Source organism: Delphinus delphis, chromosome 8 (genome assembly GCF_949987515.2).
Source record: "Delphinus delphis chromosome 8, mDelDel1.2, whole genome shotgun sequence".
NCBI classification, from domain to species: Eukaryota; Metazoa; Chordata; class Mammalia; order Artiodactyla; family Delphinidae; genus Delphinus; species Delphinus delphis.
In genome coordinates this window covers 100,193,640-100,264,558 of record NC_082690.1, presented here as the reverse complement: position 1 = coordinate 100,264,558, position 70,919 = coordinate 100,193,640, and the positions used below count along the sequence as shown (strand labels likewise).

General features: G+C 50.6%; 1 protein-coding gene across 6 annotated transcripts; it reads right to left on the bottom strand.

The window, feature by feature from the left end:
- Positions 1–28,054: 28,054 nt before the first annotated feature.
- On the bottom strand, positions 28,055–69,195 carry CD6 (CD6 molecule). 6 transcript variants are annotated; one of them, XM_060017441.1, is made up of 13 exons: positions 69,040–69,195; positions 40,956–41,024; positions 39,663–40,013; positions 38,706–39,017; positions 37,668–37,970; positions 36,465–36,530; positions 33,893–34,033; positions 33,422–33,520; positions 32,216–32,338; positions 30,466–30,537; positions 29,987–30,247; positions 29,591–29,695; positions 28,055–29,086 (listed from the first exon to the last, which is right to left on the bottom strand). In XM_060017441.1, the coding sequence occupies exons 1-13, from the start codon at positions 69,098–69,100 to the stop codon at positions 29,022–29,024; spliced, it is 2,028 nt and encodes a 675-aa protein (XP_059873424.1). In that variant the 5' UTR covers positions 69,101–69,195; the 3' UTR covers positions 28,055–29,021. The 6 variants fall into 6 exon arrangements, with proteins under 6 accessions (XP_059873424.1, XP_059873425.1, XP_059873429.1 ...); XM_060017442.1 differs by lacking the exon at positions 33,422–33,520; XM_060017446.1 differs by lacking the exon at positions 33,422–33,520 and having other exon boundaries at positions 29,591–29,692.
- Between the last annotated feature and the right edge of the window lie 1,724 nt (positions 69,196–70,919).

The following is a 70,919-nucleotide window of genomic DNA, read 5'->3' as shown; positions in this document are numbered from 1 at the left end:
AGTGGTTGAGAGTCTGCCTGCCGATGCAGGGGACACGGGTTCGTGCCCCCGTCCGGGAAGATCCCACATGCCGTGGAGCAGCTGGGCCCGTGAGCCATGGCCGCTGAGCCTGCGCGTCCAGAGACTGTGCTCCGCAACGGGAGAGGCCGCAATAGTGAGAGACCCGCGTACCGTAAAACAAACAAAAAAAAGAATCCACCTGCCAGTGCAGGGGACACGGGTTCAAGCCCTGGTCTGGGAAGATCCCACATACCGTGGAGCAACTAAGGCCTTGCACCACAACTACTGAGCCTGCGAGCCACAACTACTGAAGCCCACGCGCCTAGAGCCCGTGCTCCGCAACAAGAGAAGCCACCACAGTGAGAAGCCTGCGCACCGCAACGAAGAGTAGCCCCCGCTCACCGCAACTAGAGAAAGCCTGCGCTTCAGCAACGAAGACCCAACGCAGCCAAAAACACAAACAAACAAACAAAAATGTCGATAGGCCGGAAGGTGGGAGAGCAGCTCAGGAAAGTCCTGGGATGTGACACGAGGGTGACAGAAACCAGTGAGGCCACACGGAGCAGGACCAGAGCGGGCCAGGCTCAGGGCACAGCAGTCTGTGGGTGACACAGACTGGGGCAGCGGGCTGCTTCTCTCTGCCTAGGACCCCTGCACTGGCTGTTTCATTTGTGCTGTTTTAAAACTTGGAGGAACCCAGGGAAAAAAAAAAAAAGTCAGTCAAGTCATTTAAGAAAGGACAACACAGAAAATCAAACTAAACGAATGATTTTTCCATCACAAAGCATTGTGTCATTACAAAATAAAAAAGACTAGAAAAGGTCTTCTTCCCACAGTGATGAAACTGCGGTGGTTGGTTGTACGAAGAAAACAGAATTCAGCTGAATGTGCTGTGAGAGTGTGTGAAAAATAGATGTCAAAGCCTTTGAAAAGTTTGAAGCAGTAATAACCACAGAGCATCAACAGCTAGGATTTATTGACACTTACTATATGCTGGGCACTAAGCCGGGAGTGACCAGAGAGATCACCCTGTGGTCACAATAACTTGTTGGAGACGATGCTGATAACGGGATCATTATCGGTGGCGGGCATTTGTAGTGCGCAAGCACTGTTCTAAGCACCTTTCATGCCTTTGCTTTGAATCACAACAGCCCCGGAAGATGAGGAAACAGACGCAGAGAAGGGAAATAAACAGCTACTCCGTTGTGTGGGGAGGGTACCAGGGTTATCTCCAGTCCACCAGGTAAGAAGTGAGCCGCTGAGGCAGGTGAAGTAACTAACTCAAGGTCAGAGGTACATGGTCAGTACACGTCAGTGGAATGAGAAAATAAACATGTTGCTGGTACACGCGGTATTTAGGAGCGTAAAATAGACACGTTGCTGGTACACGCGGTATTTAGGAGCGTAAAATAGACACGTTGCTGGTACACGCGGTATTCAGGAGCGTAAAATAGACACGTTGCTGGTACACGCGGTATTTAGGAGCGTAAAATAGACACGTTGCTGGTACACGCGGTATTCAGGAGCGTAAAATAGACACGTTGCTGGTACGCGCGGTATTCAGGAGCGTAAAATAGACACGTTGCTGGTACACGCGGTATTCAGGAGCGTTCCTCTAGAAGCCTCAGTTTGTGCTGCTTGGCTGGGCACTGGGGTTCATCTTAATTCGAACCACATGGACACTCAGTGTGGAGAATTTACCATCACACACCTTGCCAAGGCCGGGTCTAATGACAGCTTTGGCTGAAACTTAAAGAGGAAAGGGTGCGTGCAGACAAGCAGGTAGTTTTCCGTGAAGTCAGTTGAAACCAGGCAGCTCGCTCAGCTCCTACTGAGGCCGGGCCTGCAGCGGGGATGGGGGTGGGGTGGGGGGGGTGGGGACTGGAAGCACCTACCCGCCCAGCTGAGCTGAGCTTGCCAGAGAGTGGTCCCCAGGGCCTAGCTAGGTCGCGAAGGTGTCCCTGGGGGACGAGGGGCTCCCTGGAGCCTCACCTGGGGGTAGGACCCGGGGGAGGGGGTGCCAGGTGGAGAGGCAGCAAGCACAGAAGCTCGATGACCAGAAGGAAAGTGATGTTTCATACAATCTGGTGCACATGTGCACCTGGGGTGAATGTCTGGCTCGTGCCTGGGCAGGAGCGTGGGAACTGTAGGTGGGGGAGGGTTTTTGTTTCTTTTGTTTTGCTTTTTAACTCAGACTTTCTCTCCATCACCTTGGGGCCTGGTAGGCTGCTCATTTAAGAGGTCTCATCCTAGGAGACGGCCCTTCAAGGGCAATTTTATTTTATTTTATTTATTTCAGGTTCTTAACATTTTTATTGAAGTATAGTTGATTTACAGTGTTGTGTTAGTTTCAGGTGTACAGCAAAGTGATTCAGATATATATATATATATATATATATATATATATTTCAGATTATTTTCCATTATAGGTTATTACAAGATACTGAATATAGTTCCCTGTGCTATACAGTAGGTCTTTGTTGTTTAACTATTTTATATATAGTAGTGTGTATCTGTTAATCCCATACTCCTAATTTATCCCTCCTCCCCTTCCCCCCTTGGTAACCATAAATTTGTTTTCTACATCTGTGAGTCTGCTTCTGTTTTGTAAATAAGTTGATTTGTATCATTTTTTTAGTTTCCACGTATAAGTGAGATCATATGGTATTTGGCTTTCTCTGTCTGAATTACTTCACTTAGTATGATAATCTCTAAGTCCATCCATGTTGCTACAAATGGCATTATTTCATTATTTTTATGACTGAGTGGTACTCCAGTGTGTGTGTGTGTGTGTGTGTGTGTGTGTGTGTGTGCCACATCTTCTTTATCCATCCGTCTGTTGATGGACATTTAGGTTGCTTCCACGTCTTGGCTATTGTAAATAGAGCCACTATGAACGTTGGGGTGCAGGTATCTTTACGAATTAGAGTTTTTGTTCGAGGGCAATTTTAATTTACTGACGTTGTCACCTTTACCAGGTGGGGAGGGAGAATAGGTCTGCTTTGATGGTTAAGAACACAGTGTGGAGCAGTTGAAGACAGCTTGGAAAGGGCCAATGATGCACTTTGTTCTGAAGTTGCAGGGATGGGATGACTCAGATCAGCTCATCAAGGTGGCCCCCTCCTCAGGTGACCTTAAGCCTCAAATGTGGGGAAGGGGCTGGGAAGCAGGGAGCCAGTCCTTTGTCCTGTCTCTGACTTCCACCATTTATTTATTCCCCTTCTCATTCCACCAAGGATATGAGACAGCAGTGCCTAAAAGGAAACAGGATAAAAAAAATAATAACAAAAGTCTGGATGATAGGAAAATAAGGATAGAAAATAAGGTGAATTTGGTGGGAAAGTCATCCACATCATATCGTACCAAAAGTTCTGTCCATTTGGTAGCTGGTGGGGCACTGGTTTGCTTCTGAGCTTCCTGGTGGCCAAAGCAAAGAGGTAAACCAGCACCCTGAGGACCCTCTCTACTGTCTTGAAGGACACTCTCATCATCAAGATGAGCAATCAGCAGCAAGTTTCATGGGGCTTTTTCTTACGAAATCCCTCAAGGCCTGAAAGTCCGCCCCAAAGCACAGTTCAGTGAAAGCAATTCTTCAGGGGCCAAAGCAAATTAATGCCTGTGAAAGATATTTATAAATGGCTAGATGTAATTATTGTCTCAGCAGGGATTTATGTATCAGACAGAGAATTGGGTCTTGCTAAGCCTGGTTTCTAGAGTCAGAGATACTGTTAAAAGCTGGGTTTCTTGATGAGGGATTCCCCTAACTGTCTTCAGGAACTGCCCCGTCCTCCAAAATGACTGATGCATGAAATGTGCTTAGAAAAATGTCTGGCACATGGTAGGTGCTCAGTTAAGTTTCCTTTTTTTAAAAAAAATTGAAGTATAGTTGACTTACAATGTTGTGTTAATTTCTGCTCTATAGCAAAGTGATTCAGATATATATATTCTTTTCCATTAGGTTTATCACAGGATATTGAATATAGTTCCCTGTGCTATACAGTAGGACCTTGTTGTTTATCTATTCTATATATAATAGTTTGCACCTGCTAATCCCAGACCTCCAATCCATCCCTCCCCCACCCCCCTCCCCTTGGCGACCACAAGTCTGTTCTCTGTTTCTGTTTCATATATATGTTCATTTGTGTCATATTTTAGATTCCACTTGTAAGTGATATCATATGGTATTTGTCTTTCTCTGACTTACTTCACTTAGTATGATAATCTCTAAATCCATCCATGTTGCTACAAATAGCATTGTTTCATTCTTTTTTATGGCTGAGTAGTATTTCATTGTGTGTATGTACCACATCTTCTTCATCCATTCATCTGTCGATGGACATTTAGGTTGTTTCCATGTCTTGGCTGTTGTGAATAGTGCTGCTATGAACATAGGGGTGCATGTATCTTTTTGGATTATACTTTTGTTCAGCTAAGTTTGTTTTTGATGCTCTTGGGTGAGAGCTAGTGTGCTCAGTTGAAGCCCACTTGCTACACAACATCAAAAGCTCTTTGCTAAGAAGAGGTCCATTTTAGGAGCGTTTGTGGGGTTGGGGGATGGTGCCGCTGGCAGGTGGATTATTGAGAGATTTGCTGCAGAGCAAACGTGGAACCCAAGACTTCCTAACATGTTTGAGCTCCAAGAAAAGACAGAGTAAAGGGCAGGACTCTGAGAGTCGTGTGTAGAGAAAGAGAACTAGATGACTGGGTGAAAGGCAGGTGCCTGCTGTGCCTCTCCCAGTGATGCTGGCCTGGCTGAAGACAGAGCTGCATTCCTATGTGTGTACAGCCCAAGGTGGAGCTGGAAGTCACCTTCTAGTCACTGTGCAGATCAGGATATAGGTACCATTTAAGCCTATACTTGGGTATTTGAGGGCTTTCACTATATCTTTTGAGAGAGGAACAATATTCTTAGCTGTGCCATTTATTCTAAATTACACCAGACGCTTCCTATTCTTGAAAAATCGACTGCCACCTCAAGAAATCAGGGAATGCTGCAGCTGGAGGCATCCCAGGATTCACCTGACATGCCCCATGTCCTCATCTTACAAAGGGGCAAGCTGAGGCCCTGATGGACATAGTGGATCGACCATAGATATGATTACTAGCCTGGAGGCTGACTCCCAGTCCAGCCCACTCATGGATATGTGAATTTCCTAGTGAGATACTGCAAACCACTTCAATACGCATCAGTAGGGGATGGGTTAAATAAATAATGGTGCATCCTTATAGCCAGATGTATGGGTGGAAATATTTTAATGCAGACCATTAAAAAAGAATGAGGTAGATGGATTTTTATTGATGTGTAAGGATGTCTATGGCATATTATTGAGTGAAAGAAGCAGTTTGCAAGACAGCATTCTGTGTGTGTGTGTGTGTGTGTGTGTGTGTGTGTGTGTGTGTGTTATTGTACAACAAAATATAAGAGGTGATTATCTCCAGGTGGTAGGATCTTAGATTATTTTTACTTTCTTTTGTAAGTTTTGTGCAGCATTTAGATTTTTCTTGCAATGAGTGTGACTTTGCTATAATAAGAAAAGATATGCTAATTTTGAAAACTGCTCCAATTGCTCACTTAAAATAGGTTTTAGGGAATTCCCTGGTGGTCTAGTGGTTAGGACTTGGTGCTTTCACTGCCGTGGCCCAGGTTCAATCCATGGTCGGGGAACTGAGATCCCTCAAGCTGCACGAGGCTGCCAAAAATAAAATAGGTTTTAAAAGTTATCAAAGAAATACATGCTCATAGTAGAAAACTTGGAAAACTGTTTTTTAAAACTGGTTGGAAAAAAGAAAATCCCATCCACTCCTACCGTCCAGAGTATCACGGGCAGTTGTTTGCTTGCTGTGTATCTTGTGGGGATTTATAAAAAGAATCTCTTCTGAAAGCTGCATAAAGTTCGATCTGATCTACCTACCAGAATTTACTCACTGGTTTTCCCAGATGTTGGACATCTAGTTCTGGTTTTTCTTCATAACACATATGGTAAAGGACAACCCCGCGCATATATGCTCCGTCCACACTGTATTCTTAGCAGTTCCTAAATGTGGGTCTTCTGATCAAAAAAGTACAGGCATTGGTGCAGCCTCGGTACTTATTTCTCAATTGCTTTAAAAACAATTTATCCATTTACATTTCAATTCAAATATGGGAGAGTGCCTATTTGATCCCAATCTCATCTATGTGGCGACTGTCTTTTAAAAATATTTACTAAACTAATTAATCATCTTTGAGCTATTAGAGGTCTGTCAGGCTAAATCAGGAGGCCATTGCAAAGCTCTGGGATGCTGTGGGCATCATCTAAAATTGGCTTCACGATCTCTTGCACCCCTTCCTTTACAAAGGCATCCCAGTACTTCCAGATGTCTTTTCATCCCCGTGCAAAGGCATCCCGAAGTACTTGAGGGAAAGACCAAGTATTGTAACTTAGCGATTAAAGGCAATTCTCCCTAAACCCATATGGTATTGGTGTATGTGGTGAAAGGGAGGGCGGAATTAAGTAGTTTTAAAGTTCACCTAGGCTTCCCTGGTGGCACAGAGGTTGAGAGTCCGCCTGCCGATCCAGGGGACACAGGTTCGTGCCCCGGTCCGGGAAGATCCCACATGCCACGGAGCGGCTGGGCCCGTGAGCCATGGCCGCTGAGCCTGCGCGTCCGAAGCCTGTGCTCCGCAACGGGAGGGGCCACAACAGTGAGAGGCCCACGTACCGCAAAAATAAATAAATAAATAAAGTTCACCTAAAGGATAAGCTGGTGAGAATTACCAAGAAATTTTTGAAAAATAAGAGCGGTGAAAGAAAGCTTGTCCTTCCAGATATTAAGCTCTCAGTGTTCCATAAAAATAGACCTAGAAGATAATATAGGCCAATGTTTACCTGATTTAAGGATGAAGGAAAGACTTACTAAACACGAAATAGTGAAGGGAAGCTACAAAAGGAAAGTAGAAGTAGATTTTAAAATTCTGTAAATCAAAAAGCATCATGAACAAAAATTTAAGCTCTTTGATAACTAAGAGCACATATTGGCTACATATAGGAAAAAGGGTTAATATCCTTATTTATCCATGCATTTCACATTTATTGAGTGCTTACACTGGTTGGGGCACTGTTGTAAATGCTGGGGATTCAGTAAAGTATTAAGTACTTTGATATTTCCATAAAAAAAGATAAGACCCTAGCGGAAAAATAAGCACATGTAAGCAACTTACAAAAGAAAAGATAGAAATAAGCAAGAAGCATATAAAAAACCTCACCTCCCTCATAATCATGAACAGGTAGATTAATTCAACAATGAGAGATAATTTTTCACTCTAAAATAACTTAAACATTTTAGAGCAGTTCAGCTGAGTTTTGACCCATTGAAGGGTAAATTGGTTAAAATATTTTGGAGGTCATTTGATAGTAGTTTTTTATGATTAAAAAATAATGTAAGGACTTCCCTGGTGGTGCAGTGGTTAAGAATCCGCCTGCCGATGCAGGGGACACGGGTTCGAGCCCTGATCTGGGAAGATCCCACATGCTGTAGAGCAACTAAGCCCGTGCGTCACAACTACTGAGCCTGCGCTCTAGAGCCCGCGAGCCACAATGACTGAAGCCCGCGCGCCTAGAGCCCGTGCTCCGCAACAAGAGAAGCCACCGCGATGAGAAGCCCATGCACCGCAACAAAGAGTAGCCCCCGCTCGCCGCAACTAGGGAAAACCGTCGCGCAGCAATGAAGACTCAATACAGCCAAAAGTAAATAAATAAATAAAGTATAAAAAAATTTTTTTAATGTAATTTGATCTAGAAATTCTAGGACTTTATCCTAAGCAATGAATCAGAGGTGCAGGCAAGGTTAAACTGACAAGGACGTTTATCACAGCTTCATCATCTCACACACACACACACACACACACACACACACACACACACACACACGTATATAAATGGACTCAAAATGTTCAATATTGGAGTAATATTTTAATAAATTAAGATGCATTTATACATGGAATATTACATAGACATCAGAAAACTTTGTTTTCTAAGAATAATGACATAGTACTAGGTTTAAAAACTAGCTTATAAAACCCTGTGAGTATTTAAATTCTATGCGTTTAAAAGCCCACAATGTTCCTATATGTGTATATATTTAGAGGACTGAACAGATGTCAAAAAAGTTTGGAAAGATGCACAGCAGGTTGTTGACTGTGGGGAGGAGCCTCTTATTTCTGTTTTACAACCAGTACTTTATTTTGAAAATTTTGCTATGAGGAAGTAATGCTTTTGTAAACAGGAGATATTTTAGGAAGATAGCATAAGATAAAAAGTGCAATTAACAAAACACACAGGAAGGAATACTTACTAGCATCAGGATGATTCAAATTTTGAACGGTACTTTTATTCTTGTCCATATTTTCTAAATTTTCGACAACAAATAACTGTAGCTTTTTTAGCCAGGAAGTAAACCACATCCATTACCATAAAATGCCTGAAATGTTTAGGTGACCCTTCCAGTCATTTTTGCATTTCAGTGTCTCAAAACTCAGGAAACAGGATAAATTTATTTTAAACCATTGTTAGTTTCATTTCCAATCTGTTCTCTTCAATCTCTAGACACTTTTTCTCATGAAATACCTCTAAATTTGAAGCAATGGGTCCAATTGTTAATCTGAAAAAGTTCAATAAATAATCACTATTTCATGCATGTTTCCAGACTTTCTGGACACTCTGTAATGTATTTGTTGCACTGGAGGATGAAGGAAAACATATTGAACATAGTATTTGAAATTTTAGCATGTTTAAAAATAAGTTTAGACTTCCCTGGAGGTCCCGTGGTTGGGACTCCACGCTTCCAATTCAGGGGGGCGGGTTCGATCCCTGGTCGTGGAACTGGCATCCCATATGCCGCGTGGCACGGCCAAAAAAAAAATAGTTTAACTGATGGGGATATAAACACATTACAACCACATTGGAAAACTGCTTGACAATTTCTTACCATACAACAGGAGAATTCCACTTCCAGGTATTTACCCAAGAGAAATGAAAGCATATGTCCAGACACGCTTGCACACAACTCTTCACGGCAGCGCAGTTCAGAAAAGCCCCAAACTGTAAATGACCCAAATATTCATCAATAGGTAAAGAGGCAAACTGGGGTCTGTCCATATTTCACAACAATAAAAAAGGACAACCAACCAGTAGTACAGCAACACGATGAATCTCCCAATATGGCACTGAGGGGAGAGGGCAGAAACACAAAGGTATGCTGTACAGTTTCATTTTTGTAGAATTCTGGAAATGACAAAGTAAGGTGTTGCAACAGAGAGCCGATCAGAGGTTGCCTGGGGCTGGGGGGAGGGGTGTGACTGCATGGGACAGGAGGGAACTTTCTGGGATGGTGGAGATGTTCTGTATCTTTTTTTTTTTTTTTGAGACATTCTGTGTCACGATTGTGGTGCTGGTTACATGGTTACATGACAAAGGGTGGTTACGCTTATCAAAACTCAATTGTCCACTTAAAATGGGTACATTTTATCGTATGTAAAAGTGAGTTTATTCTGTGCACAGGGCCCTTCTGCGTGTGCGGTCCTGCATGGGTCCCACACCCATGAAGCTGGCCCTGATTCTGCTTCCTGACTTTTCAGATACTTTCACATACTCTGTGTGTGTGTGTGTGTGTGTTATGCTACATAAATGGGATCTCCCTACAAACACTTTTTAAAATTCATTTTCTAACTCAATAATGTGCTGAGGTCACCTCTCCCAGCCAATAAATCTAGCTGCACCTCGTTCTCCTGAGAGTACTGCCCTGTGGTGTGTCCCAGAAGGAACCATCTCCTTTTGAAAGCATTTTAGGATCTTTTCCACTTTTCAGAGTATCATCACCCAGCCACCACACAGTATGGGCCTCTGCACACAAACATTTCTAGGCCTTTTCCCAGCAGCCCGGGCCCCTCCCCACATAGGACACCATCTCTGACGTGCCTAAAGATTGCCTTTTGCATTTCCCTTCCTGCTTTCTTTTTCTTGAACTTTAAATAGAGTGGGTAGGTCTCTCTAATCAGCGTTCTTCAGCTCAGAGACTTCTGCTACCCCTCCCCCTCCAGGGGCCCCTGGGACCTGATCCCTGAACCATGAACCATGCCTGTACCTGAACCATGCCTTGTCACTCCGGGGACCTTGAAGGAAGTCCCCAGGCTAGAAATCAAGGCTGCCATGGGGCTCTGGGGGTCAAGCAGTCCATGCCTCTGCCCTGGTAGGATTGTCACTGAACATTCGCTGCATTTCCCGCAGCCCTGCCACACTTGGGAAGGGTTCCCAGACTCAGGATTTCCAGAATCTACCACAAGGCTGCCTTAGATCTTCACTGGGGAGGGATACGGCCACATTCAAAGTCTCAACCTATGTTTTTACCATATACAGCTTGATGCTGGTTCCCACACCTGCTGGCAACAGCCTCTCCGGCCTCCTGCCACTGGCTTTGAGGGTCTGCCGAACCCTCAGGGTCAGAGGAACTGATGGGCGCAGCGACATCGGCCAACGTTTGTTTACAACCATCAGGGCCGTTTGAAATGGAGGTGGGTGATGGCCTCTGATCAGCTTCATGGCCCCAGGAAAGTCACCTGATCCTTGGCGTCCACCTTTGTTGAACAATGACATCCCTGCACTAGGTGATCTTTAAGGGTCCCTGAGGTTTGGTCCAGGTCCTAAAATGTCAGGGTCCTGGCTCTCCACATCCAGAATGGGAGGCACTTTCCATAGCGTAGGACTTCAGTCTGTCCTGCTGGGAGGAGGAGGGCGCTCCGGTGGGCAGGGTAGGCTCTCATGGGAGCAGCTGACCAGTGAAACCCGCTGTCTGATCTGGGCTGGATGGGTAGGTCAGTGTCTACCCGCCCAGAGCATTCCGGAGAAGGGATCTCAGGCCCCATCTGGACTCAGGTCCCTCAACACTGATCACTGGTCTCTTTGTATCTTTTGGGTCCAGAACTTGCCCCACAGTGGTGATCACTGCAGTTGATCAGTGGTTCTTTGGGGGAAGGGACACGTACATTGTCAGCCGTAAGCAAAGCCGGACACTGATGGTGGTAAAGATTTTATTTGGTGATAACTCCTGCCTTGGGGAGGGAGTCCAGCGTTGATTAGGCTCCATGTGGATTCGCACAGTGGTGACTGGGCGATTCAAAGGGAGAATGAGGTGGAGCTTGGGGGGACTCTGGGGGCTATAGCAGGGTCTGGGAAGTGAAAATATGCCCGCAGCAGGTAAGAGGGTGGGGCAGCGTCTGCGTGATTAGGCCAGCTGTGTCTGCTGGCTGGCGGTTATGGAGTTAGGTTTCTGCCCCCCCAGAGACAGGGAGACAGAGGCCCCATCCTTCCTGATGATAACATTTGTAGGAATGGCTCTTGGTCCTTGAGAGAGACACTGTAAGGTGGCGGGAGATACGTGCACATCTCAAAGGGACAGAGAAAGGATTTACGGTTGTAGGTTTTTAAAATAAATGCTCTATGGAAAGGGAGGTTAGGGGTCCATCCTCAGGTGTTGGCTGGAACTGAGACAGGCTGGGACCTGGGACCCTTTGCTGCAGGGCTGCAACACTTGCACCTGGATACACCTCTCCTCGGGCAACAAAATACAAAGAAACTGTATGAGACTAAAAATAACTGCATGCATGCTCGGTTATTTGTGGCAAATTCTGGACCCCAAAGATACAAAGAGACCAAAAAACCCAACTGTCACTTTTGAAGAGCCTGGAGAAAAAACAGGGTGTCGAGAGCAAAAGCTGGGTACTGCGCATGTCCCCTTGCACACAATACCACCAGAGGGGTGGGCAAAACACCTAAGCCACCCCTCCGGCCCGACCCCTGGACACACCCCTACCCTCACCCCATATGAAAAGCAAGCTTGCCCCCCTTGGGGAGCAGGCAAGCAAGGGAACCTGTGGTTTGTTCTCTCTCCCCGCTGCTGCAGCGGGGGCCCCAGTAAAGCCTTGCCTGAAATTCTTGTCTGGCCTCTAGTCAATTTCTATTCATGGGGGAAGGCCAAGAACCCTGGTCGGTAACAACCAACAGTAAATTCTTTTGGCGCCTTGAGCTTTCCCAGACAGGAACTCAGAGTGGGGCTGGGTCATCCCAGGGATGTGGTGCTAGGCTTCTAGAAGCCATGCTAGAGCCTGGTCTAGTCTCCTAGGGCAGGGCTTTGGACCGAGTAGTTCATGCCGTGAGTTTCTGAAGTTCTCAACACAGAGGATTTTCCTTCCTTCACCTTTGTGCTAGGCTGGTGGCCTTTAGATGGGAAGGGGCCCAGGTGGTTGTAGGGGAATCGATTTCCGGGTCCCTGATGTCCTGTACCCCTCCCAGGCCGAGTCCTTCCCATCCCCTTGCATAATTGTTTTTCTTCCACTTTACTAAAACCATGCAGATCCCACCTTTCCAGATCCTCCGGTGGGGAAAAACCACTGAGGCACCGACAAAGGGACAATCTGGTGACAAGGAAGTAAATGACTCTTAGATAACACATCATCTTACAAGTCGCATGGTTTCTAGCTTTTATTTTCAACAGCATCTTAACAATTAAGAAGTAACTTGATGCTAGATTGCTTTGTGATGTTTGGCATCTAACTTGGACACAGTTGAAAAACTTGAGTGGCATCACTAAAAAATGTCCTTTTAGTTCCATCCAGTCGGCACTCACATCTATAAAAATGGAAAACAACGTGCTGATGCCTGTCTTGTTTGAGCAATAAATAATACCCACCCATGGATACTTCGGCTCAATGAGAGGGAAGAAATTTACACACCCCACTAAGAGAGAGAGACATTTACTTATTTATTTATATTCATTTATTTATGCCTGTTTTGGGTCTTTGGTGCTGTGCGCGGGCTTTCTCTAGTTGTGGCGAGCAGGGGCTACCCTTTGTTGTGGTGCACGGGCTTCTCATTACTGTGGCTTCTCTTGCTGCGGAGCACGGGCTCTAGGCACTCGGGCTTCAGTAGTTGTGGCACACGGGCTCAGTGGTGGTGGTTCGTGGGCTCTAGAGCACAGGCTCAGTAGCTGTGGCACATGGGCTTAGCTGCTCCGCGGCATGTGGGATCTTCCCGGATCAGGGCTCGAACCCGTGTCCCCTGCACTGGCAGGTGGATTCTTAACCACTGTGCCACCAGGGAAGCCCCTACCTACATGCTTTTATAGTAGCTTGAACAAAGGGAGGTAACTGTGGAAAAGGAAGCTATATGGGAGAGGAAGGAAGGTAAGAATTACAGTATTTTAACAAGATCTGTTTGTATAGAATTCTCTCCATCTCATCTTCTTGTCCTTGACGTGATAAGAACGTTACTTTCCTTCTGGAGTAGGAGGACATCTTTCATATGGGAGTTTCATCTTCTGATTTTCTGAAAAAGAAGGAAGGTCAGAGTGTTTTTCTTGTATTTGTTGTTTTTCAAGTGCCTTTAACTCAAAATAATACTTACGCCAAAGTGGCAGATATGGGGGCGGCATATTCTGCCACCCTTCACCCCCCATGTTCACAGCAACATTATCACAATACCTATAATGGAGAAGCAGTCCGTTGATGGGTGTGAACTGATAAGCAAAGTATGGTCCATCCGCGTGATGGAATACTCTGCAGCCTTAAAAACGAAGGCGGTTCTGTCTCATGCTACAGCACAGATGAACCTTGAGGCATTACGCTAAGTGAAACCAGCCAGTCACAAAAAGATGAATGCTGTATGATGCCCTTGATATGAGATACTTAGAGTAGTTAAAATCATAGAGACAGAAAGTAGAATGGTGGTTTCCAGGGGCTGGAGGGAGAGGGGCTGGAGAGTTATCGTTTAATGGGTTCAGAGTTTCAATTTTACAAGATGAAAAGAACTAAGGAGATGGATGGTGGTGGTGGCTGCACAACGTTATGAATGTGTTTCATGCTACTGAACTGTACGCTTAAAAATGGTTAAGATGGTAAATTTTGTGTTGAGTGTCTTTTACCACCGTTAAAAATTTGAAAAAAAAAAAAGAAAGGATGATGGTGGATATCAACACTAGGTTGATTTAAAAGGACGATGTAACCGTTTTCTTTTAAAATGTCAGTATTTAAAATGTGACATTGAATATGAAATGTGAGTCACATCCTGCTTCATCGGACTTTGGGTGAAACATTTTAGAAAATGACTTAAGAATGTGTGCGGGCCTGGGATGCAGCCTTCTTAAAAGCATTTCACAGCGAGCAAACTCCCACCCTTGGGCTACATCCGACCCGGTGCTTGTTTCTGTATGGCCTGAATGCTAAGAATGGTTTTTACATTTTTAAGTGGGTGAACAAAACTACAAAGAAGAATATTTTGTGATACATAAAAATGCTATGAAATTCACATTTTAGCTCATTCATGCTAATTCATGCTCATTCATCTATGTCTTGTCTGTGGCCGCTTTCCCATCCCTCGGCAGAGTGGAGCAGTTGCGACAGAGACCATGTGGCCAGCGAATCCTCAAATATTTACTATCTGACCATTTACAGGAAAAGTTTGCCAACTGCTGCCCTAGACCGTGGATTCAGGAAAGCCTCATTGTAACTCCAGCTCTGCTCCTAACCATGGATAAATCATTTCACCCCTTCCAGCCTCAGGCTTCTCATCTGAAAAAAAAAATGTGCTGCTTGGACAATGGTCTCTGAGTTCTCTTCCAGCTCTAAAAATTCAAGAGAGTCTGGGAGAGCAATTCATACTCAAGTGTTAATGACTGATACTTCCCAGGAGGACTTGCCTTTACACGACACCTGAAGAGACCTTTACCCAAAGGGATAAAGCGTTAATGTCAGGATTTCAGGCACCATGGGTTGGTGGTGGTGATGTTGGTAAAGGAGCTCCTTTCAGCATCACTGGATTTCAGTGCTTTCTGTGAACAAAACAAATCAATCTGCCCAGTTACAAACACTCGCCACCTTCCCCAGAGACCAATCCTGGTCCAGCCTGTAGATTTCCCGGGCCCTGTAGATGCCTCAGGGAAGGCCAGGCACAGAATAGACCAGAAACAGCACTGAGCTCTAGCTGGTCCCTGCTCTGTGCCAGGCTAGGTGGCAGGATGGGCTCTGTCTCTGTCTATGGGAAGCTCCCCTCCTGAGCAGGCTTGCAAGGAGCAGTGGGAGGTGCCTCGTGAGTTACAGGCAGACCAGGGACGGACCACACCTGGCAGGGGAGCTGCTCCAGGTCCCCAGGAAGCATACTGTGCAACACCCCACCCACTCCAGTGAGCTGTGCACTGGGGTCTTGGCCAGAGGGAGGTGCAATAAACAGAAAGGGGCGATGGCTGGGTGTTCAGGGTCTCCCTCTGCCTCCCCCCGACTTCCTCTGGCCAGGGCACCAGCCATGCTCTGCTTGCCCACGTATCAAATGTGGCCACGCCGGCTTTTGTGGAGGGAGAAGCCCTGAGGAATTGGGGTGGGGGGGAGAGGGGTGCACCTAGTGCCAAGAGGGTGACAAGTTGGGCGACAAGTGGCCCTACCTCATCACAGAGGGCCACGTCTCCTTGCTGCAGCCCCAGCCGATCGTAGCTGGCTGTTGAGGTTCCAGGCCTGGCATGGCAAAAGTTTCTGATTTTTCAAAAGAAATCAGAAATCTAGAATCCTATGTGAAATCTCCCGATTTTCAAATGTTGGCGGTTCGTTTCCAAAAATTTAAAAACACCAAGCTGGCCTCCAAAAGCACATCTGTAGGTCGAATTTGGGTTCCAGGCTGCTGGTTTGAGAATCTAAGAAGGAAAATCTGAAGTCTTGGACTCAGGAGCTGGGACTCCTGTCTCAGCCTGGCACTGACCGTGCGGCCCATGGGCCTGTCACCAAAGCACCTTCTTTCTCATCTCCAAAGTGGGATCATGGTCCCGGACTTTGCAGGCATTTCCTGGGGTAGCACCACCTCCAGTGGTCGGGTCACACGTGTGTGTGGAAGGCCTCATGACGGTCCTTCCTTTCCTGAGTGGGAAACTTGCCAGTGTTTCCTGATGACAAGAGAAGTGAAGCTGGGGCCGGTGATCTGGTGGGTTTGAGGCTCTGCCCACCTCTCTGTTACTCGTGGTTTCTGGAAGGAAGGGCTAGACTTACCAGGGCAAGGTGCCAGCTGGCCATCTCATTTTGCCCTTGCAGGTGCTGCAAAGGCCTGTCTGGCAGCCCTCCCCCACCCAAGGAAGGCTCTCAGACCAGAGATGATCTAAATCTCCCTGATCGAGACCCTGGGGAGGGGTTGGCTGCTGAGACAGCACTGATAACCTCGTCGCTCCGGCACACAGACTGTTTTCCGGTTTCCATGTGGGCGTTTTCCCCTCAGAGGAAAATTCAGTGTCCTTGAGTCGTCTCTTCCCTGCTGAGGGTGCCCTAACCAGTGTGAGGCCGTCCGGAGGAAAGGCCTGCAGCCCCTGGCTCGGGGCCCCATCACGAGAACCTAGCGGGTGTGGGTGTAGAGCAAGGCCTTGGACCCCACGATTGGATTTTTGGATTCATTCTGCTAGTCATCGGTTGGTCCCCAAGCTTCTAAATATTTTCCATCCGTAGAAACGAGATCATAACAGTAGCTGTCACGCGGGGCTATTAGGATTAAATGCCATCATGTAGGTAAAGTGCTTGCATGGAGCCGGCACGTGGAAGGGCAGCCTTTGGAACAGGAACAGAATAAAGATTTGCCAATGGAATGAAAGCAAAAACAAATGAATGAGGAGGAACATTTGTTCTAAACCATGGGTTGTACAAGAATGATTTATCTCTGCTCTCGGTGTATGTTGAGTCCCAATGCCACGCCCCACAGACTTGCTTTCTAATTGTGTTTCATCTTCTCATCTTGCTTCATTGAGAAGTAATATGCTGAGGGACTTGGCGTTCAGGAGTGTCACTCACATCCCACCCAGGACTCTGTGCCGGAGTGGGTGGTCTCCTCGCCCCATGGGCAGGGCCTGGGCTCACCGACAAGCCAAAACAACCCGGGGCTGGGCTGGGACCCTCAGGAGCGCTAGCAGGTCTGATGGGGGTGTGACGGGGTGTGCTGGAGTGGGTGGGGCAGGAGTCTTCTCATTGCTTTAAATTGGGGCAGAAAGGAAGGGTGATGGTGACAACTTTTTACAACTTAATACAAAACCTTTTGGGGACACAGATGTTCGGCTCGCTGCATAAGCTATTTATAGAAACGCATGTCAAAGGAATGAGCACGACATCTTCTCAGACAGGTGATGAACCAAAGACCTTCTGATGCCGTGTAAAGGCTGCCAGTTCGATTTCTCCAAGGGCCAAAAGCTGGGCGGGGCCTCTTCATTCCATCCCCTCCCCAGGACAGGGAGAAACCACGCCATGGGAACAGGGGGGCTCAGGACCCATTTCAAGGATCTTCCCAGAGCAAGGGGCCCAGAGGGTTTCCACTTTGCCTTAAATGTATTAGTGAGACCTACTCTTTTCGCTACAGCTGGCCCTTTTGTGTTTCCATTTTCCATTCATCTTGACAGAGTAATGCTCTATAAAGTATCAAAGAATGGCACAAGCCCACCACGCTAGGAAGGTGGGTGGCAGGCAGTGGTAGCTCCCATGCTTATTCATCCACTGATGTGGGTGATTCAGATTCAGCACCAGAGGGGATGTCTAGAGGTGTCTGTGGACAAGGAATGCAAGTGCAGAGGGCCTGAAAGGCACTCGGACAAAAGTTGAAGTGACCCCTCTGTCCCTCCCTCCTTCCCTCCCTCCCTCCCTTCCTCAAACATTTATTGAGCAGCTACTACCTGCCAGACTCTGTTCTGGGTACTGAGGATACAACAGTGAACAAAGTAGGCAAAAAAATCCCTGCCCGTGTGGGGCTGCCATTCCAGCCTGCCTCTCCTCTCTATATGGTCCTCTGCTTGTGATGTGTAAGTCTCGTCATTCCAGGCAGGTGCCAAGATCTTTCACTGAATGTTTAACAAGTATTTATTAGCACCAGGAGCAACTGGAGCGTCAGCACAATGTCCTACCCATCCTTGCATCCCTAGAGACGGGCAGAGAAGATGACCCAGAGTGGACACTCATAAAATATTAATTTTTTATATATGTATATACACATATATATATAAAGACATTGGTCGGGGTGGGGCAGTGAGGACAGAAGAAAAAAACAGCTTGAGGAACTTATAATCTTTAAAAGAAGTTTTTTACTGAAGTGTAGTTGATTTACAATATTGTGTAAGTTTCAGGTATAGAGCATGAACTTATCATCTTGATGGAGAAAATATGAAAAAATAAGAAAGTAAAATAATATAGAGAATCGAACAATAAAGTAAATGGATAGTGGGTGGTGGGGCCTGGTTTCTTCCTGCTGGAGAGGCAGGTTATGGGTGAACAGGAGGAGGCTGGAGTATCCACGTGGTACTGGATTAGAGGTGGAGGCATTAGTGTGAGCTCATGCTTACCTTAATATGCACACAGGTGGCTGCAGGTGGATGGGTTTAGGGACTTGTATATGCACACAGGTTAGTGCACACACATACAATTTCCTTGCTCTGTCAGCTACGTGAGCCTAGAGACATCTATGCTCCGGGGGCAACGAGTACACCTAGTACCCAGTGCATAGCTTGGTTTCTAAGATTCTTCTACAACAAGAGGAACCAGGGCTCCTTAGTGAAATGGCTGATTCTAGGACTGGTGCAGGGATTATACCAGATGAGCCTGGAGCATCTTATAGCCGAAAAGTGAGGAAGTGTTCCACAGGCAAAGAAACATACCATGATGGGGTCAGTGAAGCGGTCCTGGAGCCAGTGGAAAGAGGCCCCCAGCGGCCAAAGCTGGCAGCTTTGACCAACAAAATAAAGCAGTGTTGGATTAGAGTCCAAAGTAAAAGCCCATGAACCCACACTGACAGAAGTAAATGATCGAGTAAATAAATAGAGGAAAACAGACAAATCTCCCATGCAGAAAACTTCCACATAATTTATGAAGCTACTTCATCCCCAAGGGGGTGAATCCTTCCTCCCCATTCCTTAAATGTGGGCTGTGCATAGAAGCTTCCTTCCAAAGAGGATGGTATGGAAAGGGGAGGAAAGAAGAACTTTACATGGAGAAACCTGACAAATACTGCTGCAGCTGGGTGATCAAGGTCAACGTCAGCAGTGATAACAGTCGTGATGATAGATGGACCGTTGATGGAGTGGGGCGCACACGGCCCTTTACCTCTGTGGTCTTCTTCTCCCAAACCCATAACCCCACTCTAAGCATGAGAAAAACGAAACACCACAATTGAGGGTCATTTTACAAAGTACCTGACCAGTATTCAAAACTGTCATTGTTATCAAAAACAAAGTCTGAGAAACTGTGAGAGTCGAGAGGAGTCTGAGGAGACATGTTGGTTCCATGTCATTTGGTATCTTGGATGGGGTCCTGATAAAAAGGGCATTAGGTAAAAATTAAAGAGATCTGGGCCTCCCTGGTGGGGCAGTGGTTGAGAGTCTGCCTGCTGATGCAGGGGACACGGGTTCGTGCCCCGGTCCGGGAAGATCCCACATGCCACGGAGCGGCTGGGCCCATGAGCCATGGCCGCTGAGCCTGCGCGTCCGGAGCCTGTGCTCCGCAACGGGAGAGGCCACAACAGTGAGAGGTCCGTGTACCGCAAATAAATAAATAAAGAGGTCTGAATAGCATGCAGACTTTAGTTAATAATAATGTATCAATATCAGCTCATTAATTGTGATACATTTGGCATGCTAATGTAAGGGGTTAATAAGAGGGAAAGCTGAGTGTGGGGTGTAGAACTCTGTACTATCGATGCAATTTTTCTGTAAATTGAAACTATTCTAAAATAAAAAGTTAATTTTTAAAAATGAAATATGCCATAAGAAAAATGGGAAGAAGCCTTGCTTGTGATCTGAGCAGAGAGCAGGCCAGACCTAAGGAACTGGAGGAGCCATCAGCACAGACGCTAGAGGCTGAGCTGGCTCCGTCTTCCTGGGTGTGACAGACTGGCGGCTGGGTCCTGCCACCTCCTTCCCCTCACCCTGATGATGTTCCCCTGTTTTCACCAGCCTGAGCTGCCCCTGCTGTGTGCCCGCTCCCGGGCACCTGCTAGCCCTGGGTCGCCACCTCTGGACTCCAGGGAGCCCAGGAATGTTGGGAATTCAAGACGTGAGCTCTGCCCGGACACACTTCCATGCCAGGTTCCCCTGTAACTGTCTCTGCCCAGCTTGTGAGCCTCCTGAAGGCATCGACCCCATCCTCTCTCGGTTCCAGGGCTCCCAATGGGCCCGGCCCCAAGGGTGCCCGTTAAAATGTCATGAAATGAACATCCCTGAGCTCGTAGCCGTGAGACAGGACTCCAAACACCATCGGATCACACAGTGAGAAAGGGATGCTCTTTTAAACTGTGTGCCAGCCTTTCTCTGACATCAAGGAGAACGTCTCACTCCCACCCTCGCCCATCCCCACATGTAACCAAGAACAGGCGGGTCTTAGGCTCAGATTCAGCAAACCAATGTATCTAGCAAGAGTAAGAGCATTGCTTGATTTTAGAATTGCCTTCAATTTGTAGCAAGTGATACTGGTTTTCCATTTAAAATAGCAACGATAAAGTTTCCTTTAAATGTGTTTTAAATTTTAATACAATTTCATAGAGAAAAGTTGAAAGAATAACAAAGAATTCTTGGATGCCCTTCATCCAGATTCCCCTAGAGTTAATGTTTTACTGCTTTTCCCACTCTCTGTCTCTCTTGTTTGTCTGTCTGTCTGTCTCTCTCCCCTCCCCCTTCCCCGGCCCCACACGGATTATTATTATTTTTTTGTGTGTGTGTGGTACGCGGGCCTCTCACTATTGTGGTCTCTCCCGTTGCGGAGCACAGGCTCCGGACGCACAGGCTCAGCGGCCATGGCTCAGGGGCCCAGCCGCTCTGCGGCATGTGGGATCCTCCCAGACCGGGGCACGAACCCGTGTCCCCTGCATCGGCAGGCGGACTCTCAACCACTGCGCCACCAGGGAAGCCCGGATTATTTTTTTTAACCATTTAAAAATAGGCTGTCCCTTCACTCCTAAATACTTTCATACTTCAGTTGTAATTCCTAAAAGCAAGAATATTTTCTTACATAGCTATAGCACACTTAACACTGATACAATACTATTATCTGATCTGCAGACCTCATTCCAATTTTACCATCTGTCTCAGTAATGTCCTTCATAGCAAAACAAAATCCCAGCTCATGCCTTGCATTCAGCTGCTGTGTCTCTTTTGCTCCTTTAATCTGAACAGGTCTTGGGTCTTTGTATTTTGTGATAATAGCATTTTTGAAGTGCATGCTAGATATTTTATAAAATGGCTAAGATTTCTTTATAAATAAAGTTTAAAAACATGACTCTACTTAAAGAAAAACTATTAAGTAAGCAAGAGAACAAATCTTTCACAGATAAAGAAAGGAAAAACACACAGAAAACCGAGGTTTGAGAACTACTGGTTTAAGTCAACTTCATTCTGGGGTGGTCAGGGCTGGCACGCTGGGTAAAGGACGAGGGTAAAGCGTGGGACAAAGGCTGTTCCAGACTCTGGGCGTGAGCTCACCCTCGGGGGGAAGGGATTGGGTGCTGGGTTTCTCCTGGGTGCTGGCGAGTGGCTGGGAGGAAGGTGTGCTCTCGTGTGGGTCCACGGTGCATGCAAATCCCAGCTGTGTAGGTCACCAGAGAACAGGCCATAAAGTCAGGGATGGAGAAGAAAGCCTGACAAAGCAGCTGGAAGACTCGTGTGTGGACGGGAGAAGAGGTGAGTTTCCGGAAGTGGGGAATCTCAGGATCCTTACTGGGCAGGGCTCCAGAGGCCGTGCTGTGGCCGTCACCCGAACGCTCTGGGAGGCTCCCCACAGCCGGAGATGCAGGGTGACTAGCCTGTCTCTGGCCCTATCCCCAGGAGAGGTGGCCAGGATGGTCTTCTGTGGCCCTGGACCCCGCAAGGGCCTTCGCGAGGGATGGGTTGCTCTTGCCAGAGGGTGAGTGTGGGCATGAGCCGGGTGGTCCGCAGGGAGCCAGGCCTACGTGTTGGGGCTGCTGGGTGCCTCTAACGCACGAGGACAAGAGCAGGACACAGCAAACTTTGGGAAGTCAGGGCCTGCCACAGAAGGCGCCACGGGGCTGGGGGAGAAGAGGGTGACCGTCACAAGGGTGACACAAAGGGTGTCACTGTGTCCAGGTTGCGCAGAAGAGCTGGGGTAGTGATGGTTACTGACCCCTGGGTGTTGCAGCGTCTCATCCTCAGATGAGAGCCACCTCCTCTGGCCTCCATGTGGGGCTTGGGAGTCTGAGTGAGGCCCAGGGGAGGGGTGGCCATGCCCCAGAGGGGAGACCGGGATTTGCCAGACTCTCGTATATTCCAGAGGGAGAGCGATGCACGGCCTGGGGGGCCGTGGGGGACAACGTGCTCGTGAGCGCAGGACGTGGATCAGTTTTCTCTGCCCGCCGTGTGAGGGTGGAGGGGAGACTGTGGGCCTAGCTCTGCTCAGCCTGGAGGGCAGGAGGCCCCACAGGCAGGGAGGGTGCTTGGGAACCAGTCCCCCAGAAGGAAGCTGAATGTCCAGCAGAACCATGGCCCTGGGGGGCAGCTGCCCCTGCTTCTGCACTTGTGGGCGGCTGGGTGTGTGGGAGCCAGGAAGGGGCACCTGCCTTCAGCTAGGATGGGCTGCAGTCCTTGGGGCGGGGTGGGGGAGGAATCCTCCCCCAGGAAAGGATGCATCTCGATCCTCCCTCGGCCTCCGTCCTATCCCCGTTGCTCTCCAGCATCAACCTTCCCATTTTCTTTTCTGTTCCTCTTCCCGCGTGCTGTGCGGAGCCCTGCTGACTGGCTGAGAATCCGGCTCCCAGGCCGCAGCTGGGTGACCTTGACCTAGTTCCTTGACTTCTCTGGGCTACACTTTTCTTACCTGGAAAACAATGGAAATTAGGATAGCTCACTGCCCTAGGAGGGTGTGAGGAATAGGTGGGGCCACAGGTGTGAGGGATGCGGGATGGCGCCTGGCTCGGGGAAGCACAGATAAAGGCGGCAGCTTGGTGGGGCCTTGCTGTCTGTTCCGTTGTCTGCTCAGACCAGCCCTGCCTCCGCTTCTCCGCCTCTGTCTCATGATGCACCCTCTCTCTCCTCTCTCTCTGTCTCTCTCTTCTTTGTCTTCCTCTGTTGCTATTTTGGTCCTTCCTCGGTGCTGGCGGCGAGGGATGAGCCTCTTTTCATGTCAGGATGCAGAACCCCGTCAAACTGGTAAACAGCTGAAGGATGTGGTGGGAGATGAACTTTCCACTGAGGCTGCTTTGAACTCGTCCCTGCCTTGATGGGTCTCCCCAGCTCCTCCCCGCTTTGGAGACTCCATCCCACCTTCGTGAAGTGGGGACAAGGGCCTGGGGCCACGGCCAGGAGGCACCCACGCCGAGTGGCCACACGGGGCTCCAGTCCCCTCTGCCCGGCTCCAGAGCCTCCGAGAGGGTCTCAGGGAGGGGCGGAAGTGGACACCACAGGTGGGGTGACAGGGAGGGACGGGGAGCTGAGCGGCGGCTCAGCGGATGTGCATCGGAGGCGAGGCTTCTAGCGGAAAAGGTACCAGGAGGCGATGCCCAGCCAGGGCTGGGAAGCCTGAGCCTGTGCCGCCGGGAGTGGTCTCAGAGCCTTGGAATCACGTCAGCGCGGCCCGTAGAGCGGACAGGAGCCGGGGACCCTGGTGGGGTATCCTGCCCAAGTCTCCTGCTGGCCTCATCCCTGGCTGACCCAGATCTGGAGGCCACAGAACTGTGGGCCTGAAGAGCAGTGAGATGCTCGGCTAGGCCTTCCGACTTGTAAGTGCAGAATCGAGCCTTTAGTGTGGACCTGACCACTTCAGGAGGCTGCGGGGAGTAGCAGCAGGGCCTGGCCACACCATGATGAGCTGGCATCTACGGGAGAAACTCAGAGGCATCCCGAGACTCAGTTTTCTCCACCATAAGATGGGGACAATAATAACACCTCACAGGACTGTTGTGAGCACAAATGAGGCGGTACCTGTGTCATGCCCAGAACGGTGCCTGACGCATTGTAGGGACTCAGGGATGGAAGCTATTATTAATGTCACTGTCCTATTACCATCGTGGCTGGAGGCTGCTGTGTTGGGAAATCACCTCCCATGTATGTGATCGCCCTCCAAATCTTAGACTCATTCCCCATTCTCCAGTCCTGGCCACCAGTGTTCCATGGCCATCGCCCAGGTAGCCTTCCTCAAACCCATCTCCACTTTGCAGCAGAGATCTTTCTAGAGGATCCCTCTCATCAGATCAGTTCCCTGTCTTAGAAACTACTCATGACTCCCCAGTGTCTCTAGAACAATGACCAAACTCCTGGGAAAGTTTCACAGACCCTCTGAGATGCTCTCAGTGACCTCTCCCACTTATGCCCTCCCTGCCCAGTCCCAGGCTTCAGCCAACATACACCACACAACTGTTCAGCAAACTCCTATACATCCTTCAATAGCCTATTCATTTGTTCCCTTTTTGTCATGCTATCTCCAAGAAACTCTGGCAGTTGGTGGCTTCTTCCCCTCTGTCCACACAGCACTCTCTACAATGTGCTGGAGTCCTGAATGAGGCAGAGGTTACGTGCTTGGGTAGCACATGGGACAAAACTTGAATACGGTCAATATTACTTTTGAAAATCCCTTGAGAGGTGTAAAGAAGCAAGGCGCCTGGGAATGTGGATAGAATGCCCTTTTTTGTATAAGGATGGGTGTGGGGGGGAAGCAAGAGGTATTCCTATTTGCTGGTGTTTGCATCAGAGAAATAAGTGTTTACTTGGGGATGGGGAAGAGAGGGGAGAGGGTAGATGGGTGGGTAACAAGATTTTAATGATATACGTTTGTATGTTTGGAGTTTTGAAGCATGTGAACATATTTACTATTTAAAAGAAGGGAGGAAGGGGGGAGGAAGGAAGGAAAGGAAAGGAACAAAGGAAAGAAGGAAGGAAGGAAGGAAGAAAGGAAGGAAGGAAGGAAGGAAAAGAAAATGCAAGCTCCTTATGAAGTCTCCTGTATTTGAGTCTGTCCTGTGCTGCCTCCAACCAGATGTTTCTCCCTCCAATGTTAGAGCAGCCAGAAGAAGCAACGGGTTTGTGTTTCAAGCCCATCACATATGAAAAATGTGAATCATTAATAACCAAGATCCCATCCAGTGTGGTAAGATGCCCACTCAGTGAATGGTTCTCAGGGTCTGAGGGAACAGAGTCCCGGCTCCCATCTCTCATCTCTCTTCCCGGGTGTTTGTTCACTGAGGGGTATGATGGGCTCAGTTGTGCTTTTTCTTTCTCTTCTGCGGCTGAGTAGATACACTTAAGTTCCTGTGGTTTAAATATGCCCATGATGCGCCCCCACCGTTCAGTGTGGTGGTTTCACATTGGGCTTTGGAGTTAGGTAGAAAAGTTGTACTACTTGCCAAGCTGTGTGACCTCTGGCTAGTCACTTAACCTCTCTGGGCCTCAGTTTCCTTATTTATAAATTAGGGATGATACTAACTTCTCAGGGAGCTCTTTTGTGGATTATAAGAAATAATACATGCCTGGCACGTAGTAATTGCCACTCACTGTCATCATTATCACCATCGTGGTCACCACCACCACACCCATGGAACATATTGCAGTTACTGATCTTTGTATCTGTCTCCCGCAGGGAAGAGCCAGGTTTCATTCCTCTCCGTGCCCCAGGGCCAGCATAGAGCCTGGCCACATACAAGTGCCCAGGCAGTGAGTTATCCCATCCCTGAATTTAGCATCTGAGCACCCAGAAGGTGCCTGTGCTGTCGGTGGACAGACAGGCTGGTGTCTCCAGACCTCAGAGCTGGCTGGGGCTCTGTACCCAGCAGTGTAGCTCCAGTGGGCACAGGGACAGGGATGGGTTTCCACTGGAAGTACCATGGTTAACGCTCAGACTCCAAAGCCAGACGGCACATATTAAAATCCCAGTGTTGCTGCTTTTTAGCTGTGTGACTTGGACACTTTACTTAACCGCTTTGAGCCTCAGTTTTCTCACCTATGAAATAGAGTTGGTGTGAGAATTGGCTGTCCTCAGCCTCTTCTCAGGCTGGACCACCCTTTACCTTGAAAGACACCTGGTTTCTTGCTCTGTCTTTGCTTACGCTATTCCTTCAACTTGGAATGCCCATCTCTCTCCACTCCCGTAGCTAACTCCTACCTACCCTTCACGACCCAGCTCAGGCATCACCTCCTCAGGAAGCCTTCCAGGATGGCCTGCCTCCAGCAGGGTCAGGGGCTCTTGTGGGCCCCATGCATTCCCTGTGTTTCGTTCTCTCACTGCACTCGCAGAGCCGGACAATTGCTGAAGCGCCTTCATTTCAGATATAGCCCCTCCCCCATATCAGTGTTTCCGAAATCGGGGTTCAGCTGCCACATCCATTTAACGTCTTTGTGTTTCCTCTTCCAGATCACTGAGGCATATATAATGCAAGGTCTCTAAAGAGTGGAGGGTAAGCGCACCGCTTATGACTGTAACTCCCCTGACGGGCTTCCATTCCTTCAGGTCACAGTGATGTCATTCATCCCAGCCTCTCCAGTCCCAGCTCAGGGCCTGGCTCTGTAAGGAATGGTCTGAGTGCTCTGGACGCGTAGAGATGCAGGAAAGGTCTTTCCTGGGAGCAGCTCCCATCACCAGGCCCAGGAGACCTGGCAGGAGACCTTGTGGTTCAGGATGCCAGCCCTCAGAAAGTCCCCTGCCATGTGTGACCCTGGTGGTCCCAGGCTGCCTGGGGGCTGGGAGGGAGCAAGGGAGACATGTCTCAGAGTTTCCCCAATTTCTCTCAGTGTGTATGGAACAGAGGGGCCCAGGGATGGGGTGGTGGCTCTGGTGAGAAATGAGGGAGAACTCAGAGGGTGTCACCATCTCCCTGTCTGACTCCCAACGGGCAAAGGTGGGGAGGGGTAGGGTCAAATTGTGAATTGGCTACTAACTCTCTGAGTGACCTTGGACAAGTCCTTTCCCCTGCCAGGGCTCAGCGTCCTCCTCTGTAAAATGAGAGTGAGACAAACCTCCTCTAGCACCAATGTGCTAAGACCCCATGAATCGCTGTCTTCTCTTCTCCCCTTTCTCCTCTTACGGAGATCTCTTGCCTCTACTGATTCATCTACCAATGAGAGGGAACACTCATTGCCAAGCCTCTAGCCCACTGCTGTGTGCACTTTACGGACAAACTTTATAGCAAAGGCTCAGAGATGTAGAGTGACTTGCCGGAGACCACACAGCCAGGACAGGGTGGAGCCGGGATTTGAACCCTGGCTGTCTAAAAAAAAAGGCTTTCCACAAATCCCACAGACCCTGGGAGTCTGATCCCGCCCACCCCAGCACTAGCTCCCCCCCTAGGAATCCCCCGCAGCCCCATGAGGGTTCAGAGGGCCGGAGGAGGGGGCCCCATCACAGGGCAACCACATCCTGTGACGGTTGCCCTGGGGAGTGCCAGCTTTCTTTGCACCTCTGGGAGAGGTGAACGGAAAACAGGCCCCGCTCAGCCGCTCAGGGCAAGATCCACTGAGTGGCCTTCTCCACCATCCCTGGCTCTGGGAGGGCTCAGAGGAAGGCTGACCCCCAGCCTCCTCCCTGCAGGCAGAGCTGGGCATGGGCTGGTGCAGCTGGGCTAAAACCCCAGCCTCTGAGCAACCTGGGATCGAGGCCTTTTCCAGGCAGGCCTGAGATAAAATCTACTCACCCTGCCCTGCTTATGGAGGCTTAGGCTCAGAAGCTTACGGAGGCCCAGGTCAAAATGCATTCAGCGCAGCAAGGCTGGCCTCGCTGATCCAGGGCGCACTGGCAAATCAGGAAGGGGATGCTGAACTCACAGGCATCTGTCCATCACCTCCAGGAGGGCAGGCCCTGTGCCTTCCTGTCGCTGCATCCCCAGCATGTTCCATGGTGCCGGGCCACAGTACTCAATACATTTCCAATTCACCCTGACGTTTGCACCTCGATGGATAGAGCTGCCTCCAACCCAACACACACACAGACACACACACACAGACACACACACACAGACACACACACACACACAGAGGCAGAGCCTGGGTTCTGTGAGTTCAAAGACTTGTCACTCCACCCCTGGTTTCATTCTGCAACTGGTTTAATCTCGGGATACTCAGAGCAAGACACCAGAAGCTGGCCCTGAGCCCTCAGGCCTCTCCCCGGAGGCTGCCTTGGACACGTTTACGGCTCTAGGAGTGACACTGATATTTATGTGTTCATCGGGGAGGATCCCATCCATCCAAGCAGACAGCTGGGGACTCGGGGCTTAGTGCAGCCTCTGGGCCCCTCCTGGAAGACATCTCTGTGCTTCTGCCCCACGGGGACGGAGCCCCACTCTGGGTCTCTGGCGGGGCTGGATGGGACCATCCTTGTAAATCTTTGGAAGCTCAGAATAAGGATTGCTGCCCGGGAATGGTCACTGCAGATCAGGGCTGTGTCTCTGGTGGGCTCCGAGGCTCTCTAGAGGCAGGGCTGGCCTCCGGCCCCGGGTGGTCGAGGGGGGGCAGCCATCCAGCTCCCTGTCCCATCCTGGGCTGTGCGCAGGAAGGCTGGACTCCCTGCTGGGTGCAGGTACCAACCTGAGCTTAGCCTGGGTCAGCTGGCGGCTCCCCCCAGCCAGCCCTAGCACCCACCTGTCAGACCAACAGCAGTCCAACGGCCCCTGCACATGGGGCCTCCCTGCCCCTCGCAGAGCTCCTCTGGGCCCTGAGCTGTCAGAGACTCAGGCAACCAAAGCCTCAGACACATGAGGGTCAGAAGGGGCCTCAGGAATCTCCCAGTTCAAACCTTCCACGCGGGCTGCCGAGCAGTGGCCTAGACTCTGCCGGTTCACCCCTGAGGCAGACAGCTCGGGCCCTTTCAGAGGCAGCACCTCTTCCTCGGGGCTGCTGTTTGGGGCTGGGGGAGGGCTGTGCTGGCAGGTCCTGTTGATGGATGGCGGCTGGGCCATACTAGGTGTGGAGGTTCCTTTCACGTCTCCAGGGGAGGACTCTCAGCTCCTGGGGCATGAGGGGGAGGGTGGGGGGAGGGCAGGGGGAGGAGCCGCGCCGGGCCCAGGCTAGGCTGCTCCAATGTCATCATAGTCTTCATTGGAGGAGGAGTCAGGCTGGGGAGTGAGGGACCCTGTGCGGTGGGAGACTCAGGTCAGTGGGAGGCCCAGTCATTGCGCCCGCTGAGCAGGGACAGAGCTGAGCAGGTCTGGGTCCACATTCCTCTCCCCCGGGATGCTGTGTGAGACCATCTTATAATCTTGTTCATGGCTACCTCCTTTGCTAGAATGTCAGTTCTGAAGGCAGAGCCTTGTCTGTGTAGTTCAGGGCTATAGTTCCTGAGTGCTGGGACCCCCTCTGCTGCCACCAGCTCCCCCAAGGGGCCATCTGGCTGCTTCTGCTTGAATGCCTCCACTAATGGGGAGCTCACTTCTTCTCAAGGCATTCTCTTTGAATCTTTCTCTGCCCCACCTACATCCATTTTCCCTACCTCCCTATATTCTTGTTTGCTTTAAAAAATCCCGTTACTTCTCTTTTTTTTCCCCCGTGGGCCAATGTATCCAGAGCTACCCCACTCATCCACCCTCCAGTCCCTCTCTGTGCCCCCTCCCAAAACCCCCTCCCTTGCCCCTGGCACCTGGACATCCAAACTGCTCAGCAGATGGGAGCTGGGGCGGCGGCTGGAAGTTCTGGTACCACTCTCCGGAGGAGGTGCTGGAGCTGTCATCAGCCGAAGGCCCTGCTGGAAACCCCCAGAGCCAGTCACCCTCTGCCAGGCTAGTTCGCAAAGTGCCAGAGCTGGGAGGCCCTCAAGACTCAGTAGAGTCAAGTCCTTAGCTTGACACCTGAGGAAATGAAGGCCCAGAGAGGGGAGGAGACTTGTCCAAGGTCACACAGCACGTGGCTGCCGAGCTGGGACTAGAGTCCTGAACTCAGACTGGCTCAGGGCTCCCAGCTTTACGCTTCCTCTGGCCAGGTCGGCTACAGGATGGGAGGCTGGAGCTGGCACACAACCCTCCTGGGCCCACCTTACCTGGAAAAGTTGCCTGGGAGCCAGCCAGCTCCAAGTTCAGGGGCTGCCCCAGCAGGGGCTTCCTCTCTGAAGAAAACACTTGAGAGTTCCACGGAGGCAGCCTGCTGCCAGGGCTATTACAGCACCCCTCCCCTGAAGATGTGCTGGAGCCGCCCTTGCTCCTTGGGTGGCGCTGAGGGCCCGTGGAGCGGGGGTCTGCAATGCAGTGTTCAGGGTTGGCAGGTGGGACCCGGGAGGCATGCACCTCTTCAAGTCCTGGGCCTGAAAGACAGAATCATGATAAAGAAGATGCAGTGCAGCAAGAGGGCTTTAAGTTAAACTTGAGAAAGAACTTACTGCCAATGGGAATCGTTAAAGTCAGGAAAGACCTGTTGAGGGAGGTGGCGCTGATGCATTTCAAGGCGAGTGACCTGCTAAGTCTGGAGGCAGGGCTGGCGTCCTAGTCACCCCCCTCCACGTCCCTCCCCAGCCTGACTCACCTTCCTCCAAGGGGGGCATCTGGAACCTGTTCTGCCGGACCTCTTCATCTGTGAAGCGGTGCCGCTGGGAATCTACAAGCAGAGATGGTGGTGAGGAAGGAGGTGGGTAGGCTCCACCCCCTTGTCTGGGGCGTCCGGAGCAGAGCTGGTGTTCTGTGGGATTCGGGAGGCTGAACAGGGCAGCAGGACAACCCTGACGGCTTAGTCTTTTTCATCAGATCCCCAGGCTCAAGTTCTAGTCCAGGCAGACCCCAAGCCTCAATCTGAAACCGGCCTGGGGACAGGCTGCTTCTGGACAGAAACCCTAGTGCCCTGCACCTCCCCAGCCCCAGCCGTCCCTCCTGCCACTTAAGGGAACACGGGGAGTGCTTCTGCTGGGGCAGCTCAGGGCAGCAAAAGGCCAGATGTTGCCCCTGAGGAGCCTTCCAGAGTGAAGCTGAGGGTCTGGTATCTTTGTATCCTGGGCTCTGCGGTACCTCTGTTTCAGAATCAGAGCGGTGCAGATTCATAGCATCTTAAGAACTTGAGTGTCTGGAATCTGGGAATCAGCTTTTTGAATGTGTTACTGCTGACTTTTAGTCTCAGTGTCACAGGATTTTGGACTCCCGGTCTTGCATCTTACATGCCTGGACTCAGAATCTCAGGTTCTAAGGACACTCATCTCTGTGGCTCCCAAATGCTGGACCACGGCCCCGCAGAGTGGAACCATCCACACTGCCCCCCAGAGGCCCTGGTTCAGCAGGTGGGGCCAAGATGGCTGCTGCCCCCAGTACCCATCCTACTGCCCCGCTCCCGGTACTAGGAGACCTCTGGGCTTTATCTGGACACAGCTGCCCACGACAGAGGCTTCGTCTCCCCGCCTCTCTTGCAGCTGCTGGGTTTAAGTTCTGACGGGTGGAAAGTGTGTGGGAGCTGTGGGAGCATCCCTGGCGTCCTGCCATACAGGGTAGGGCACGCCTCACCTTCCCCCTTCCGGCAGCCTAGAATGCAGACACGGTGGTGAGCCACTCTGGACCATGTGGACCGGGCAACGTCTTAGCGACTGCAGAGTATCAAGAAAGGAGCCCGGGCCCCCTCCAACTTCTCCGGATGATGTCATTTGGAGTCTGTGTCACACACAGCCAAACTCTCATCCTAGCTTATAAAGGAGGTCCCGGGTGGGGCTCAGGAAGTTTCGATGAGCTCCCAAGGGATTTCACAATAGATGTGAGAGTCTCTGCTCTCGTCCGACCTCCCGGCCTCACGTGGGTCCTGCCTGAGCACTGGCTTTCCTCCTTCTATATCCCCAACAGGCAGAGAGCAGAGCTGGAGAAGCCGGATGAGAAGTGCGAGCTGGGCTCATGGTGGAGGTGGGCAAGGAGGTGAGATTGACGGGGCAGGATGGGACACAGAAGGGGTGAGAGCATGCGAGAAGCCATCTGAACTGGAGTGCCTCGCATCAGACACAGACGCAGCCACAGTTAGGTGACTGGCGAGGGACTGGTCTTGAGACCTGCCTGACCACAGACAAGCACGGGACAGAAGGTGGTCCAAGGGGAAATGACTAGAGATGTCTCCAGGGTCACAAAGCACTTTGAAAACTTCAGTGCGGGACCATTGAGCGTCAGTCCAGTGGTCACAGCGAGGGAGATGCCCCTCTCATCGTGCAGGGGTCACCAAGGGGGGAAACTAGCGCAGGCCCCCCGGCCAGCTGGGCCCTCTCCCTGGTGCGGGCCGGTGGGCCCTCGGGAGTCCGGGCGCGGGCACTCACTGTAGAAGGTGGTCAGGGCCACGGGAGGCTGGCTGCTGAAGTCATAGTGCTCATAGTCTGAGTCCGAGCTGGAGTTCGAGTCTTCAGGGGGCGGAGCCTGGACCTGGATGGGCAGCTTGGGAACTGGGGAGAGAACAGAGTGGGGAGCGTGGCAAGGCAGGGGGCAGAAAGCTGCAGAGAGAGGCGGCAGAGAGCGCGGACCGTGGGGGCCGGAGACAGAGGGGCAGGGAGTGCGCCAGGCAGCCCATCTCGTACAAGACCGTCGGGCCTGGGTTTTCCAAGCTCCCCCGCGTCCATTTCAAACACGGGGAACTAAATAACATTTCTTTACTTAACAAACACATAGTAGTCCCTGCAGGCCAGGCACTATTCCAACATTTATAAATATTATCTCAGTTAATGCTCATAAGAACTCCGTGAGGTAGCGAGGTTAGCGTCCCCATTTTATAGCTGGGGAAACTGAGGCACAGAGACATTCTCACATTGCCTAGAGAAGCAGGCCACGTGGCTCTTAACCTCTAGACCATAATATTCAGTGAGTGGCTGCTCTGTGCCTACTCTCGTGCTAGGTCTGTGTTCATACTCTCTTCTCAAATATCTGGATATCCTGTGTGCAAAGAATCTTTATAACGTATGGCTGTGTTTTGTATTGGTTTTTGTGTCCCTGAACTCTTTCAAATAAAGGCGATTTAATATATTCATAATGCAGTGTGATTAAACTCAAGCTTCTTCACAAGACTCTCAAGAGGTAATGCATTGATGTATCATTAAAGATGGGTGACTGATCCCATTTTTTTTGACTCGGAAAATATGAAATAAGATTATGTTCCAGGAAGATCTTGATGGGGCGTTGCAGGGAGGCTGATTGGGCAGACCACTGGAAGAGGCAATGGTGTTACAAACCTACTGGCCAATTAGCAAAACAGAGCTTTCCTTTGAGAACCAAGGTCCAAAATGCCCTGGGCCTGTTTTGGTCCAGGATTCAAAAGCTTCGAGTTCTAGAATGAGTGCACTGGAAAGTCATCAGCCTATCAAGGCCCAGACTGAGGCTGGACCTGCTCAAGGTCCCACAGCCACTCGTGGGCCGGCCCAGGTCTCATCTCCAGCTGGGGCACTGCTTTGACCTAAGCAGTACTGACCCTCCGGAAAATATCCCCTTCTTGTCCTCCCCCGCCCTCCTCACCCCCAGGGTGGGTGACATCCTACTTTCTTCTTTGGCGATGGTGATGGGAACCTCTTGATAGCTTGTGGTCCCCGCTGGGGTGGTGGTGGGTAGGTGCTGGTGGTTCACCATAGCGGGGAGGGCTGAGGAAGGGGAGGCAGAGATCCTGCAAGTCATTTTTTGCACCTTCCAGTCTTCCTGGCTCTGCTCTCATGGGGACACCTCCCTCCTCACCTTCCCCATCCCCAAACACCCTCACACACACACACACACACACACACACACACACACACACACACAATCTGGTCCTACTGTGGACAACTTTTGGGGGGCATGCTGGGAAAATCCTTCCCATCAGGAGGTGCTTCTTGGGGCCAGGGCTGGGTGGCCATTGCCAGATCACTGCCATTCCTGCTGAGGTTCCCCATGGCTCATGTCCCCCTGGGAGGACTGTCTCAGTTCTGCTTCTTTTCATCCCTGGGCCTTTCCCATGGCTCCTGGGACTCTGCACCTACCGTATTTTCCTTTAATTCTCAAGAGGATGATGGCTATGAAACTGAGTGAGACAAGAAGGAGAATTCCCAGAACGATGCAAGGGATGAGAAGCGTTAGCTCTCGAGATTCCCAGTCCTTCATTTTCACCGTCACAGAAGATTCTGGAAGCAAGAACCCCAAATCAGGGAGAAAAAGGAAGGGACATGGACTTCTCCTTGCCATTCTCACCTCTCCTTCTTCTCTGCATCCGACCTACTTCCCTTTTGGACGTATACTCCTCTTCCCTTCTTTTTTTTTTTTGAATTTTCCCAACTGCTTTTAGGTGCCTGGTATATAGTAGATGCCTGAGAAATGCATATTGAATGAATAACTGGCTGAATGAAACTTTCTCCTGGCCACGAAGCCAGGAGATTTGTCTCTGCTCAACAATTATTGAGCACCCACTGTGTGCCAGGCACTAGACCTGGGGAGACAAATATGACGGCAGTGTCACGGGCCTTGAGGGTCTCTGTCTAGTGGGAAGTTTGACAAGCCGACTCAATCCAATTCAGCAAGTTTCCTGCTGTGATGAAGGTATAGACAGCCGTGCAGCCCTCCAAGGGGCACCTGATTCTCTACAGGGGAGACCAAGGCTGGATCCCCAGAGAAGGTGGCTCTGAGCATCTGCTGGCAGGGAACAGACCATCAGGAGAGCGAGATCTCCTTTCCTTGCCCCAGATGCGTCCTTCTTACCAGACATGCGCCCTGAGGGCGGGGGTGGGGGGGTGGGCATGATTCCAGACCTCCCAGCTCTGCAGCCCCTGGTGTGACTTCTTGCTTTCCCCTCCCTCCTGGCCTCACCCCTGCTGAAAAGAGCCCAAAGCAGAGAATGGATGGAAGCTGCAATGAGGCCCTAACCTTCATCATCCCAGAGACACGAACTATCTCCTGCTCAGAAAGCCTGGGGTGCGCAGGCCACAGAGCTGGAGGAAGGGTAGCGACAGTAACGCGGGAGGCTGGTGGCAGCGTCTGCTCCCCCTGGGAGATTACCCCCACCTCCACCCCGTCCTCATTTTCTCCCCTCTCCCTTTCTGTTTGCAAACGGGGCAGACTGGGCTGGGGTAGGGACTGGATTTAGCATCAGCAAGCAGGTGCAAGGGAGAGACTGGACTGTGGGGGGCTGTGGGGAGACCCGTGAATGTGGGCCCCATTCCCAGTGTGCTCCCAGTGTGCTCCCTGGAGACCGGCTCTCCATAACAGCTCTGCTCTTCTGAGGGCGACGTGGCTCCCCGCCCGGAACTCAGCAATTGAGAGTGTGCGAGGGTGTGTGGGTCCTGGCAGGAGCTCACCCTCCAGCCTGCACAGTCCCCAGCATTTCATACCCTCTCCGTGCCCTCAGCCATTGCCAGGTTCCCTGGCAGGACTTGGTGCCCCTCTGTCCCCTCCCCAAGCCACCCACCCACCTCTGGAGAGGGTCTGAGAGAGGGAGCCAGGAGCCAGGGGAAGGGGTAAGCCTGTGGATCTGGGCCAGCCCCTGTGGTTATCTCGGAGCTGCCACGGGGCTCCCTGCCTGGACTAAATAATCAATAAATAAGAATAACTGAGGCCCAGACAGTGCTTACTATGTACTAAGCCCTGTTGTAAGTACTTTCTAAAAATTAATTTACTGGAGACTCACAACAATGCTAGGAGAGAAGTACTAGGATTATCATCCTTGTGTTTTGTTTTGTTTTGTTTTTTTTTGTGGTACGCGGGCCTCTCACCGTGGTGGCCCCTCCCGTTGCGGAGCACACGCGCAGGCTCAGCGGCCACGGCTCACAGGCCCAGCCGCTCCGCGGCATGTGGGATCCTCCCGGACCGGGGCACGAACCTGTGTCCCCTGCATCGGCAGGCGGACTCTCAACCACTGCGCCACCAGGGAAGCCCCTATCATCCTCGTTTTATAGTCAAGGGATCTGAGGCTCAGAGAGGTTAAGAATTGCCCAACATTATACAGCTAGCAAGAGGCACAGCTGGGGGCTGGGCCCCAGGAGTTGGCTACACACAAGTGGAGGACAGACCAAGTGTGGATTCAGAGTTCACAGCCTTGCAGGCAAATTCTAGCCGACACTGCTGGCCATCACCTCACCCTCTGAGCCCAAGCTTCTTCCTCTATGTAAGGGTTGTGAGAAGACCTCCCCCAGGGGGCTGCTGGGAAGATTAAAGGGTTGGGAAATAATGACTGTAAAGCACTGGCCGGTGCCCAGAACATTATAAACACACTGCCTGTTGCCCTCGGCGTCCCCAACCCCCCAGCTGGTGTCAGATCAGCTCCAGTTCTCTACAGCTCTATCCTCTGCCCTACAGGAGCTCACAGAGAGTGGGAAGAGGACTCCTGTCCAAGAAATATCAGGATTCAGGGAGCTGTGGAGCTGACATGATAGAGGCAGGCGAGGTGAAAGGAGCACGAAGCAGCCAGAGAGCCCCGGGGATGGTGGGGGGAGTCAAGTTCACTGTCTGGAGGTAGCGGATGGGGGACAAACCGTCAGAACCCTCCTGCAGACACACACACACACACACACACACACGTGCACACCTGAGCCTCTGCGAAACTGCATCCCCAGGGACACTCACCCACAGTGACCGGCTGACCAGTTGCAGGGATTTCAGAAGTGGACAGATTGAGCAGGCTCCGGGCACCTGTCAGAAAGCACTGTTCATTCACTCAGCACACGTGCCCGAGCACCTACCGTGGCCAGGCCTTGTGCTAGAAACTGGACAAGACAGACAAGTGGCCTGCAACTGGGGGTGTGTTCCCACCGGGGCCCATGGCGGAGTCTTTCCCACACCCCACCATAAGGAGGATCTCATGGATTTAATGCTAGGAAGGTATTTTGGTTTAAATAAAGGGCTAATGAAAGAATTAGCCCTTCCTTCTGCATAATCTGCTATAGAACACAAGTATTTCCCTTTTCCATCTAGTATTAGATTTGGTCTACACACCTGCCTCAGGAAGTGGGAATCTGACAGTCTTGTCATTATCATAACCATCTGACTGGTAAGGGGTGGAGCTTACAACGTCCCTTGGTGGATATTATCTGACTTCCCGGCTCCCCTGTGACGTGCCTGGTGTCAGCATCCACATATTCACAAGACGAAGCCTCCCAGCTGGTGACTGGCAGAGCTGGAATTCATAGCCTGGTGTCTGAACTCCATAGAGATGCTAATGCTGTGTTTGTTTAACGCTCTTGCTTTTTCACATGTTAACACCTCAGAAATCGGGGTGATGACATCTATCGTTACAGCTGATGGCACGTCAAGAGTTTATTTTGGCAGCATTTCTGGTACATAAAATACTAACAGTGTGACTCGTCATCAATGCCATCTTAGACTTCGTGAAACGCAATTCACAGAGCAGGTGGGAGGCTCTGCTGAAATATATACTGAGTGCCCGGCAATGCCTGGCACCTGGTTAGGGCTCCAGACACTGTGGCTGATATTATTAGTGTCTCCTAATGCTATTTTTATGATGATCACCAGCCCTGGGATGGCACATTGGTTTTATCTCCTGAGCCGGCTCCAGTCAAGAGGGAGCACTGCTTCGCGTATAATAACGCCTCAATAAAGATTGGATTCATGATTCTAGGACTGAGGAAAAGATTGCCCTGATTCATCAGTAATGTCTGCCTGGGCATGGTAAGGGCAATGGTCCCTCTTAGGCCAGTATTTGCCGTTCCTGATCTAGCGCAAGCTGTATTCCTTGGGCTATAAATCCAGATGCAATTCCTAGTCCAAATCTGGGGGTGGGGGGAGTGGGGTGGGTGGGAGGAGGGGTACCTGAGCAGAGGACCCTGGCTGCCTGTGATTGTCTGCAGAGGTTGGAGTTATTGAACCGCCAGAAGCACTCGGAGAGCGTGGGCTCCCCTCCCTCGCATGAGTAATACATCTTGCCCGACAGGGAGTGCGGCAGCCCCTTGGGCACCCGGGCCAGAGTCCCACAGCCCAAGTCCCGGCAGAGCACGTTGGCCTCTGGTTCGTACCACGTACTGTCACACACTGTGTTCCAGACCCCTCGGAAGTACACCTCCACCTGGCCCTCGCAGGGGTCAGCGCCCCCGGTCAGGCGCCAGGACTGGTGCTCTGCAGGGGGTGGGGGGATCAGAGTCAGGTCAGGATCCTTTGGGCAGAAACCCTCGCCAGCCCCGACCCACAAATGCAAACTCCCCAGAGCCAATCGGTCTCCAGATCTTGTGTGCTCTCCCTCCTGCCTCTGCATCCCTCCTCTCATCTGCCCCACCTGCTCCAGCTGGCCCTGCTGCTGTCTACATCCTGGCTGCTCAAATGTGGTCCTTGGACCGGGAGCTTCCGTATCACCTGGGATCTTGTTAGAAATGCAGAATTTCAAGCCCTGCCTCAGACCTACTGAATCAGAATGTACATTGGACGAGACCTGCCTCCCTCCCCATTCTTGGGCACATTAAGAGAAGCGCTGGCTGGACCAGAACTTCCTGTCCTCATCTGGGCTCCAACAGCCTCCACAGGGCCTCCCAGCCTCCATCTCCTCTTGCTGTTCTGAACCAGGTGACCAACTCCCACTCAGAAAAAGCCTCACTTCTAATGTCACCTACTCCAGGAGGTGGGCAGGCTTAGCCCCCCAGCTCTGGATTGCCTGCTGTCTCTTAACTCCACCTGGCTTCCTTTCGTAAGGCATTTGCCACTCTCTCTCCTGGATTATGTCTGTCTGGGTCTCATCTTCCCTCTTGGGCTATGACCTCCCATGGGCAGGGACCATCTGTCCAGCACTAACTACAGTCCTGGCGCCCAGCAGGCCTGCAGTAAGTGTTGGATAACCGTGGCGCAGCATCGCCCACTGACCTGAGCACACCACGCCGGCGTCCTCCTTGTGGCCACAGTAGCCATTTCCCGGCAGCCCCAGGCAGTCCCACAGGTAGGTCTCCGACCCGGAACAGTTCACTTGGTCCCGGTGGATGCGTCCTTGGCCAGGCGCAAAGTGCAAGCCGGGCAGGGCCTGGACCGCCCAGCCACAGCTCAGTTGCCGGCACACCACGTGGGCATCGTCCAGGTCCCACGTGTCGTCACACACCGAACCCCACTGTCCGTGCTCCAGCATCTCCACGCGGCCCTCGCACGGGCTGCCACCACCCACCAATTTCAAATCGAGGTTTTCTGGGGATAGGAGGAGAAGGGGTTTGTGGATGTGAGGAAGGGGCGAAAGGAAGGGAAGTCGGGGGGAGGGTTGTTGGGCAGGAGAGCTGTGCCTGGGGCTGTGGACCCAGTGAGAGAAAGAGGGGCGGGTAACCCAGTGGGCAAGACTGGGGAACACGGCCTGTCTGGGCTGGGGACCTGGGGTGAGGCGGAGGTGGGGAACTGGTCAAGGCTGGGGACCCAGGGGCGGTGCTGGATACCTAGTGGGAGGGGCTGGGAGCCTTTTGGGAGGGGCTAGTAACCTGGTGGGCGGTGCTGAGGAATAGGCTCAGGGCTGCGGGCGGGGTAGGCTGAGCGGCAGACCAGTGGGTGGGGCAAGAGACCGGGTGGGCGGAGCCTGAAGAGCAGGTCTCGGGGCTGGGGAGCGGCAGCGCTAAGAGATCCTGGGAACCTGGCATATTTCTGTACCAGGGGGTAGAGGCGCTGCAGCCCTCCGGTGAGGGAACCAATTGTATTCGCGTCGGTGGTGGGTCTGGGTAGAAGTCCGGAGGGCGAGACTTGGGTCCAGTGGCCGGGGCTGGGGACAGGATGCGGGGCAGTGGCCGAAGGACGGGGAGGTAGGACAGGGAGGAGGCCGGCGGCGGGAGCGGGTTGGTCCGCTCGTACCTGCACAGGTGACCTGGACCGGCCTCTCGTCGCTGCTGCACGCGTGCTCCACCACCTTGCAGAGCTGCCATTCGGGGCCGCTGCACTGGACGGTGGGCGCTAGGGCCCACGTGGTATTCGGGGCCCAGCTGGCGTTTCCCGCGGCTGCACCAGTCGGCAGCGCCGGGGTCGGCGGGACGGGCTGTTCCAGCGGCTCCGCCCGGCCGCAGCCCAGCGAGCGGCACACAGCCTCGGAGGCGCGGAGGTCCCAGAGTGCCCCGCACGCGGGCTCCCAGGACTGCCGGAACCAGACCTCCGCCGTCCCGTTGCAGCGGCTGCTCCCATTCATCAGGCGGACCTGGAGTCGCTCCCCTGGAAGGGCCAGACCCTAGCTGAGCCTCGGCTGATTCGGATTCTGCCGACCTCAGGGATGCAGGTGGAGGCGGACAGCTGCCAAGGGTCCCACCACTGATCTGCTGCGTGACCTTGGACCATACCCTACCCGCCCTGAGCCTCAGCCTTCCAGTCTGCAAAATGGGGCTGGGCTGCCTCATCGCCTGACCCTTTGGTCCTCCTTAGAGACAGGAGAAGGTAGGGCCGAAGGTGACTGGAGGTTAGGATGGGTTAGCCCTGGGGTGTCCAGTCCCCACAGACCCTTCTTTCTTGCCTCTGTCTCCAGAGTCACCCTTGTGTGAAAGGAGGGCAGGGTTCTGGGTTGAGAGGCCCTCTCCCCCGCTACTGTGGGTGCCATGCTGCCCCTCCCAGGCCCCTCCGCTATTCTGAGGGTACAACCATGGAGACTGCCATTGTGACACCGGAACCTTGGAGGATGGACATGGGGTTGGTGATGGGGTTGAAGGTGGGCGGCCTCAGTGGATGGTGGTCCCCCCTTCCCCAAAGCCCCTCCTGGGGGAATCACCTCCTGTTTTTGCCCAGGATTGCACACAACTTTGCACAGAGTAGGTCCTTAAATATCTGTTGAGTTAATTGAGGACCCATCTGATGGAGCCCCACCACTCCTACCAAGTGTCCTTTAGCTTGTTCTCAACAAATCCCCTTTAAATGCCCGCTGAATACCTTGCCCACATGTGCATGACCTTTCATCAGTGGCCTCCCAAAGATGGCAGCTCTAAGATCTCAAAGTGAATCTAGTGGTGGAGCTTCAGGCATTGGGTCAGGAAGGAGAAGTGTTGTCTGAAGTCAGGGAGCCTCCCTGGTACCATAAAAACCCATTTCCCTTTCCCATCACCCCCCACAGACCACCTACTTGGTCTCAGAAAGCTGACTGTGAGTCCCACAAGATTGTTTCCTCACCTGGCTGCAAGAGCTGGCTCTCTTCACTGGTGGTGTTGGGCTGGCGAGATGGGGCTGGACTTGGGTGACCTGAAATTAACCAGCAACAGCCGTGAGTGAGCTCAGGCCTGGAGGGCACACAGGTGCCTTGAAGGGTAGGGGGCACTTTCTGGATCCTTCTGTGGCTACATGGGGCCTCTGGTAGGACAGGGTCCTCGACCTTGGGTGCACTTACCTCCTTCCGGGGTAGGGAAATTCTCAAGCTTTGGAGTTGCAGCATCCTGCACTTCATCTACTAATCGTGCACGCACCCTCAGAAATCAGAGGAGAGCAGAGAGGAACAGCTGTGGCTTTGGGGCCAGACCCACTTACTGGCTGAGTGACCGTGGAGGGGTTACTAACTGCTCTCGGCCAGAGTCCCAGTTAGTTGGCAATAACACTTACAAAAGTTTAGCGAGTCTAAAAGGAGGCAATACCTGTAAAACACTTCACATACAGAAGAAGTTAAAAAATGGGAGTTATTATCAGGAAAAACATTTTCGGTTTGGAAAATTTGTCTGAGAAATTCACACCAGACTTTAGGGTAATTGGAGCGTCCTGAGCTGGGAACCATTGGACTATGAAGTACTTTCAGACACTAAGAAGCTAACATTTGCTGAGGACCGATTATACGCCAAGGTCTTTGCATATGTTATTCCATTTTCCTTCAACAACACAGTGAGGTAGGTATTAGCATCCACTTTTTAGAAATTAGGAAAGGGAGGCCCAGAGAATAGAAATCAATTGACTGTGCCGGATTGTGTCCATTTGTCCCTCCAGAGCCTCTGTCCACTTTGCCCTGGGAGGCTGACCTGTTTCAACTAAATCAGCATCTTCCAGGGCACTTGGGCTCAGCCAATGGGGAGTCCCAGCAGAGAGAGGAGGGAAGGAAGAGAGTGAAGTCGTGGTGTTTATCCTACTGGTTCCCGCCCGGTGGGATCCCTTGGGCAGGTTGTGTCCCTCATCTGAAGGTCATTGGTCCTCTCCACGGGGTCACTTCTCCTTGACTTTCTCCTTCCGGGTCTCAATGACCACTCTGTGGTCTTGTCTGCTCGGGGTGATGGCAGCTCAGCTGCTCCGAGCTCCTGGTTACTACATTAGCCTTTCTAAATAGTCCTTTTCTAACTGAGACCCCTTCAAACTCCTATTTTGAGCGTGCCACCTGTTTCCTGTTGGGACCCTGGCTGCTACATGGCCTGAAGCCACCCAGCTAGCAAGTGCCCAGCTAGCAAGCTAGCAGGCCAGGATTTGAACTGTCTCCAAGGAACTGGATCCATGCCGGGCAGGGATATTTCGGTTGGCAGAAACATGAAAGGAGGGATGTGGCTAGGACTGTAGTGCTCATAAAGGAGCTCCGCTACACTTCTGGGTTCTCCTGCCCTTAGGTTGGAGCCATTGATGTCTAGGCAGAGGGACGTGTACCCACTGCTGGACCAAGGTAGGTAAGAGGCAATGAGCCTCTTCCATCTCTTCCTGCTCTGTTGTGGCCAAATTAGAAGCCCTGGGCTCCCAATGCAAAGACGAGGTAGAGGGGGACATTGACCCACCTTGAGTTTTGTGCAAGAAGTGAGCCTTTCTAGTGTTAAGCCTTGAAGATTTTGAGATGTACTTATTATCACAGCCTAGCCTGACCTGGCCTGAGTGCTGCAGGGGCTGAAGATTCAGGCATGACTGCTATACATTCCCAGCCTCACCTGAGAATATTCCATGGACTCACACCTAGATGAGCGTACACACACACACACACACACACACACACACACACACACCCCTGCAGACACAGCTCTCCTACAAGCATCCAACTGGGCTACTCCATCACTCAGACAGAAGTAATCAAGCCTTTAATTGCCTGTCCTCACCAACTCCCTGGTTGGCTGCCCAGCCTGACCCCCTGAATGGGGGTGTGTGTGTATGTGGTTGTGAGAGTGTGTATGTGTATGTCTCTGCATGTATATGTGAGTGTGTGTGTTGTTGTGACTGCCTGTGTGTCTGTGGGGGGTCTCTACATGCCTCTGTATACCTATCTCTGCTCTGAGAAACTATTTCTCATGCATAAAGGCACACATGTTTTCTGCTAGATCAGAAAACCCTGGAGGGCAGGGCCAAAGGCCGGGTCAGCCCCATACCCCCAGAGTGCCCAACACAGTGTTTGCTGATTGACTGAATGAATGAAAGAGTGAGCAGGGGCCGCCAGCTCCAAGGACAGCCATTGCCGAGGCAGTTCATTGATACCAGATATACTCAAGGGTTTGTTTCCTGTGTCACAGGCACTTCCTGTCCCCTATCCCAACAAGGGAGACTGGCTTTTGTGTTTTGACTTCTGTGCGCAGGAACAGAAGTTACCTCTCAGCCTCCTTCCATCCGGGCCTGGGTTCACAGAGAACCCGGCGCAGGATCTGCCCTTCCCAGACCTTGTTACTGCCTTTGCCCGGCCCTGTGCTTCAGACTTTTCTATAAATTTAATTCTCATGTTTGCTGCAACAAAGTTATTTGAAAAGGAGCCTTTACCCTATCCTGTGAATTTGCTTTACAACGCAAAGATGCCCGAACGTAAAAGTATACATTACAGTTTTCTGAACAGCAAACAATTGGAAAGAGTGAATGCCCATCTGCTGGGAAAGTTGCAGAATAAATATGGTCTATTTACAGCATGGCATCTTATGCAGCCTTTATGAAGAATGAAATAGGCTTATACCAGTTGGAGGGATTTCCACACTCTGTTGAGTAAGGAAGCAAGATACAAAGAAGAAAAAATAATATGATACAACTTTTGCAAAACAATGGCCAAAAAACCACACTTACGAACTGGTATCACTATGTGAACATGGAGGAAATTATGGAAGAACACAGACCAAGTTATGAAAATGGGTAAATTAGAAAGGCGGGTGGGAATTCCCTGGCAGTCCAGTGGTTAGGACTTTGTGCTTTCAGTGCCAAGGGGGCGGGTTCAATCCCTGGCTGGTCGGGGAACAAATATCCTGCAAGCCAAAAAAAGGCAACACCCCCCCAAAAAAGGAGGGCTTCAAGGGAAGGACAGAGCAGGGCCAGCTCCGTGGCCGTGTGACCTGCACTGAAGTGTCCTGGACTTGGTTTAATGCTCTGCCGTCTCCATCTTGAAATTCTTAATAATTTTGGAACAAAGGGTCCTGAATTTTCATACTGCACTGGGCCCTGCAAATTATGTTGCTGGTCCTGGGGGTGAGTCATGTCACTGGGAGAAGAGAGGCGGGAGAGAGAGAAGAAACAAGTGGTGAAAGGGAGAGATGAAAGGCTGTACTAAGAAAAATCACATATACAGATGATTATACATAATTTTATATAGATTCCATCTATATAAGATTAGGTACAGAGGTAGATATGCAGAAAAACTAGAAAGATAAATGGGCTTTTTGTATTGCTTGCCTAAAATACAAGGGAATTGTAAAAATAAGTATACTAGAAATAAAGCCAAGTTAGAAATGTTGAAAGACATGTCATCATCAAATAGAGACTCTCTGAGGAGATCAGATGATCTCTGAGGATGACAGAGCATTGAAAATAAAATAATTAAATACCTTTTTTTTTTGCGGCATGCGGGCCTCTCACTTCTGTGGCCTCTCTTGTTGCGGAGCACAAGCTCCGGACGCGCAGGCCCAGCAGCCATGGCTCACGGGCCCAGCCGCTCCGCGGCATGTGGGATCTTCCCGGACTGGGGCACGAACCCGCGTCCCCTGCATCGGCAGGCGGACTGTCAACCACTGCGCCACCAGGGAAGCCCTAAATACCTTTTTTACCACTTTGTTCAGTGTTATTTAACGCTCAGTTCATTTACCACTTGAAATTCTCCTGTGTGCCCAGAAAACCATCTTGGGTTGAGCCTCACATTCTGGAAAGTTATGGACCAAGAGGGATAAGGGAGGGAGGGGAGGTTGCTGACTGGGAGGCGAAAGAAGTTGGGAGAGCTACCCAGCACCCCCAAGGAAGGTGGCAGCTTTTTTAGGCTGGTCCCAAGCAGAGTGGGGCAGGATGTTGGCTAGGGCAGCAAGAGGAAGATGCCAGGGGAGGATGAAGTGAAGGAGACCAGAGCATGGGGAAAATGAAAGCACTGCAGAGCCACCTTGCCAGGAACCGGAAAAAATGGGCCACTTGTCCCCTTCCTGGGTCACCCAGGCCCATGGGATTTCCCCGTAGCTTTTGGAAGGTGAGAGACACAGGGAGGGAGGAGGCACAGACAGTGAAGGAAAGGGGGCTGTTCTCCCAGCCAAGGCCACAGCTGGCCAGCCCAGTGTCAGAGCAAGGCTGGCACGGAGAGTTTCAGGTCCCTGTAGGGGCTGTGGAATGCCGGCCTGGCCACACACCCATATGGGGGTGAGATAAACAGCAGCTACCGCTGAGGGCACCCTCGGCCCTGGCTCCATCAGATGTGCCGAGGAGCACGTAGGCGCATAGTAAATGCTCACCCAGTGGACGATGGATGCAGAGATGCTGTACAGAGGGGAAGGCACGGTGGAGCAGGGCTACAGAACTACGGGGGGAGGAACCCACAACAAGAGCCAGTGAGGGGAGCGGGACAGGCAGCATTGGCCAGAAGCTCACCTTTCTCTCCTTAATATCAGTGCAAAGTGTTTGTGAGCACGTGTGTCAACAGCCTTAAAAACAAAAAGGAGGGCTTCTCTGGTGGCGCAGTGGTTGAGAGTCCGCCTGCCGATGCAGGGAACACAGGTTCGTGCCCCGGTCCGGGAAGATCCCACATGCCGCGGAGCGGCTGGGCCCGTGAGCCATGGCCGCTGAGCCTGCGCGTCCGGAGCCTGTGCTCCGCAACGGGAGAGGCCACAACAGTGAGAGGCCCGCGTACCGCGAAAAAAAAAAAAAAAAGGAACAAACCAGCCCCTTTTGATCCAGTAATCCCACTTCTGGGAACCCATCCTAAAGAAACGATCCAGAATACCACTACACAGCGGTTAGTGTCCACGCATCGGAATTGGAAAGTTCTCGATTCTTTTTGCTAGCCGAACCCCTTTCTAACTGTGTGACTCAGGCAAATCATTGGCCTCTCTGAGCCTCGGTGGCCCTCCTGTAAAACGGGAGCAACAAGCACCCACGTTGCGGGCTTGCCATGAGGATTAAGAGAGATGGTGTAGCCGGGGCGCCCTGAGTGGCTGCTTTGTTAGACAAAAAGCCTGCGGCCACGTGGCTTCTAATAGTTAAAAAACAAAAACAAAACTGGAGACAAGGAGACAACTGAATTGTCTAAAAGGGATCGAAGGATTGGTTAGGAAAACACAGCATGTTAAAAATATTTGCAAAAAACGAAATTTACCAAGAGTTTTTAAGGATGTGAGGGGAAGACCATGTTGCAAGGTTCAGTGATGGAAACAGGATACACAGTTCTCTCTCCCCAGGGCTCCCGCCCCAGCCTTGGCTTTAAGCTTCTGAAGGTCTTCCAGGACCCAGAGGGACCCAAGTTCAATGCCTCGTTCTAGCTTCTCATCGTACCCTGGACTTTTCCTCTGTGACCCCAGCCACAGGTGATTACGTATTTTATTTATGAGCAGTTTGGTGGCTGTCAGTCCCACTGAATTCTGAATACACATAGCCCCATGTGTATCCCAAGGCCCACAGACTCCCAGTGCAGTGGTCTCCCAAGTTGGCCCGGCCACTGCTCCAGGGCACTGCCGGGGCGGGGGTGGGGTGTGCCCCTCTCCAGGATTGGGACCAGGCCCCAGGGACTGCAGTGCCCACAAGTTTTGGGAGTGGCATGGGACTGTTGGCTGGGAGATCACCACAAACTGTGTTCATGCAGACCAGCCTTTCGTGTCCTGAGCAAGGATGACGAAGGCTAGTTGAACCCAGGAGGACCTGCCTCCCAGGCTCTAGCTTGGGGCCCAGATATTCAAAGAGGGCAGCTGTCCAGAAACATCCACTGGCCCCTAGTCCTGAGATTCACTGGGTGGGCACTGGATTGCCATTCCCAGTTTGCAGACGGACATTTGGGAGACAACCAGATGGGTAACTAGTGTTCTATTTCCATCCCACACCGATGGGAGCCGTTACCCATCTCAGGCATCTTGAGTCCGAAATGTAGAGATAAGGGAAGGGCTTTGTGATTATTCCCATTGCTCTGATGGAGAAAGGGGAGGCCCCAAGGCATGCCAGGTACCCGCCACAACTTCCTAGCACAGCTCAGTGATACTGTATTCAGTACTTTCACATACGAGGCCTTTTTAAAATACTTTAGATGAATTAACCAGTTTAATTCTCACAGCAAGTCCACAAAGTGGGGAAACCAAGGTGCAAAAAAGTTTAGCAGTAATTTGCTCAAGATGACACAGCAAGAAAATGGCAAAGCTAGGATTCGAACCCAGGCTGCATGGTTCAAGAACCCACACTCTTAACCACTCTACTCCACTGGGTTGGAATCCCACATCCTGGTTTCTGGTTCAGTGACTGACCATGCCAAAGGCGAGGGGCAGGGAGCTCTGACAGCCCGGGTGGTCTTCCAAACTCCTTCCAGCTCTACCACACTCAGCCAGCCCTGAACTTAGATAGCCCACCTCCAAGGGTGATACAACTCAGTACTCAGTCAAGCCCCAGGAACCAATTCCCAAAAGGGCCCTGATTCTAAAGATGTGCAGGCATGAGGAAGCTGTCCTTCCCTAGGTCAGGAGCCCCTGAGATGGCCTTCTGCCCGCCATTCCCCCAACAAGGACAAGATGAGGTCTGGCAGCCCAGCCATGAGCTGTTCCAGGACTTCCCCACCGACTCTCCCACACAGGCTGGCTCCGGCACTCCCTGAACCCGCTTGTTTCAATTCTGAGGCCAGAGGAGAAACTGGTTACTTGGAAGAGTCAAGGACTAATAGCCCCAGGGAGTTTAGGGGGAGGAGCCCCGAGTGGGAGGGTGCTGGGACTACAGTGAATGTTTTTCTTTGAAAGACTCTCTTGAGGTTGTTGATGGAGAGCAATTTTTTTTTAATGTTTAATACTAGTTTTATTTACTGATAGCTAGTGATCTTTAGTGGAACAGTAAACCTCTGAAATGCTTTTTTTTAATTTTTATTTTATATTGGAATATAGTTGATTAACAATGTTGTGTTAGTTTCAGGTGTACAGCCAAGTGATTCAGTTATACGTACACATATATCTATTCCTTTTCAAATTCTTTTCCCATTTAGGTTATTACAGAGTATTGAACAGAGTTCCCTGTGCTGTACAAGTAGGTCCTTGTTGGTTATCTATTTTAAATATAGCAGTGTGTACAAGCAGTCCCAAACTCGATGGAGAGCAATTGTTAAAACAACTGGAAAGAAGAGACAAACAGTCTATAATTCCATTAAAATTGGAAAGAAGCAGTGCGCTGGCTCGCAAAAATAACTTATGACTTGATTCAGAGGGAATAGCTGTGTCCTGTCTTTGAAGGGACTTGGAGAGGTTAGGTTGAGTTTATTTTGTCGCAGAGACTGAAGCTGTCCTGGGGGCTTGGTGGGACAGTGTGGTCCTCGCTTCCAGAGGTGACCGGCATCAATGTCTATGTGACTAGACCAGGCTGTACCCACTGGGGACTTTCAAAACCCAGGAAGGTTGGGCTGACTTCTCCCCCCCTGGGAACCCAAGAGAAAGTCAGCAACTTGGTATCTTAGGCTTACTTAACTTATTTTACAGGATTTTTGTTTGTTTGTTTTCATTCTCTCTCATCATACCTAGGAAGGGCTTACGGACACAAGGAAAACTCAATGCACAGGCTATGGACTGAATGTGTATGTCTTCCTAAAACTTCATATTTTATTCATATATGAATAAATTCATATTCGAAGCCCTAATCCCCACTGTGATGGCGTTAGGAAGTGGGGGCTTTGAGAGAGAATTTGGGATAGGTGAGGTTATGAAGGTGGAGCCCTCATGATGGAAAAAAAAAAAAAAGCAAGAGACATAAGATCTCTCTATTGTGTGAGGATACAGCAAGAAGGCGGCTGTCTGCAGACCAGGAAGAGAGCCCTTACCAGACACGGAATCTGCTGGCACCTTGATCTTGGACTTCTTAGCCTCCAGAAACGTGAGAAACAAATGTTTGTTGTTTAAGCCACAAACATTTAAACCACCCAGTCTATGGTATTTTGCCCAAGCTAAAGCAGCACGTGATTGACAGAGAAAAGTGATGACAAAAGCTTCAAGAGTCCCAGCCCCAAAGGTCCTCAGTCACGCAGGTCAGAGAAATCCAGACTTTTTAGCTTGTATTTGTCACCATGTTATATAACAGAGGATGCTCACCTGCATGACATCCTCCCTACATGCCAGATTGAATTCCCCTCCTTTCCATCACCAAACCCAGGGGAGGTAAAAGACAACTGTTCGTAATCTGCAGTGAGAGGAAACTCAAAGATGAAATCAGGGTACACCACCAGCTTTGGGGTATGATCTGTTTCTGGAACTCCCCTTCCTACTCTTATGCTCAGGAAAGTGAGGACGTGTGAGCCACATTTTCCGGAAAGCTGAGAAAAGAGTCTATTGCTGTTCTGCATTCAATTCCATTAACACTTGCTGAACTTGTACCACGTGCTGGGGCCTGGAGTACGTATTAGGGAAGTAAGCGTAAATGAGATGATCCTGGGAGTAGGAGAGTCCACAGCCTTCCCAGCACCAATGCATCAGCTTCACAGTTGCCACTCTTGGGAAATATTTTTTTATTTTCAAGTTTTTTTAATTGTCTTCTCAGTTACTAGTAAAAGAACAGACATTTAATCAAAGAAGACATACACCTGGCAAATGAACACAAAAATGTTCAACATCATGAATCATTAGGGAAATGCAATCAAACCATAGTGAGATACATCCCCACACTTTTTTTTTTTTTTTGCAGTACGCGGGCCTCTCACTGTTGTGGCCTCTCCCGTCGCGGAGCACAGGCTCCGGACACGCAGGCTCAACGGCCATGGCTCACGGGCCCAGCCGCTCCTCAGCATGTGGGATCCTCCCGGACCGGGGCACGAACCCGCGTCCCCTGCATCGGCAGGCGGACTCTCAACCACTGCACCACCAGGGAAGCCCCATCTCCACACTTTTAAAATAGGTAATATTCAAAGTACTGATCATACCAACCAAGAACCGGTGAGGAATACAGGGGGAATGGACTGCTCCCATATTTTTGATGGGAATACAAATGGGTACAGTCATTCATTTAGAACAAGAAACTATATGTTTGTATAAAGAATTTTATGTACACGTTCATAGTAAACTTATCTGTGATAGTCAAACTGGAAACAAACAGGAAATTCTCTTTTCATGATTTAGAACAGAGACTTTGGGGACAGACAGAATAGTGATCCGAACCCATCTCTGTCGATCACTAGCTGTGTGACCTAGGGAAAGTCACTGAGCCCTGCTAGACTTCAGTTTTAACCTGGCACTGGGCATAATACATAAGCCACATTGGATCGCTTTGAGGGGGTGCATGGATAACATATGTAACATGCTTAGGACGTGGTACATGGCCACTGCCATTATGTCCCCCCACCCTGCTCTCTCCTGTTCAATCCCCAATGGACACAAGAGGGCAGCTCTATCTATCTATTCATTCACCCCAGGCATAAAGATGGCTCTGAGGGTGCCTCAGTTTTCTCTGCAAAGGGACAATTCCAGTTCCCCCAAAGCTGCCTTCTTTCCTCTTGCCTCCCTGTCTTTCTTAGGAAGCTTAGCAGAGCTGCCTCACACTCACAACTCGCTATTCCCTTCCTTGGCCCTACAAACACGGCATCCAGCATTCCTAGAGATGAGATGTGGACTGCAGTTGCCATGGTAACAGGAGTTCCTCTAAAAGCAAAGGCTCCTGTGGACCTGGCCCCAAGGCTTGCTCAGGTTCCCATGCCAGACTCTACCTTCTTTGCAGCTACCAGATGGTAAGATGGGATACCACCAAGCATAGAGAATCATGAGCAACTCACGATTGAGTTTCTCCAAGTGAGCCCAGCAGGCCAGAGACACTGGCCTTTTACAAGCCCCATCTTCTTGATCTCCCCATAAGGATTCAGACCACTGCCTGCAGGAAATGGACATCCGGGTTCCTCCTCTAGAATTCCGATTCAGTAGGTCTTGGATGGGGCCCTAGAATGAGGATTGCGTAGAACCATCTACCAGGTCTTGGGCAGCAGAAAGAGCATGGGATTGGAACTGAACAAGCCTGGGTTTGAAAACCAGCTTCTTCCTTACTATGGAAACCTTGGGCAAATCTCTTCATATGCCCAACTTGCCTCCCTCACCTCACAGGTATAAAAACCTCGCAGGACCGAAACAAGATCACACAAAAATCCAATACCTGGCCGCAGTAAGTAGCAAAGAATATCCTGCAGAATCAACAAGCACAAATGAATATATGTGATAGATGTGCGTGTGCATATGAGTAATAGGCAGTAAAGGATTATAAACAAGATTCACAGGATGACCATATTCTTGTAAATACAATGCATAGAGAAATGGCCAGAGACCTCATTAAGCTGAGGGTGCTGCTATCTTGACTCCACGGCAATACTCTTCTATATATAGCTTAGAAAACTATTCGCTGGCAAGTTCACATGCAGACATATGCAGAGATTGTCACTGCAGCACCGTATGTAATCAAAGAAAATTAGAAGTAATCTAACAGTTCCTCAGCAGAAAATAATTAATGATACTATGTTATATTTATAGACTGAATTATTTTGTTAAAAGAATGAACTAGATCTATATCTAGCCACTTGGATGGATCTTTGAAACATATATTGAGCAGGAGGAGTGAGCTGTAGAACAATGCATCCAATATGATGCCATTTATAGAAAATACGGCACGTGTACTATCTATTGGGTATTGATACATTTTTATGTAATAAAAGTACAAAAACATGGAAAAGAAGGGTACACACACCACACCTTGGAGCGTGAGTGCTCTGGGGAGGGAGGGATAAGGAAATATTTCAGCAGCATCTGTATGGTTTGTTTTCTTATTAAAATAGATCTGAGCAAATATGTGAAAATGTAAACATTTCTTAAATCTGGGTGGTGGGGATGCCTAGGAGTTTTTGAAACACTCTCTGTACTTCTGTGTGTTTTTCAATATTTCTCTCTAACAAAATGTCTGGAAGATTCTATAACAGGGTGGTAACAACAGTTACCATTACAGGTAAATTTCTTTCTTTGTTTTCCTGTAGTTGCTAAATTCTGTACTATTTACATATATATAATTTTAGTGTTGAAAATGAAAACAACAGTTTTTTTAAATGACAACATATGTGAAAAAGCCTTTGTAAATTGCTTGAATCATATCAATGCCCCCTGCCAAGGAGTCTTGTGTGCTTACATGGGTTTTTAATAGCTTTAAATTCTTTCATCTCCATCATGATGCTCAGAGGAAGGTATTATTATCCCCACTTTACAAATGGGGAAATATAGGGTCCAAGAGGTGTGGAGGAACTTTCCAGGACAACAGGGCTCATAAGAGGCAAAGCAGGGGAACTTCCCTGGTGGTTCAGTGGTAGAGAATCCGTCTTGCAATGCAGGGGACGCAGGTTCGATCCCTGGTCAGAGAACTAAGATCCCGTATGCCACGGGGCAATGAAGCTTGCGTGTCACAACTAGAGACCCCGAGCGCCACAACTACAGAGCCCACATGCTCTGGAGCCCGCTCGCCACAACTAGAGAGAAGCCTTTGCGCCACAACTAGAGAGAAGCCCACGCGTCGCAACGAAAGATCCCGCGTGCCGTGACTAAGACCGGATGCAGCCAATAAATAAATAAATAAAGGCAAAGAAGGATTTGCACCCAGACAAAGGGTTTCCTGGACTGCCTTGATTACACCTGTTCAGGAAGTTACTGCAAGAGAGGTGACCTTTGGGCCAGGGCTTGGGGTCTAGGAACATTTCACTGGGGCAGAGGGAGCGGATCCAGATTTATTAAACAGAGAGCTTTATAGACGTCATTCAGAAGCATCATGATGACCCTGTGAGGAAGTGCTATCGTGAAACCCATTTAACTGACAAAGAGGCTCAGAGAAATTGTTACTACTCCAAGGTCACAGAGCTTGGTGGTGAAAAAGCCAGAATTCAAATCCAAGCATGTTCCCCAGATTCACTCTTTCCACTGTGTCAGGCAGCTTCTACAAGTGAGAGAAGGCAGAGGGGCATTTTGGGTAGGGGGTACAGCACATGCAAAGGCCCGGAGGCAGGACAGGGCCTGCTGTGTTAAGCTAGAAACTCAAGTATGTGAAATTCAAGAATAAAATCCCCCAGAGTTTGGCCTCTGTACGAAGGGCAGGGCTGGGTTTTTCCGGGTTTCAGTGGAAGCTGAAATTCTGCTCGGCCATGCAGGATTTTCCAGGGGGCCCGTCCCCACCCACCGGCTCTCAGGAGTGGCTCTGGTTCGAAGTCTCCGAGAGCTGCTGCAGCAGCAGTTTCTGGGTGAAGGAAGCTTGAGTGTGGGCAAGGGGTGAAAATCCCCCCAGCTCTCAGGGGTGATGCTGACACCTTCCTGAGGTGGCCGAAAGCCCCCTTCGGAGAAGGGCCCCCTTAATATCAGGCATGTAGCAGCTGTTGGAAGTCATCATCATCCTTCCTGGGAAGGAAACACAGCCCTTCCCAAGCAGGCTGGGACCAGAATGTCTCCTGGGATGTAGGGACCAACCCTGGCTCAGCAGCTGTGCCCATCAGCTCCGAGGGGCCCCTCCCCTCTCACTACCCATCTCCTCTCTCTAAACAAATCCAGGCCCAAATCCAGATTCAAAGGGGAAACTGGGGAGGCACGGGGGATGTTCAGCCTGAATCTCCACGGCCACCTTGTGTCATTAGCAGCTAAAGGCCGGCAGTAGCCAACGGCCACAAGGCCAACCAGGCCCATGAGTTCAAGTTCAGGAAATAAATTTGGGTTCCCTGGGAAAAGGTAGCATGTGTGTGTCCCGGCTTTACATACAGCACGCACTCTCCTATGACTCTCCGTTGGGCCCACTGAAGTCTCAGTTTTCCCAGTAAGAAACTTGAGCGACTTGCCCAAGGCCACAGTTACTAAGATGTGGAACCAGAATTCAACTTCCGGTCTCTCTAAATTCAAGCCCACTTCTTGGCTCTCTGGAGACATGGTCAGCCCACACTCCTCTCCATAAGTCACGTCTAGGGCACTTCTGAAGTGGCTCAAAATCTTTCACGTTTCTGCCCATCTTAGCCCTTAGTCACTCCTTCCTTCCTTCATTCGTTCATCTGTTCCTCATTCTTGGCCAGGCTCTGTGCCAGGTCCCAAGCCATGGCAGAGGATGAAGATATACTCAGAGTTGATTATGATCAGGTAGAAGTGCTACCCCAGGGGTCAGGATAAAGTGCTCTGGGAAGAGTAGAGGTGAGAGGGAATCATTCTGACAATTGGGAGGGGCCTTAGAGGATGTGTAGGAGTTCTCAAGGATGAGAACGTGATGGAGAGCAGGAAATACCCAAGCCTTTGCCAAACAACCTGGGAGATCTAACTTGTACCTTTCCAGGGGGTGAGCGGGCTCAGAGGAGAGATCATGTGGGGCAGTGACCTACCACTCTCCATGCCACCCTTTCTCCCCACCAGTGGTCTGACACCACAGGGCTTCCCTATCCTTCCTTGCAAAGGTGCTCGAGCTCTGACTTAAATGCTGGGAAGACATTGTTGCTTTCTCAGTCCCTGAACCCCAGCAACAGGTAAGATCTCTGATCAGTGTCTCCCCCTCCGGTGTCTAAAGAGGCCTTCAAACTGGGGCAAGGAGAGAGCCAGCTGAATGTTTGGTCAATGCCAAAGTACGATGGACCCTTGGGAAGCTTTGCAGAGGTTTGAGGTGGGCATTCTAACTCTGGCAACCAGCACCCACTGCTTTGGGGTGAGGGTCTGGCTCAGCCAACAGACCTCCCACCTACTCACTCCCCACCTCATCCCGCCCTCCCAATCCACTCCTCTGGCTGGTGACTCTGCTTCTAAACTCCAGAATCCTGGGGAGCAGAGAAGTCAAGAAGCCACCTCCATAGGGTTGGGGGCAGCACGGTAGAGTTGGAAGCAGGTGGGCTTTGGAGTCAGACAGATTGAGTTCGAATCCCATCTCTTCCTCTTAATACCAGGATCTGGATTTCTTTTCTTTTTTAAAAAATTTTTATCGGCATATAGCTGATTTATAATGTTGTGTTAGTTTCAGGTGCACAGCAAAGTGAATCAGTTTTACATATACATATATGCACTCTTTTTCCTAAACTCTAGTATCATCAGTGACCTTTGTCAAAGTAAGCGGTGATGTTCATAGCCACCTCCTGGGGCTATTGGGAGATTAAAAGAGAAAATGATCGTGATGGGGCCTGACTCTCAATAGCTATTTGGCAACACGCTTGCACAATCTTTAATGCAATTCTGAAGCCCCAGATACCCCTGGATTTTTCATAACTCTGTGGGTGGCCTTCCTGACCTGAAAAGATGCTGGTTTGTCCATGGTCTTTATTTATTCTACGTGGTGTGAAAAATCATATATTTTGTTGCAGAAATGTTAAGGTATTTGGTTACAGAGGCTGCTCAGGCCCCTGCTGAGACATTACATCACATAAACATGTCACCTCTCTAAAATCCTAACATTCTAGATTCTGATTTGAACCTGGCCCCGGAGATTCCAGAAAGAGACTCAGGACCTGAAATGGTTTCCTGTCTTTCCCTTGAAGGAGCAGCTGTGTGGATGAGTTCTTGAAATTTAAGGCCAGAAATGATGACCTAACTTCCCCCTTTATCTTCTTCTTTCCTCACCTTCCCCAGTGGAAACCCTCCTCAGAAAAGAATCTTCATCCATTAACCAGTGAGGAAAAGGCAAGCAATAGAATATGGGCAAAAGGCAGGAAGAGGCCCTTCACAGAAGAAGAAACACACAGGACCCTTGAACATATGAAAAACCCAGCCACACAGCCGCAGAGGAAAGCAATGTCAGGCCACAGGGAGAGACTGTTTCACAGGCCCTGGATTGTCGACAATTAAGAAGGGTGGTAATATGGAGTGTTGCTGAGAATGGGGATCAGTAGGGACTCTGTACATTGCTGGAGGGGGGCGGGGTGGAACAAAACTGTCACAGCCACTCTAGAAAGCATTTCCATAGTCGTGACCCAGAAATTCCACTCCTGAGTCATGTACACACACGCACACACATGCATGCACTGCTATGGGCTGAATCGTGTCCCAGCAAAACAGATATGTTGGAGTCCATACCTCCCAGTACCTCAGAATGCAACCTTGTTTGGAGATTGGGTCTGCACAGAGTTAAAATAAGGTCACTAGTGTGTGGGCTCTGATCCAGTATGACTGGTGTCCTCATAAAAAGGGGAAATTTGGAGGCAGACATATGCACATAGGAGGGCAGAGGTGGGGATTTGTTTCTAGACGCCAAGAAATGCCAAAGATTGTCAGCAAACCACCAGAAGCTAGGAGAGAGGCGTGGAACAGATGCTTCCTCACAGCCTCAGAAGGAACCCACCCTGCTGACACCTTGATCTTGAATTTTCAGCCTCCAGAATTGTGAGACAATACATTTCTGTTGTTCATGCACCCGTTTATAGTACTTTGCAGCCCTAGGAAACTAAGTCACACACGTACCTGCAACAAAGGTCACCTCTGGGAGGCAAGAGCTGACAAAAGCCCACAGCTGCTTCTGGGGAGTCTTGGGAGAGGCGGGGGCCAGGGGGGGAACCGCAGGACGGATGACTGTGCCCTCCACTTCCAGATCACCAGAGTCAAAAATTCCACAAGTGCTTTGTGGGACTGAGTTTCATGGCTACATGGACGTGGCTGGAACCGAGCCAGCCCCCACAGATGCAGGTGATGAAAAATGGTCTCTAAAGACCTTCAGGGACGGCTTTAGAGTCTATCTAGAGAGCGAGAATTGGGGAGCTGACGTTCCGGTGGTACCCATTTCCCCTCAGAGAGGTTTGGAAACGTGCCCAAAGTCACAGAGAAGGTGGTGCGGCCTGGGATCCCATGCTGGTCCCCGAGACCCCAGAATCCACGTTCTCACAGCCGTTCTGACAAATATTCATCACAACCAACACGGTGCCCTTCCGCACACCCACCTCCGCGCTGACGCGACTAAACGCCCACGACGCTACAGAGACCTACACACTCCCTCCCTCAGGAACGAAGGTCCTCAGTGTGTGCGTGCTGGGTGAGATCTCTTTTAATGTGGTTGTCATAACATTCTTACAATAAGGATGACTAATGTTTACATCGTGTCTGAATTTTCAGCTGGAACCAGGTGGGAGTGACAAGGAGAGACGGTAGAGCTGAGACCAGCCACTGCTATGACCTTGGGTGAGTCCCTGTCCCCTTTGCCCTCCTCCGACAGCCCCTGATGTGAGGTTGCCAAGCAGACTTTGCTTCCCTCCCTCACAACACAGACCCCGCTGTCCCCACTGCCTCCCCCAAACTGGTCTTTCCACCAGTTAACGCAGTATATCCCACACCAGGCCAATTTAAGATCCAAGATTAAATAGTATTGAATCACACAGTAAGCAGATGATTCCTTTTCCAATTGCTCAGTCCTGGGGATTACAAGCCTTTCACAAAGGGAGAGCTGACTTGGGCTTGGCTGGCGGGCTAGTGAATGACGCAGTTGTTCTGAGTGTCTTATCTGTTTATACAGATATATTCAATTTATTGAAGCAACATTGGTCTGAGACACATGAAACCTAGAAGATGTCTAGGTTTAAATCAACTTACTTAGGCTTACATACGAAGTTGATTATAAAAAATATTTGTTAAATAATTGTATATACATAAGGGCAAATCAAATCACATCCTTTTATACTTAAAACTCTCTGATGATTTCCCATTTCCTTTGGATTAATTCCAAGCCCGTACGTGATCTGTTTTCCCTGACACGTGTCAACCTCTCCACCTCCATCTCCTCCACTCTCCCCTTCCCTCTGTAATCTCCTCCAGCATGTGAAATTCACTCCCGCTTCAGGGCCTTTGCACCTGCCATGGCCTCTGCCTGGAATGTCCTGCTCCCTGATCTTGGCACGCCCAGCTCATCCCATCAATCAGATCTCTGCTCACGTGCCGTCAGGGGCCTTACCTGGATCCCCATTCCAGTCTCTCTGTCTTCCCTCCTTTGCTCTATTTCCCTCGTTGCACATAGTCCTCTCTGAAATGATACTATTTTTTTTGGTAGTCAGTTTTTAAAATTAATTTTTATTGGAGTATAGTTGCTTTACAATGTTGTGTTAGTTCCTACTGTGTGGCAAAATGAATCAGCTATACGTATACATATATCCCCCCTTTTTTGGATTTCCTTCCCATTTAGGTCACCACAGAACACTGAGTAGAGTTCCCTGTGCTATACAGTAGGTTCTCATTAGTTACCTATTTTATACATAGTATCAATAGTGTATAGGTGTCAATCCCAATCTCCCAATTCCTCCCATTCACCGCCCCCCTTTCCCGCTTGGTATCCATACATTTGTTTTCTACGTCTGTGTCTCTCTTTCTGCTTTGAAACGATACTATTTTTTAAACGTTTATTCATTTGTCTGTTTTCTCCACTAGAATATAAGCTCCTTGAATTCTGGGACTTTGTCTTACATCCTCAGCGGCTAAAAACAGTGCCCAGCACGTAATAGGAGCTCCACAAATGAACGGCAGGAAGCTGTGAAGGTGGAGGGAGGACGGGCCGGGGAGCAGGGAGGAGCCCCGCCAGGCTCCACAAGGAGGCAAGGCAAGGTGGTGGCCGTCAGAGGCTCAACCTGAGAGCTCACTCTTGGCCCCATCAGCACCAGCCTTCAGGACACTGAGCCAGCTGGTTCCCACTCACTGAGCCAGCAGAGAAAGCTGAGTCGGCCACTGTATCTGTAGGAGAACAATGGCATCACAACATCACCATCAAGAAACTATCGCACTAATAACTGATCCAGGCCAGAATCAGCCATAATATTACGAGCGGGTAAAGCTTTGAAGGGAACCAAAAAATTTACGTATTCTCAAAGAATCTGCCCACAAGAGACATATTTATCACAAAGGAGAAGAGTGACTTTACCTAGCAGACGTCACCTTAGCCAAGCAATCAGAGTTAGACCATGGGTAATGGGACAAGCTGATACCATGTCTGAGAAGGACACAACTTCACTTCTGTGATACTCCTGCCAGAAACAACACAACTAATCATGAGGAATCATCAGACAAGCCCCGCTGGGGAACATTTTAGAGAATAACTGGGCTGTACTCTTCAAAGTGATCAGTATCTTGAAAGAAAAAATCTGAGCAATTGGTCTAGATTAAAGGAAAATAAGGAGAGTGAAATGCAACACATTCAATGGAATTTTCTTTTGCCTCTAAGGCAAATTGTTTTGGAACAATTGGCAAAATCTGAAAAAGTTCTACAGATTATTTTTGTAGCAACGTTTATCACCTGATTTTGATATGTGTACGGTGGTTACATAAGCGAATGACCTTATTTTTTTTTAAGACATATTGAAGTATTTAGGAGAAAGGGAAGTTACGTCTACAACCTACTCTCAAATGGTTCAAGAAAAATGTAATAGACAGAAAAATAGAGAAAATGATAAAAATATTACTAGTCCGGAATCTGAGTAAAGAGCATATGGAAAATCTTTGTATATTTTTGCAACTTCTCAGTAAGTCTAAAATTGTGCTGAAATAAATTTTTTTTAAATAAAACTAAACAAAACAGTCGGGGAGCCATTGAGGTGGTGGAGGCAAAGTGGCTGCAGGAAGCCAGCTCCTCGCCTCACAAAGCTGACATCTCAGAGCCCAGGGTCAGCTGCGTTCACCTCAGACCCACGTCAGACCACAGCCCTCCCCTGCCATCTCCACATCGCGGCGGGGGGCGCTGAGGACGCATCTGTGGGCACAGGCCAGCGCCACACCCTCTGGGTAATGTGGGGAAGGGACCCCGGGCAGAGCCTGCAGACCCTTCTCACCCCTGCTCCTGACCTTGCGTGCCTCACTCCCCATTTTGCACCTCAGTTTCCTCCTCTGACAAATGGGTGGATGTCAATGACTGGCAGCCCTCTGGGGATGGAGTCTTCCAGCTCAGATACTGCTGCCATATCTCTAGAACCCCATCTGGAGAGTGCAGCACATCTCTCCAAGGAGCTTGATTCAGTTGGCAAGTGTGTTTACTTAGTTTAGCTGAAGGAAAGAGAGGAAGCTGGTCTCGCTGAGAAGAATGGGGAGTAGACGTCCTCCCTGTCCGGGACATGCTTCTCCACCTCTGCCCCCGCCCCAGCCCAGCTCCCAGGCACCCAGAAGTTCATCTCTTCCAGAAGAGATGAACATCCTAGCAAAAATTTTATTGAAGTGTAGAGAAAATCTTTCCCCAAGCCCCATTTAGGAAGAGGCAGCTGGCGGGGATGGGTTGGTTGGTGCCCAGAAAGTGACTCTGGTCACAGTTCTGTAGGCAACTCGCTGTGTGGCTCCAGCTTTCCAAGTATCACTTTGTGCTTCTGCAAGATGGACAGACCCATGCTTGGCTTTGCACATGGCTGACGACACAGTGACTTCACCTCTGTGTTCCCCCTGACTCGGGGCTCAGTAGGTGACTTCCAAACTGGAAGTGGGGCACACAGATGGGATTGCCAGGACGCCTTGAAAAGCTCTCAGCTCTGAGGAGCCCCCCTCACTCACACAGCCTGTGTCCCCGCACAGCCCTGGCCCCCAGCTCCGGGTGCAGACTCCCTGGGCTATGCTGGCCCTGCCCGGAAAGCCCAGCCCAGCTCAGGGTCATGATAGAGCGGTCGGGGGTGTCCTGGAAACTTACAGGCTGGAACTTCTAATGTGCCCTGCCATCTCCTAACACTCAGTGGAGACCCGGGGGCAACCCCCTTGCAGGGGAAAGTAAGGGGGTCACTCTCCCATTATGGTACCCTAATCCAGCATCTCCCAAGGGCTCCGCAGTCTCCTCCTCAGCCCCTCAGCCCTGCCTCCCTGCCCAGCCTCTTGGAGGCTGTCTCAGCTGCCACTTTCAGGCAGAGGCAGCTGGGCCACAGGAGCCTACAAAATGGTGGGCGGAAACCCGGGCTTCCCTCCGCGAGCTCCTGCCTTGGCCCCACGCCCAACAGTAGGTGTGGCCACGGGGGTCTTTGGCGCCCAAGAAGCCCCATGTTTCCCCAAGTACTTCACAACCATCGTCTCATGGAGCCTCATCCCAGCCCTGGGCTCTGGAGGTTGCCACTGACCCCACTTTATGGCTGGGGAAACTGAGGCTGAGCGGAAGCTTGGCCAGGAAGTGGCTTCTGACACACAAGTTCTTTCAAGGGGTTTTTTCACCCAAATTCTATGACAGCCCAGCTGTTGGTAGCTGAGGTGCAAACTCCCCAGAGAATGGGGGACCTTTCCTATAAAAATCTTGGGGTGGCTGGAGTTCCAAACCCCGCCGGTCTTCCAGGGCTGGGAAACATCGTGGATTTGGAGTCATAAAGTCAAGTTAAAGATCTGGCGCTTACTAGCTAAAAACAAGACAGCAGGGCTTCCCTGGTGGCGCAGTGGTTGAGAGTCCGCCTGCCGATGCAGGGGACGCGGGTTCGTGCCCCGGTCCGGGAAGATCCCACATGCCGCGGAGCGGCTGGGCCCGTGAGCCATGGCCGCTGAGCCTGTGCGTCCGGAGCCTGTGCTCCGCAAGGGGAGAGGCCACAACAGTGAGAGGCCCGCGTACCGCAAAAAAAAAAAAAAATAAGACAACAGGTCCCAAGTGGAGTTGTTTATGCTAAAGCCGCACATCATGAAGCCGAGACTTAATTATGGTTTCAGCTCTCCCAGACATGGCATCTTAAACCCGTCAATCAGAAATCACCTGACCAGCACTAGTTAGGTCATCTGCCTGCTAGACCCCGCCATCCCCTAAAAGAAAGTAACTTTGAGATAACCAACCAAGACAGCACAGGGAACTATACTCAATATTTTGTAACAACCTATATATATGAAAAAAAATAGATATATATGTATGTATAACTAAATCACTCTGCTGTACACCTGAAACTAATACAAGATTGTGAATCAACTATACTTCAATTTAAAAAAATAAAATTAAAATAACAATAAACGACAAAAAAAAGAGTAACTTTGCAATAACCAATCTGCTTTTTTGCCTAGTATAACTTTCTGGTTCCTACTCCCTTCTGCCTATAAAAGTCCCCTTTTATACCTGTCTTTTCTATCTGCTAGATCGTATGCCGCCGATTTGAATCGATTTTTGCTCAGTTTAAAAATTTTAATATGCCTCAGTGTATCTTTTAACAGTCTATTAACTGTGCCATCCAGGAAAAGTCACTTCACCTCTCTGAGCCTCAGTTGCTTAATCAGTAAAATGGGGGCAATAACTCATACTTCACAGGGCTGTGATGAGGAGAAGACAGGTATATGAATTTACACCTGTCGGCCTGGCGAACGTAAATGTACGGTTTGTGCCGGGCTCTGTGCCTGGCGTGCTCACTGCATCCTCATGACACGGCAGTCTGGATGAGTCAGCAGAAAAAGAGCCCGGAGCCCAGCTCGTCTGGGAATTGGGGCCCTACCTACCCCCTAGGCCTTAGGCCATGCTCTCCAGATCCTGCTCCAATGGGCCCTTTTGCCTGAAATGCCTTTTTTTCCCCTTTAACTTTTTATTTTGAAATGATAGACTCACAAGAAGTTGCCAGAATAGCACAGAGAAGTCCATGCACTCATCTTCCGGCTTTCCCTGACGGTGACCTATTCCGTAACTACAGTAAATGACCAAAACCAGGAAGTTGATACAGACACAACACGACTATCTCACCAGCCTTTGCACGCACACATTTAAAAAATGTCTTCGTGCCTAGGATGTTTTGGCCATCTTTCTTTCGTATGCAAAAGCCTTCTTGTCCCCCGTGTCCAGCCCCTCTGGGACAGGGACATCCCCCTCTCCGGGACGCTCAAGCTCTCCCTGTTCTGACTCCGGGCTCCCAGAAATAGTGCAGCCCAGTGATGGAGAACATGGGTTTTGGAGATCCACAGACATGGCTTTAAACTCAGCATCACCCACTAGCCTGGGGCAAAATACAGAACTTTCTGAGCCTCCATTTCCCCACCTGTAAAATGGGGACGAGTGCCCCAGTGTCAATGTAGGACAGGATAAGCATGGCTGCTGCTTGGAGAATGGAAGTCCCCTGCAGTGGATGGTGGTTATGGCTGTCATGGGATTGCACCTGTTGTCACATCTATCCCAGAATGACCCTTGTATGTTTTGCCACCTTCAACATTTAATATGTTCAAGGTCAAACCTTCATATCTCAGGGCCATCCCAGGGCCTGGCACATAGCGGGTGTTAAATAAATTGTGGGTAGAGGGAGCCCCCTACCAGACAAGCTTTCCTTTGTCTCACTGCGTCTCTTCAGCTTCACTTCATTCATTCCTGGCCTGGGTGGGCAGGGTAAATGCCCAGCAAACCCATGAAGGCTGGGCTTTGCTGAAAGAGGCAGCCCATTTGCTCCCATCCGATCCTGAGAAGTCTTCCGGGGGGTCCCAGGACCCCAGAGGCCGCTCGGGGCTGTCCCTGGATGCAATGTTGAGGCTGCAAACCCGGAAGGTACAACACCTTGGGGAGATGCCTCATCCTCAGAGGGAACCCCAGGGGCAGCCAGCCAGGAGACAGGCCGGGCCACTCTTCCCCGTCAGGACACCTCAGCTCAAGCGTTGGCACGTCTTAGCTCCAGACTTTGGACAGGCCTCAGCCTTGCTAACCCCCGGTTTCCTCACCTACACCATGGGGTTGTCACGTGGGTAAATGAGTTTATTGTGCAAATGGCATCACGTGAACCGCTAAATCCTGTATTTACATAGAAGAGATCTTCATCTTGGCTGTGTAACATTTATAAGCTCACATTTAGGTGGTCACTGACAGGGTATTAAATACCACACGTCTGGCCAGAAATGAATCACATTGTTTCCACGATGTTTATTTTCACCATTGTTACCATCAGGTGATTTACAATGGCTTTCTCTTGAAGGCAGCAATATAAAGTTTTTTCTAAAAATAAATGTCTTTATACTTTAAAACATCCATTAAGAGTATCAAGCAAACTGTCAGGTAGGATGGCAGCTTTAGTAATCGTCCGGAAGGGCAGGAACGAGGGCCCCCAGGAAATGCTGCTCCTCTGATGCACCTCGCCCTGACCTGGCCGATGGGAGGCAGTGCTGAGGGGGGGATGGACGGTCTGGAGGACCTGAGACTGGGGCAGGCTAGCGACCCGGGCATTCCAGCCCCACCAGCGTCTGTTCAGTGCAGGGCTGAGCATCTGGCATGGGATTTAGTTGTGGTCCAGGCAGGGGGAGGGTGGGCCCCATGCCAGGGGGGTCTTTTCCTCCAGGCCCCTGTCCCAAAGCCTCAGCTGGAGTCACCTGCTTACCCCTCCCTGTCCCAGGGGGGCGGCTGATGCGTCAGCCTCAGAATCCGACAGCTGGGGGCCCAATTTAATTTTCGAGCATTCCTGTGAGAAATGAGGCTGGCTCGGAGCAGGCCTCAATAAATGCGAACTGAACGAAGGAGGCTGTGGGCAGCGTTTCTCACTCATTCTAGATCCCTCTGGAATCATCTATGTTTGGCTGAATATGCCCGACCCAACGCCCTAGGAGCTGCCTTGTCCCACATCACCACATGGCCACGGCCATGCTAAAGGTCCCCACCAGTCATACGATCAGAGAGCCAGACTATGCTAGGAGAAATATGCAGGTGTCTGTCATACGTTATTTATAGATCTATGAGTTGGAGTCTTGCCAGGCAGGAAGAACATGCGGGGGGGAAAAAAGAATAGTAAACATTTGTTTAGTTTAATCCAATCAAGTGGTAAAACTCCCTGGGCTGGGGGGAGACAGAGAGAACTAGGTTTTTGAAACCTGGATCGCGGGTCGAGCAACCAGCCCCATCAGAGGCCATGGGCTATCCGTCAGCAGCACAAGAGAATCATATCTTATATTTTGGCAAAACAACCAAAAAGCTGTCCTCATCTCAGTCCACTGAGATGGAAACTCCAACCTGCTCGAGATAAGCCAAGTTACGTGCAATGGTAGGAATCTTTTCTCCTTGGTAAGTGATTTTTAAGCCCAGGAAGATTAGAATTTAAAAAATAGAGGTGTGAAACAAACAGAAACCCATAGTATCTGTACCTTTCTGTTACGTTTAAGTTGGGTCAAGTTCTGTATGTTGGTGCATAAAATCCTGTATTTTAATGTTTAAGAACTTTTAGCCATAGAGTTTCTCATGTTTGTGACTGAGTAACTGACTTCAGTTGAAATCTGTAAAGTTGATTAGACTACTTAAGAGAACTTAATATTCACTTTCTTAATAAGTGAGTTTTTTAGATCTATAAGCATTCTTTTCAATCCTTGGGAAGGTTGTGTTTCTTAGAGGTATTTGAAGCATTTATAAGAAAATCAAATTCATTAAATTTATAAATGTAGTGGAGAGTATCTAAGGTGGTGCTAGCCAGTGTAAATGGAAGGTGAGCTCCATAGGTCATTTTAAATTTTCTGGGAGGCACATTTTTCAATTTTTTTTTTTTTTTTGCGGTACGCGGGCCTTCCACCGCTGTGGCCTCTCCCACTGCGGAGCACAGCCTCCGGACGCGCAGGCTCAGCGGTCATGGCTCACGGGCCCAGACGCTCCGCGGCATGTGGAATCCTCCCGGACCGGGACACGAACCCGCGTCCCCTGCATCGGCAGGCGGACTCCCAACCACTGCGCCACCAGGGAAGCCCCTAAGAGGCACATTTTTAAGAAGGAAAAAGGAATAGGTAAACTTAATTGTAACAGTAACACTTATTTAACCCAACATATCCAAAATATTATCATTTCAATGTAATCATATAAAAGTTACTAATGAGCTATTTTACAATTCTTTTTCTGAACACATCTTTAAACTCTGCTGTGTATTTTATATTCCTAACACATCTCCATTCAGACGACCGCGTTCCAAATGGTACTTTCTAATAGCAGCTAGATTAGACATCACAGATCTAAGGGGGCTCAATCAGCTACATTTGTCAGTGGTATTTATTATTTAAGGAGGCTTACTCTGTTCAACTCGACTTGCTGAAATATTAAACAAAGACCCCTTGAGAGCCATTGTTAAAAACTACTGGACTTGCAAAAAAAAATGAGATCTGTGTATTGAATTTACAAGGTAAGGAAAAACAGATTTTTTTTAATGTGTTAATTTAAGAAATTATTTTTTTAAAGTAAAACCACAAATAGCACACAAGTGCACAACGGCAGCCCTTGAGGACCTCGCGCCAACCACGGTCCGGATGGAATTCGAGTCACCGAGCCTGGCTCAGCCCTGGTGGGAACGGCCGGGTTTTTTGCTCCTGCATCGAATGCAGAGTGTCAGATCTGACCAAGCTCTTAAGGATCATCTGCCCAAAGAGCCCCATTCCACCCAAACTGAGGTCCAGAACCGACAAGCACCGTCACAAGGTGAATTAAAGGCAGGGTGGCAGCAATCGGCTGGTCTCCTGACTCCCCTCCCCCACAACCTCCCCGGTCAGGGGCTTCTAGTTCATTCTCTCCACCTCTCCATCCCCACTTGGCTGATCTGGAAACCGAGGCAGAACTGGAGGATAAGTGGACAAACAGGTCCTGGACCCAGGCCTCCAGGGAGCGCCAGCAGAGGATTCGGAAGCATGGCTCCCTAGGCCCTGGTCCCTGCCCTGGTCATTCAACAACACAAACCAAGGCCTGCCGCGAGGCCGGCCCAGAATCCAGGCCAGCCTGGCCAGAGACACAGCTGTGTGAGGCCCAGGATGGAGCCTGGAGGCGAGACTGCAAAGGGAAGTAGGAAAGGGGAGGCCGGGTCCACCAGGACCCAGGAGGGCCAGACTCCACGTGCCTGTGGTCTGAGGGCACTGCCCGGTAACCCGCCCAGGCCACGTGCAGCCCTCGGGGTGATGCCCTGGAGCTCCCTGAGGGACCTCATTCTCCCAGCTCCCTTTCCTTCCTCCCTCTTCCCAGTTGTTTTTCTTTCTTTCCTTTTCTTTTCTCAAGTTCCCTTCTGCCCAGAGTGCCCCTCCTGCCAGGCCCTATTTCCCAGCACTAGGACCTATACCACTGCGCACCCTCAGGAGGGTCGAAGGGAGCAGCATTTAATGCCATGAAATCGCATAGCGAGGAAACTATTCCCGCCCAAAGGGCTTTCAGACCCCCTGAAAAGTCAAGAAGAAAATAACAATTTGGAGGCAGGGTGTCTTTATCATCCCCTCACCTTCCCTTTAACAAAGAGGGCTGCCAAGGCTTCAGGCTCAAGGGCCTTACATTCTTCTAACTTTTTACTAACACATCAGAGGAACTGGTTTTCACCGCCATTTTTTTTTTTTTTTTTGCGGTACGCGGGCCTCTGACTGCTGTGGCCTCTCCCGTTGCGGAGCACAGGCTCCGGACGCGCAGGCCCAGCGGCCATGGCTCACGGGCCCAGCCGCTCCGCGGCATGTGGGATCCTCCCGTACCGGGGCACGAACCCGTCTCCCCTGCATCGGCAGGCGGACTCCCAACCACTGCGCCACCAGGGAAGCCCTCACCGCCATTTATTTTTATGCTTACCTTTACCTTTTATTTGTGGCAAATGATGTCAGTTTTCCATTTGTAATTGTGACATAAAGTTTCCTTTCAAAACTGAACTTGTATTAGTAACAAGTGAGTCAACTGACTGTAAGTACAGTTTTGAAAACACGAAGTTAGTAAATAACTATCCTGAGAGTGGAGTGGGCCGGGCAGAGACAAGGTGATGTGTGAGGAACTGGGCCCCAAGGGACCCTCCTCTTCACCTTCCTGGGCTCTGCCCAGCCCAGGTTCCCACCACTCTTCAGGCACTGTTCACGACCAGATCCCAGGGCCCAGGATCTGGCCGTCAGACCCAGACTTAATTTTGAGCTGAGGCTGGCAGCTCATGGAGAACAGAGGATGGAGACGCAGAGCGAGGGCCCCAGTCTCAGACCATCTGTCTGTTCAGCTCGGGGGCAGAAAGCGGCCAAGCTCCAGGGTCTCCTGGTAGAGTGAGACAGGCAGAGCTTCTCTTCCGGGCCCATATGGGGCCGAAGGAGCACCTATTCCAGATCCCAGAGCTAAACGGCTTTCCTTGAACCAGTGTGAGGTCAGGAGGCTGGGAGCACGTGCCTCTAGATAGACAGAGGCAGGGAGAAGAGCCCCCCACGGCTCCCCGAATGCTCCAGGCTTCCTGATGGGGCCTTCCTGGGTCTCCCTAACACCACACTCAAAGCGTTCAGCATCTCTACTGCCAGGTGGACCCAGACTCCCAGGTCCAGCATTCTGTTTCCATACCCATCTCCTTATCCCCCAGTGTGAGGGCCCAGAGCATCTCCTGCCCAGCTCCTGCCACGTTGGACCCTGCACTCCACAGGGGCCAACAAGCACCCGATGAGCACAGCCCAGGGCCCCAAACTTCCTGCCACCCGATGCCTGGCCCATGTTGCGAGGGTGTTTGGGCACCCAGACGGAGCTCAGGATCAGGGAGGATCTGAGCCTCAGAGCTTTTCTGTTCATTTGTGCCCTAAACTACGCCCAGTGGAGCAACCAGCGGCCAGCTGTCCCCAGCTCTGCTTAGCTTCCCGAATTCTGTTTCAGGACGGCTCTGCTGTGAGCGGTACGAGCTTGGTGAACCCAGGGCCTCAGCTTTGGGGTTGAAAGTATGAAAGTCAGTGGCCCTAGTTCTCTGGAAGGCAAACGGTTCCTTCCTGAGAGTTGGCAAGAAATAGGGATGCAGGGATTCCTGAGCCTGTGGGTGGGAGGCGTCTCCCTCCTGTGAGCCTGGGAGCCCATTGGTAAGACACCCCACGTGCTACCCGCATTATCTGACCCTCGTGCTACCCGCATTATCTGACCCTCGAGGGTCCTCCTAGCACTGCCCAGGCACAGCCTCAGCCCCTCACGGGGGTCCCTGTACCCTCTCTGGGCCCCTAATGCTGTTGACACAGCTGGGACCATCCTGGTACCAGAGTATAGTCCTGGCTAAAAGGCTCCAGACAGGTGAGTGTGAGAAAAGAAGCAGAAAAGGGGCCAGGAGGGCAGGTCCCAGGCTCTCCTGCAGGAGCGCAGGAGGTGGGGAGAGGGCTACCTGAGAGAGCTGCCGTCAGCAATCCAGCAACCACGAAGAGGAGCATTATGTCTGGTGTCATCTCCGACCGCTATGCCTGCCCGCCAGTGGGAAGTACCATCCTAGGGCCAGAAGGTGGGCAGGCTACCGAGTGCCCCTCTCAGCGACTCTGCCCTTAGCTGCTCCCGTTTGTGTATCTCTCTCAGCAGGAGACAGCACCCCTTTGCACGCATGCGGCCAAACCCAGCCTGTGAGTGTCTCTCACGCCTCTGTGCCCTACTTGTGGTTTCGGTCTCCAGGAAGGAAGGCTGGTAATATAGGCGAGGAGAGCTCAGCTGCCTCGACTGTGAGCTCCCCCCCAAGCCTGGCTGAACCCCAAGAGTCGCAGAGTGAGACACACACACACACACACACACACACAGGGGCCTCAAGGGTCTCCTAAGGAAGAGGGAAGCAGAGGGGCCATGCCTCATTTCTGGAGACCTGGTACATAGTAAGTAGAGTGCCCCATCAGTACATATTAGAAGAGTGGATGAGTGACCCATTTCTGTCCTAGTCCATGGAATCTGGCTCTCATGGGATTGAATCCCAAGCTTTACCTTGTTCTCAGGTGCAAAGATGGCTGGGAAGAGGGAGGACGTGGCTTTGCACTTTCAAGAGGGAGCACCTCCACCTCCCCTCAGAGAATGGTAAAGCAGGAAGGGTCTGATAGATGGTTTCCCCACCTCCTCTGCAGGCTGGAACCAGCCCCAGTGACGGCGCAGAAGGCTCCAGTCCCTGCTCCCCTGGGTCCTGGGTTGAGGGTTCATTGCTCTGTGGAAGCAGGCACGGGAGCCGGGCCCCGGAGGATAAGCAGGATTTCAACAGGCAGTGACGGGCAGTCGCCGCTGGGCCAGAAGCAGCAGCAGGAGCAAAGGGGCGGGGGCAGGCCGCCCGGGGCTGTTTGGGAAACGCTGAGCTGTCCAGTTGGGCTGCAGTGGACACTGGGAAAGACGCAGGGACCAAGGGTGGGTTTTTTTGTTTTAATTTATTTATCTATTCTTGTCTGTGTTGGGTCTTCGTTGCTGCGCACGGGCTTTCTCTAGTTGCGGCGAGCGGGGGCTACTCTTCGTTGCGGTGTGCGGGCTTCTCATTGCAGTGGCTTCTCTCATTGTGGAGCACGGGCTCTAGGCGCGCAGGCTTCAGTAGTTGCAGCACGTGGGCTCAGTAGTTGTGGCTCACGAGCTTAGTTGCTCCGCGGCATGTGGGATCTTCCCGGACCAGGGCTCGAACCCGTGTCCCCCGCATTGGCAGGCGGATTCTCAACCACTGCGCCACCGGGGAAGCCCCAAGGGTGTTTAATTCACCACTGGACTCCCTGTGGGGCCTACAGTTGATGCCGAACAAATGCTGTTGAGTGAACGAAGGAACAGATCACTTAATTTGGTCGTCCAAACAGAACCCTTGAAGAAGTTGAGTCCAGAGGAGGTTGGTTCTGTCCTGACCCTTCCCCATCATGACCCCATCTCAGACTCACCTGGCCTGGCTTGACACTTCCCTCATCCTTGCTTGTCTTCACCTCCCCGCCCTGTGGAATGGAGAGGGGGTATCTGAAGTTACAGGTTTTGGAACCACAGGGACCTGGGCCCCTCCTGCCCGTCCCTGCGGGGCGGAGGGAGTTGAGCTGAGGCTGCCCTCTTGTGGAAGGTTCTGGTAGCACAGGCAGCAGGTGGATACCTCCCACTTCCATTCTCAACTCCATTCAACCGACCCTTAGAGAGACCTCTTCAGGAGGAAGAGAGGAAACCACAGCCCCGCCCTCAGAGAGCAGGTAGTTCACAAACACAGGTGACCAACCGCAGGCCAGGGTAGGATGGACACAGTGGGTGGTCTCCTGCTGATAAGCAGCGTCCTGAGAGACA

Coding starts and splice junctions, on each gene's coding strand:
- CD6 (XM_060017441.1), bottom strand. CDS start 69,100: ATGACACCAGACATAATGCTCCTCTTCGTGGTTGCTGGATTGCTGACG. Junction 30,538..32,215: donor GGCCCTGACCACCTTCTACA/GTGAGTGCCCGC, acceptor CTCTGCTTGTAG/ATTCCCAGCGGCACCGCTTC. Junction 29,696..29,986: donor CTCCCAGGCAACTTTTCCAG/GTAAGGTGGGCC, acceptor GGGGGTTTCCAG/CAGGGCCTTCGGCTGATGAC.